The sequence below is a fragment of the Oryctolagus cuniculus genome, chromosome 13 (genome assembly GCF_051225735.1).
Source record: "Oryctolagus cuniculus isolate XC-2025 breed Fujian yellow rabbit chromosome 13, ASM5122573v1, whole genome shotgun sequence".
NCBI classification, from domain to species: domain Eukaryota; kingdom Metazoa; phylum Chordata; class Mammalia; order Lagomorpha; family Leporidae; genus Oryctolagus; species Oryctolagus cuniculus.
The window spans coordinates 18711867-18763976 of record NC_142879.1 but is presented as its reverse complement, the minus strand read 5'-3'; the positions used below and the strand labels follow the sequence as shown (position 1 = coordinate 18763976).

The following is a 52110-nucleotide window of genomic DNA, read 5'->3' as shown; positions in this document are numbered from 1 at the left end:
AAGAATTGTGGGAATTTGAGACACTATATAAAGCTCCTAGTATATTATGAGGGGGACAAAGTCATTATCATCACCACTATCAGCCTCATTTAAAAACAAAAACAAAAAACACTAAAATTTAAAAACTGGCAAAAAAATATTTATATAATAAATTAGTTTTTAAAAAAGGTGTATACACAAGTCAATCTTGCAAGATTCTGAAAACCCTGCCGCCTGCTTTATTCCGGAGAAGGGTGAAGGCAGGGCATATTCCCTTGAATTGGAGGGGCGGTGGCACCGGGGCCACTGCAGCAACAGCGCTGCACCTCCCCAGCTGCGCGGACCCCTGAGGGAACGCTGAGACTTCCTCATTCGGAGATTTTTAATTTTTCCCTAGAGCTTGATCATTCATTTTGCTGGGATAAAAGAATAAACACCAAACTCCATAGCATCAAGTGGGGTTTGAACAAAGAAAACAAGGCCAGGTTTCTCCTTTGAAATGCAAATTTTTACGTTAAAATATGTTTATAAATCATAGTTGTTTTTCCTCTTGATTCAACCCTTCTCCCTCCCTTAACAGGAGCCTCAGGAAGCCCCGCAGCACGTGCGTCACTGACCAGGTGTACAATTCAGCCACCCCTCCAGGCTGGAATCCGACTGCCAGGACTAGACTTGGGGCCGCCGCAGGGAGGGGCAGAGGCAACTACGCCCTCAGGGAGAACGGATACTGAGGGTGCCACCAGTCAAAGAGGCGGACGCTGTGCACCGGGTCCAGGATCACTTGCACGCCCTGTTCACTGCGCAGTTTCCGACCGCCGTGCACGGGTGAATCTTGGAATACCAGCCTCACTCGGTGGTGCCGCATGTCCGTGCTCACATTGATGGTGAACTGGAAGGGAAAAGCAAATTTAGCACCAACTTAAAACAAGCTAGGCTTCCTCCGACTCACTCTGACAGGAGACTGTCTAGACACAGCTTTCACTGGCTGGGCCACAGGATCAGTCTGTAGATTCTAACACCAAAACTTTCATAAGGTCCTTCAGCTTCATATATACACACTATGCTAAAGAAAGCTTCATGAACAGCTAAATACATTGGGATACATACACACACACAGACTACCATCAACGCCAACGTTTTTAATTGGATTAGGGTTGCAAGAGATGAAGAGGTCGGTAAGTCAAACAAGATGTGTAAAACATAAATCTGATGCCATTTTTGCTAAAACAAATCACAACACCTCTCAATATATGTATGCAGGTCTACACTGAGGTGTTTAAGTGTGGAGTGCATGGAGAAGGAATACCTAACCAAGTCATTAACGCGGCTGAACCTGGAGGCAGGGGTAAGGTGCATGCAATAAAAACAGCAGGCCTGGGGCTGGCACTGTGGCACCGCGGATTAAAGCCCTGGCCTGCAGTACCCGCTTCCCATATGGGTGCCTGTTTGAGTCCTGGCTGTTCCACTCCGATCCAGCTCCCTGCTAATATACCTGGGAAAGCAGCGGAGGACGGCCCAAGTCCCAGGCCCCTGCACCCACGTGGGAAACCTGGAAGAAGCTCCTGGCTCCTGGCTTCAGATCAGCTCAGCTCCAGCCATTTGCAGAATGAACCAGCAGATAGATGGAAGACCTCTTTCTCTGTCTCTACCTCTCTCTGTAACTTTGTCTTTCAAATAAATAAAATAAAACTTTAAAAAAAACAGTAGGCATGACATAATCTCAACCACACAAAGGGGTTCTCAGAGTGTATCTATGAACAATAGACACATTCTAGAGTTCCCAGTTAATTGCAAACAAAATTTTTTTAAAAAAAACTCATTTCCCCTGTGGAGGGGGACCCCACACATCTCTGTACACAAGCCCAAGATGCGGAGAGGACAAATTACGTGAACTCTCCAGCTGCCAATACAGTCAAAATTTTTTAAAACCTGGAAAAAATATGCCACAGCACATCTGTTACTAATCTAATTCCTTTTTTTTTTTTTTTTCCCCGACAGGCAGACTGGACAGTGAGAGAGAGACAGAGAGAAAGGTCTTCCTTTTCCGTTGGTTCACCCCTCAATGGCCGCTGCAGCAAGCACGCTGCGGCCAGCGCACCGCACTGATCCGAAGCCAGGAGCCAGGTGCCTCTCCTGGTCTCCCACGCGGGTGTAGGGCCCAAGCACTTGGGCCATCCTCCACTGCACTCCTGGGCCACAGCAGAGAGCTGGACTGGAAGAGGAGCAACTGGGACAGAATCCAGCGCCCTGACAGGGACTAGAACCTGGTGTGCCAGCGCCGCAGGCAAAGGATTAGCCTACTGAACCGTGGCGCCAGCCCTAATTCCTTTTTTTTTTTTTTTTTTAAGATTTATTTATTTATTTGAAAGTCAGAGTTACACAGAGAGAGAAGGAGAGGCAGAGAGAGAGAGAGGTCTTTCATCCGCTGGTTCATTCCGCAGATGGCCACAACGGTTGCAGGTTTCTCTGATCCAAAGCCAGGAGCCAGAAGCCTCCCCCAGGTCTTCCCACGCGGGTGCAGGGGCCCAAGCACTTGGGCCATCTTCTACTGCTTTCCCAGGCCATAGCAGAGAGCTGGATCAGAAGTGGAGCAGCTGGGTCTCGAATTGGCGCCCACATAGGATGCTACCTGGTATGCCACAGCCCCGGCCCCTAATCTAATTCGTAACTAGGCCTTGATCAGAGCATCACACGAGGGGCAGAGCTGGCCACCCCGTATTTAATATTCCATTTACGACACCACACACACATCTCAAGGTCTTAATACCCGGTGCTCAGGCACAAGCCTCATTGTTGTTCCTTATAGAATCATGTTTCTCAAATATGAATGATCACTACATATGAAGACATATGAAGATGCAAAAGCATTCTCTTTCCCACAGAGAAGGAAACAGGTAAAATTCTCAAATATAATTAACTCCTCCACAAATCTGTTTGTTTCTAATAAATAGGCCTAACTTCAGACATTTTTATTATTCTTCAATGTTTGTTCCTTGATGGTGAAATCTACAAATCTCTTTCAAACCCTGGCTGTAGTGGCAGTCTGTATAAAACAGCTGTGGATGCCACCCTGAGCCCACTTACCAGGGTAAATATCATTCCCATGACAATTGGAATAAAGATGAAATTGAGGGTGGTGACCTGCAGTAGGCAACAGTCCTGGTCGGGGTTGGTGTGAACATCTTCATACTGAATGGGAGGCTGCAATCCTCCCACACACTTGCTCTTTAACCTAGGGGACTGAGCAGAACGAGGAATTAATCTAATGCCTAGAGAAATGAAATGTTTAGCTTTAAGCCTCATCAGTGAAAATCCAATACTCAATCAAACCTAGTAAGGTACACTTTTCTGGTTATCTCCTCTTCCATTATATACAGCAATCAATATACAGGGTTTAAAAAACAAACAAACAAACAAACTCTACCTTTAAGAGAGAAAACACATTTGGATGAGCAAGCGTGGCTGGTGGCAGTGGAGGTTTCTCTGAGAGGGGAGTCATTCCCTGCCACCCGAGAAGAAATGGGGACTCGCAGCCTGCCTCTCGGAGGCTGACCGGAATTCGGTCACTGGCAAATTCCTTGTGACTTGTCAGACTCAAGAATACAGGCTGTTCCCAGGGGGTGGAGGCAGAAGCAGCCACCTACCCCAGGGCAAAAAGGAGCCACACGTCTCAGCACTAACGGACACCCAGCGTTCACTGCCCTGCAGATTCTGTCCACACTTGGGGTCACTTTTCACCACGGCCGACTGCCCCTTACTGCCTCCCCAGAGAGGTCCTGTGGGGCCCCCCCCACTGTCTGATGGGTACCCCAGATCACGAGCATCTCAGACGTAAGACATCAGAACCACGGTTTTGAAACAGATCATCAGGAAAAGCTCATTTAATTACAAACTGCCCAGCACCACCTGCCATCAAGTGAGGGGTGTGCGTGTGATTTGTAACGCATCTCCTCAGTGAGCCATGAAACAGGAGACGGTGGGAAAGGGACTGCTGATGAGAGGTGAACAGAAGCTCGCCGTGGCCAAGCTCTTAGCTCGGCTCCAGAAGGCAGACACGGACTGGCCCGGCATCCGCCCTCTCATACAAGCCCTTCGGTGACCTCTTCCCTCACAGCTTCCCCAAACCTCCAGATAAATGACTGCTGCTTACAAACACGTTCACTTTGAACAGGAGCATTCAGACAAATAAACTTCAGTATATTGTTATGTTTTTTTTCTTTTTCCTTTCCTATTTTTAAAAGTCTTCAAATATACAGAAGACTTAATAAGCTAGTACGTTAGACTCCTATACACATTTCTAGATATTATCTCCTTTTTCCTGACTCCCCCTCATTCTATATGAACGTATCTATAAAATCATACCACTTTGAAATGGAGGGGCTCAAGTGTTAACTCGAAGCTAACACTTCAAATAAATCAGTATAAAAACACTTATACATAACCATAATATCATCCTCACAATTCTGCAGAACCTATGTCTACAGAATGGTATACTTCCTTAATTGATCCCCCAATGTTTTTAGAGTTCTTTATTCTCTGATTCAGGATCAACTCAAAACTTACTCTTTTGCAGTAGGTTGTTATCTTTGTGTTTTTCAATATAGAATAATAGTTTCCCCTTTCTTTTCTCTTCCTGGCATTATTAGAAGTTTTATGGTTTTTCTATTTTTTTTTTTTTTAGATTTATTTATTTATTTATTTGACAGGTAGAGTTACAGAGTGAGAAAGAGAGACAGAGAGAAAGGTCTTCATTCCACTGGTTCACCCCCCAAATGGCTGCTAGGGCCGGCACGCTGAGCCGATCCGAAGCCAGGAGCCAGGCGCTTCCTCCTGGTCTCCTATGCATGTGCAGGGCCCAAGGACCTGGGCCATCCTCCACTGCCTTCCTGGGCCACAGTAGAGAGCTGGACTGGAAGAGGAGCAACCGGGACTAGAACCTGGTGCTCATATGGGATGCCAGCGCCGCAGGTGGAGGATTAGCCAAGTGAGCCACGGTGCCGGGCCCCTGTTTTTCTATTTGAGAAGCAGAGAAAGATACAGGAAGAAAGAGAGAACTCCGATCTGCCGGGTCACTCCTCAAACGCCTATAACTGCCAGGGCAATCCTGGGGGCCAGCCAGGAGCAGGTGTCCCTTGGGGGTGGCAGGAACTCAATCACTACATTCACAGGAAACTACAGTCAAGAGCTGGGTCTGGGAATCGAACCCAGGAACTCCAGTGTGGGACACAGGCATCTTAACTCTAAGACTAAACATCAACCCTAAGTTTCTTTTTCAAAGAGACTTATTTAGTTATTTATTTGAAAGGCAAGGTGACGAAGAGAGAAGAGACAGAGATCTTCCATCTGCTGGCTCTCACTCTAAATAGACACAAAGGCCAGGGCTACACCAGGCCAAAGCCAGGTCTCTCCCATGTGTGACAGGGACCCCAGTACTAGGACCACCCTCCACTGCCCTCCCAGACACATCAGCAGGGAGCTGCATTGGAAGTGGAGCAGCCGGGACTGCGGTATTGCAAGCAGAGGCTTTACCCGCTGCACAGCACTGGCTGCAGCTGCTAAGGTTTGATGACTACTGTCTGATTCAAATAAGGCAACTTCAGCCGGCGCCGCAGCTCACTAGGCTAATCCTCCGCCTGCGGCGCCGGCACACCGGGTTCTAGTCCTGGTTGGGGCGCCGAATTCTGTCCCGGTTGCTCCTCTTCCAGGCCAGCTCTCTGCTGTGGCCCGGGAGTGCAGTGGAGGATGGCCCAAGTGCTTGGGCCCTGCACCCGCATGGGAGACCAGGAGAAGCATGTGGCTCCTGGCTTCGGATCAGCGCAGTGTGCCGGCCGCAGTGGTCATTGGAGGGTGAACCAACGGCAAAAGGAAGACCTGTCTCTCTGTCTCTCTCTCTCTCACTGTCCACTCTGCCTGTCAAAAAATTAAAAAAAAAAAAAAAGGCAACTTTGCCCTAGTGCTATGGTTTGAAGGTTTGTACCTCCTCCAATATTCAGGTTGAAATTTAATCTCCATTGCAACAGTATTAAGAGATGGAGTCTTCAGATGAAGCTCCTGGCTCCTGGCTTCGGCTTGGCCCAACCCTGGCCATTGTGGCCATCTGGGGAGTGAACCAGCAGATAGAAGGCCACTCTCTCTTTCTGTCCATGTCTCCCTGTCTCTCTCTACATGTAACTCTGCTTTTAAATAAATAAATAAATCTGTAAAAAGCTGGGGTCTTTATAAGGTGATAGCCACAGGGCTCCTCCTTTGTGAATGGGCATAAGGCCCTTCCAGAAGAGGCTTCCCACCGCACAGGGCCACCTGTGGCCTTCCTCCTCCGTCCCTGCGTGGACACTGTGTGGCCCCCGCCTAAGGATGCAGCACAGCACCACCTGGGAAGCAGCCAGCCTGGCCCCCACCACCGACCCTGCAAGCACCCTGCCCCTGGACTACCCAATCTCCAGAACTGTGTGGCTAAATTTCTGTTCTTTAAAATTACTCATTCGGGCCGGTGCTGCGGCTCACTAGGCTGGCGCCTGCGGTGCCAGCACACCAGGTTCTAGTCCCGGTTGGGGCACCGGATTCTGTCCCGGTTGCCCCTCTTCCAGGCCAGCTCTCTGCTGTGGCCCGGGAGTGCAGTGGAGGATGGCCCAAGTGCTTGGGCCCTGCACCCCATGGGAGACCAGGAAAAGCACCTGGCTCCTGCCTTCGGATCAGCGCGGTGCGCCGGCTGCGGCGGCCATTGGAGGGTGAACCAACAGCAAAAGGAAGACCTTTCTCTCTGTCTCTCTCTCTCACTGTCCACTCTGCCTGTCAAAAAAAATAAATAAAATAAAATTACTCATTCTGTGATATCTAATTACAGCAGCACAAATGGACTACAACTCCTAGCGAAATTTATTACAAGACAGCATCTAAAAAAGCAAGGAGAAAATGAGACCATATACCTGTTTTTTGAATTTAAAGTTGAATTCCCACATTGGTTCCTGTCTGTTCCCAACAATCTTTCTGCACCAGAAAAGCAAGCACTGTAAGAAAGTAAAAATGAAATAAACCAAGGGGGAAAAATACAAATATACTCCGAGGCAACAACAAGTAGTCAGCCAAAACCTCTCTGCTTGACAGCTGTGAAACCAGCCATGGTTCCAGGCCTGAGACCCCCAGTTTGACTCTGGCATACCATGAAAACAGATCCCCCAGGGCTCTCGAGGAAGAGGAGGAGGGACCAGCGTAAGTCCAGCTTGGACACCAAAAAGGTCAACCCCTACTGTTCTCATCTTTAAAGATAGAAACACAGTATCTAGAACTGGAGCATTCTCTCTGACTGGGCAGGCCTCTCCTCTCCATTAAAATCTCAGGGCAGCCAGTGGCCACCAGGCCAGATGATAACAAGGCCATAGAGCAGACAGGGAGGACTGGGCCTGTAACAGAAGGAAGCTGCTCAGGGCCTTCTCGAGCAGACAGCCGGTGTGGAAACCAGGGCTGGGCTAAATGCAGGCTACACTAGGCCCTCAGTGAAAGCAAGGCTACAGCTAGGGTTAAGCACAAGAAGTGAAGTACCTCCCAGGGGACAAGGGGTGGGTCGTCCGCCGAGCCAGCTGTCCTGCCCTTCAGACATGCCCTGTATGTCCTGCTGTTCCATCAAAAATAATGGGCTTGGCTTTAAGGGGAAAATACTTCTGCTGCCATCACAACGGCTCCAGTGTCCCACACAAGCTATGCTACTGAAAAGAGAGAGAAGGGGAATCAAATACGAAAAACTGGAGTCTAGGAACATGGGACAACTTCCTTTAGGCATGCTGGCAACTCCCTGAATGCCATGCAACTGTGGCTAAACAAGTGGCAAGGCCATGCATGGGACACCTGCCACCACAGGTCCCAGACCCTCTTAAGAAGATCTCTAACAAGGCACGTAAGAAGCAGCCAGATGGCCTGGGTGTACTATCTCAATTAAGCCCTTAGTTTTCATTCCACCTTGGCTTTTTATAGCCTACTTTAAAAAAAATCATTAGTATACAGTGATAAGAATATGAAGCGAGGGGTATTTTAGAATCTAAGCAGTAGCACTTGCATTGTGCACTGGAGCCGCTAAGATGTGCCAGGCACGAGGAGTCTGCCCAATGCCGCCTGCTCCCAGTGACTCCCACCTCTGCGATGATCCCCACCCTCACCACACGTAGTCTGGCGCTGTCTAATGCTTCTGGGGGAGGGACACAGTAAGTGTGAGATAACACACCATCCACTCATGTTACAGGCAGAAGCAGCTGCCGGGTGAAATTCTACTCGCCCAGCATTCTCCCCTGCCCTAAATCCATCAGCAGGCAGGATTTTAAATCAGGCTCAGCCAATGGTCCTGACCACCTCAGTGTGCAAGCCGAGGGGGAGACCTTGAACCAGCAGATGGAAGACTTCTCTCTCCTTATATCTTCTTCTCCCTCTCTCTCTGAAGGAATCTTGAAGGAATAGTACCCTTTCAATTAATATGCATCAGGGATAATATCATCACCTTAGAGCTAAACTAGGGCAGAAGAGTCATTATACAATGTCAATTACCAAAAACCAAGTTCAAGAGAATAGGAAATGCTTATAGCACATCAGATTTGGGGTAGGCATGGGAAATTAAAATTCCCAACAAATTCAAAAGACACAAATCTAGACAATGATACTGAGACATCACCTTGCCTCCGGAGCATATCTGCTACATAAATACTTATATCCAGCTTGGCAACGGTGATCTCACTTAGATCTCACCGAGAACAGGAGAGGATGGGCCAGCGACCAGCAGACCTATTTACTAATCGGAAGACTGCTAGACACTTGAATGCAATGCATGAATATAAAGCACTGGGGCTCGGAGGAAAAGACAGCCTACAGCATGGCCAGGATTCTAGGACACCAAGGCCTGGGAATCAGAGATGATCTACCACAGAGCCTGGCAGGAGCCGGGCACAAGGCTCTCAGCAACCCTTTAGAGGGGTTCACCAGAAAGGAGAAACCCCGATGTCAAGGTCGTCCTAGAAAGAGAAAAGTGGCGACTTGTTCATGATTTAAAGCACCTTTCAAAAATTATACTATACACCTGCCTCCAGCTGAGTTGTCCTCTTTCCAGCCCAAACCATCAAAACCATTAATATCTAAAGGGGTCCAATGTACAATGCATGAAAATGAATTAAAATGAGGAGAATAAGGAATATACTACAAGCGTAAGGAAGCTTCGGTTAAAGCTAATGTAAGCCAGCCCAGCACAGCGGGAATGTCTTGGAGAAGTGACCCTCTGAGGCCTGAATGTGCCTGTTACTCCCGGAGCAGCCTGGGCGACACAGCCCTCCCCGTGAGAGAAGCCAGAAACAAGCCGGAACAGGCTCGCCACACAAGTGCCCGCTGCCAAACCCCACAGGGATTCTCACTCACTTTGGAATTCTTTAACGTGCTGGGAGTGCTTTCCGGAATGGCTGGATTCTTGGAGATTCGAGCAGCAAACGGTTCATACATATGATACAGAGAGCGAATCACACATGCCCGGAGACAGCGCAGCTTCTCCATCGACTCGGGCCGCAGGCGCAAAGGCAGCGAGGCATCCAGCGTGTAGTGCCTGAAACAGGACACGTTACTCCTACCAACAGGGGACCTGTCTGTCCTGCCCTGCGTCAGTCTCCCAGGCCTCCTGGCCCCGGTAAGCGTCAGTGCACTGCTCCACTGGCCAGGACTCGGCTTGTCCCCAGCACTGACACACATCACCATGCCTTTAACCCCTCACTCACTTCTGCCTCATCAGCTTGTAATTCTGCACTTTTCCATCCTTTCAAAAAGTGCAAACCCTCGGACCAGCACTGTGGCATGGCAGGTAAAGCCACCGCCCGCAGGGCCAACATCCCATATGGGCGCCAGTTTGAGTCCCAGCTGCTCCATTGCCCATCCAGCTCCCTGCTAAAGTGCCTGGGAAAGCAGTAGAAGATGGTCACATGGGAGACCTGAAAGAAGCTCCTGACTCCTGGCTTTGGATCGGCCCAGCTCCGGCCATTGTGGCCATTTGGGGAGTGAACCAGCGGATGGAAGACCTCTCTCTCCCTCTCTCTTCTTCTCCCTCCCTCTCTGGAACTCTGCCTTTCAAATAATAAATAAATAAATTTTTTTTTTTTAAAGTTTAAATCCTATTTCACTTTACAAAAGAGTAAGCATCTGAACTGATACCAGTGTAACCTATTTCAGGGGCTCAAACAGAATCTTTTCTGGAAAAAAGCCATGAGGTTCTCCTGTCAGATGCCCTAGCAGATTCTCTGCTCTCTGCTACCTTAACATCCCTTCCCGACACAAGTCTTCCTGACAGTTCACAATCTCCACTACACTTGCACACCAGCATCAAAACCTAAGCCTTCCACTAATGGAATAGTTCACTTACTCCTCACCACTCTAATCATAGGGCAACCCAAGTACAAAAACTACGCGATACTTCAGGGTGACTAGCAAATCTAAGACACAACCAATCCGGCTGGAAAGACAAGCAGACATGCATCTGTAGCTTTCAAACATTCTAACTAAAATAGACCTCTGAAGATGCGTCAAAGACAGATATTTCTGGGACCAGAAGCAAGACTCCTTTGCTGAAAGCAGATAACAGGGCAGGAGCAAGCACGAGGAAGACAATTACTGCATGAATTAACAGTATCACATTTAAATTAGAGAGGGGCTCAAGGAGTCCCCAGCTAGGGTCAAGCGCAGGCATGGAGAAAGTGAAAAGAAGTCACCATCCAGGGAGTAGCTCCAAATCACAAACAGCAAGGAACTCAGCCACACAGAACACAGCGAGCTCTCTGTGGTCGCACCTTCGGTACAACCTGGTCCAAAAGGCAGCAGTGCAAGTGACAGTCCAGGCATTCTTACAAATCAGGGAAAAATTCACAATGTCCTCAGGACGGATATAGGAGGCCAGCAATAGCCAAATATCCATGGGATACTCTTCTCCTCCAGCCCCGTCCAGGTCTTCTGAAACAGAAATTACAATAATAATCTTTAATTTTCTGCTACATACATATCTAAAGATACGCCATCATTTCAATGTCCCCAGGGCTTGCACAGTCAAGAAATGGATTTTTAGGGACAGCAGTTAAGACACTGCTTGGGACACTTGCATCCCATATCAGAGTATCTGTTCTGATCCAGCTTTCTGCGAATGTGCACTACAGGAGGCCACAGAGAGTGGCTCGGGTACTTGGGTCCCTGCCCCCCACGCTGGAGCCCTACATCCAGTTTACACCTCCTGCCTTCAGCCTGGTCCAGCCCAGGTTGCTGCCAGCATTTGGGAGTGAACCAGCAGATGGGAGAGCTTGCTCTCTCTCCCTCCCTCCCTCCCTCTTTCTGCTTTTGAAATAAAAAGAAATTAAAAAGGAAAAAAGCTTTAAATACATCTAAGAGAGGGCCAGCGCTGTGGCGCAGTGGGTTAAAGCCCTGGCCTGAAGCACCGCCATCCCATATGGACGCAGGTTCTAGTCTCGGCTGCTCCTTTTCCAATCCAGCTCTCTGCTGTGGCCTGGGAAAGCAGTGGAAGATGGCCCAAGTCCTTGGGCCCCTGCACCCAAGTGGGAGACCCGGAAGAAGCTCCTGGCTCCTGCCTCGGATCAGCACAGCTCTGGCCATTGCAGCCATCTGGGGAGTGAACCAGCAGATGGAAGACCTCTCTCTCTGTCTCTACCTCTCTCTGTAACTCTGTCTTTCAAACCAATGAAATAAAATCTTAAAAAAAAAAAAAAAAAAGAATAAACCTAAAAAAATACATCTAAGAGAAGTCCCCAAAACATTTCCTGCTAGCTTCTCCCCTTGCCCAAGTGAATGAACAGGTCTCAATCTTAGACCTTTATGTAACAACTATTTTATACACTATTTTAAAGTTTTCAAATTGTCTTTATATATAGTACCTAAGTCAGCTCTTCCTTATTTCTATAATCCTCCAGTAGAAATAAAGAAAAAACTACGCCCATCTTACTAAAAGAAAGCAGAGCCCTGCCACCTGGTCAGAGCAAACAGAATTCAGGTTTTCTTTCTTTTTAAGCATTTATTTATTTACTTGAAAGTCAGAGTTAGAGAGAGGGAGAGGGAGGGGGAGGGGGAGGGGGAGGGGGAGGGGGAGGGGGAGGGGGAGGGGGAGGGGAGGGGAGGGGGAGGGAGAGGGAGGGAGAAATCTTCCATCCACCGGTTCACTGCCCAGATGACCGCCAGCAGCTGGGGCTGGGCCAGGCTGAAGCCAGAGCTTCATCGAGCTCTCCCACGTGGGCACAGGGGCCATGCACAAGCACTGGGAGCTGGACTGGAAGTGGAGCAGCTGGGACACAAGCCAGCGCCCATATGGGATGCCAGTGTCACCGCCACACAGCACAAGCCCCTTCAGGTTTTCTAACTCCAAATTCCAGCTCTGCCCTACAAACTCTGCCACTGATGTCCCTCGTGGTCCCTATCCATTCAACATTTCCTTCAGTCCAGGCGTGTAAACAACAAAATTGATCTTAAGGTGGCATGAGGAAAGCACAGGGCAAGCAAATACCGAACAGAGCAGTTACAGGCGTGCTCACCCCTCCCTCACTGCTGCCGGGGGGGGGGGGGGGGGGGCTTCCTTTCTTGTGGGTCCTCCTTGTTTCCTGCGATCCTGGCCGGAGGCACAGTCACCCCTCAGCAATGTCACCACACCCCTCCTCATCCTTCACAGCCCACTGGTGTTACCCTCCTGGTCCTGAGGGCCACTGTTCATCTCAGGTTCAACTAAGCACACACGATTCACAGAGGACCCTGAGCTAACCCCAGGCCTTAATTCCCACCTAGTCAGAGCACTGTCCTAAAACCAGAATGCAGGGCCAGTGCTGTGCATAGCAGGTGAAGCCATGGCACACGACGCCAGCAACTCACACGGGCGCTGGTCTGAAACCTGGCTGCTCTACTTCCAATCCAGCTTCCTGCTAATGTGCCTGGTAAAGCAGAAGATGGCCTAAGTGCGTGGGCCCCTGCAAGCCATGTGGAGACCCAGGTGAAGCTCCTGGCTGTTGGCTTTGGCCTGGCCTAGCCCTGGCCGCTGCCGCCATCTGGGGAGTGAACCAGTGGATGAAGATCCCTCTCTCTGTTTCTCTGTTTCTCCCTTTCTCTGACTTTCAAATAAATAAATAAGTCTTTTTTTTTTTTTTTTTTTTTTTTTTTTTTTTGACAGGCAGAGTGGACAGTGAGAGAGAGAGACAGAGAGAAAGGTCTTCCTTTGCCGTTGGTTCACCCTCCAATGGCCACCACGGCCGGCACACCGCGCTGATCCGAAGGCAGGAGCCAGGTACTTATCCTGGTCTCCCATGTGGGTGCAGGGCCCAAGCACTTGGGCCATCCTCCACTGCACTCCCTGGCCACAGCAGAGAGCTGGCCTGGAAGAGGGGCAACCGGGACAGAATCCGGTGCCCCGACCGGGACTAGAACCCGGTGTGCCGGCGCTGCAAGGCGGAGGATTAGCCTAGTGAGCCATGGCGCCGGCCAAATAAATAAATCTTAAAACAAAAACAGAACAGCTTGCTTTTCCTGGGCAGAAGGCCCCTTTCCAAAGAGCTGCCCCTGCTGCTCTAGCTCCTGGCTTACTACAGCGGGCTCTTACATCAGCTTCTTTGTAAGAGCAATCAGCAGGTCTAAAACAACACCCGCTTCTCTGTTTGCCAGCCTTCTTGTAATCTCCAGTAACCATTCAGGTCCATCATGCCTGGGCCCCAACTTCTCCCACCTCACATCTTTTCTCTGAAAGAGAAGGCAAACAACCATGAGAATTCCTTCTCCTGAGACCCAAGAAGACTTTTACAAAGCTGAGTGCTATTAAAAATCTTCTGTCTTGGGGCCGCATTGTGGTATAGAGGGTTAAGTCCCCTCCTGCAACTCTAGCATCCCACATTGGTGCCAGTTTGAGTTCTGATTGCTCCACCTCCGACCCAGCTCCCTGTTCATGTGCCTGGGAAAGCAGAGGAAGATGGCCCAAGCACTTGACCCCTGTACCTAAGTGGGAGACCTGCTTGAAGCTCCTGGCTCCTGGCTTCGGTCTGGCCTAGCCTGGGCTGTTGAGCCATTCAGGGAGTGAACCAGGTCAGAGATCACTCTCTCTCTCTGTCTCTCTGTCTCTCTCTCTCTCTCTGTAACTCTGCCCTTCAAATAAAAATAAATAATTCTTTAAAAAAAAAAAAAAAAGTAAATGCATTGGCAACAGGGAAAAATAAACAAATAAATAAATAACCTGTCTTGAGGCCTCCTGCAATGCTAGCATCCCATATGAATGCCAGTTTGAGTCCCGGCTGCTACATTTCCCATCCAACTCCTTGCTAATACGCCCAGGAAAGCAGCAGAGAATGGAACAAGTGATTAGGCCATTGCCATCCACAGGAGACCCAGATGGAGCTCCAGGCCCAGCCCCAGCTGGTGCAGCAATTTGGGGAGTGAACCAGCAGATGGAAGATCTTTCTCTCCCTCCCTCTCTTTCAAATATATAAAATAAAGCTTTTTTTAAAAGACCTGTTTTTAGGGACAAAATTCAGTAATTACTGAATAATTGTCAGTGTTTTACACAGCATTATTAGAAATTTCAAAGTGAGTGCAATTCCGGAGTGGAATCACTAAAAGAACACTTCATGGAAATAAGGACAGAAAGAACTGCGAGGGGCACAGATGCGGAGGAAAAGCATGCCGAGTGAAACAGTTAACACGACGCCAACCACTCAGAGAAACAAAGCCTCAGTGGGGACAGTAAAGGGAGCAGTCTGACAACACTGTGATGACGTTAACCACTGTCAGGACCAGCACTGTGGCACAGCAGTCAGGATGCTGCTCCCTGGGAAAGCACTGAAGGCGGCCTGAGTAACTGGGCCCCTGCCGCACACACGGGAGACCTGGCCGCAGATCTTGGCTCCTGGCTCCTGGCTCTGGCCTGACCCAGCCCTGGCTTTGTGGTAATTTGGGACGTGAACCAAACGATAGAAAAGTGTTCTTTCTCTCTCTCTGCCCCTTGTTTTCTGTTACTCTGCTTTTCAAATAGATACATAATTCTTTTTTAAAAAAGATTTATTTATTTATTTATTTGAAAGTCAGAGTTACAGAGAGAGAGACTGAGGTCCTCCATGAGCTAGCTCACTCCCCAGTTGGCCACATGGCCAGAGCTGCACTGATCTGAAGCCAGGAGCCAGGAGCCTCCTCAGGGTCTCCCACGCGGGTGCAGGGGTCCAAGCGCTTGGGCCATGATGTTCCACTGCTATCCCAGGCCATAGCAAGAGAGCTGGATCAGAAGTGGAGCAGCCAGGTCTCCAACCAACACCCATATGTGATGCTGGCACTGCAAGTGGTAGCTTTACACACTATGCCACAGTGCCAGCCCCAATACATAATTCGTTTTTAAAAATTACCATTAAATTCTTTAGATATGACAATGCTACTTTTTTAAGGAAATAACTACTAAAATACTTATAGTGATAGATAGGATACCAGGAAAATCTTCAAAATTACCCAGTGTCTAATCTTTAAAAAAAAAGGGGGGGGGGGGGACAGGCAGCACTGTGGCATAGCAGGTAAAGCCACGGTTTCATTAAAAAGAAGCTAAAAGAAAGGAGAAAAAAGACCAATCTGATTAGAGTGGAGGAACCTAACAGGTGTGGAGTGGAGCAAGGAAGTAAAAGATAGCCACGGTCAACTGTCTGTAAGCCACAAATCACGTACCTGATAACTGACCGGCATCCTGAATACACATCAGAATGCTTACAACTCAGTAATAAGTAATTCAAAACTGGCAAAGCATTTGAATGGACATTTCTCCAAAGAACATACACAAATGACCAACAGGCACGTGAAAAAAGGCTCAACATCGTTAGCCATCGAGGAAATGCAAACCAAACTACAATGAAATACACTTCACATTCAAAAAGTCAGCCAATACAATTTTTTTTAAGATTTATTTTATTTATTTGAAAGGCAGAGTCACAGAGAGATGGAGAAACAGACAGAGAGATCTTCCAATCACTGGTTCACTCCCCAAATGGCCAAGATGGCCGGGGCTGGGCTAGGCTGAAGCCAGGAGCCAGAAGCTTCATCAAGGTCTCCCATGTGGGTGCAGGGGCTCAAGTACTTGGGCCACCTGCTGCTTTTCCAGGCACAGTAGCAGGGAGCTGCACAGATGTGGAGCAGCCGGGACTCAAACATCCCATGTGATATGCTGGCATTGCAGGCAGCAGCTTTACCCAGTACGCCACGATGCCAGCCCCTAATTGTAAAAGCCAGATAGTAATAGTGTTGTAAACATTTGGAGAAATTGGAACCTTGACACATTGTAGGAAGGAACATAAAACAGCAAAGTCACTTTGAAAAACAGTTTGGTGACTCCTCAAAAAGCTGGAGTTGCCATAGGATCGTTCCTGTCTAACAGAGCTGGAAACACCACCCACGTCCACGTGAAAACTTGCCCATGAATGCCCACAGCAGCATCATTCATAATGGCCAAATAAAAAGGAATGAAAAACTGTGTTCCACGTTGTACTGCAGGAGGCATGGCATCCCGTATGGGTGCTGGCTCGGAGTCCAGCCACTCCACTTCTGATCTGGCTCCCTGCTAATAGAAGATGGTCCAAGTGCTTGGGCCCCTGCCAACCACGTGGGAGACCAGATGAAGCTCCTGGCTTCAGCCTGGCTCAGCACTGGCTGTTGTGGCCCCTGGAGAGTGAATCAGCAGATAGAAGGCATAGATAGAAGGCATCTCTCTTTCTGTCTCTCCCTCTCTCTGTAACTTTCAAATAAATAAATAAATCTTAAAAAAAAATGAAATACTGATACTTGGTACAATATGGATAACCCTGAAAACTTTATGCTGGAGCTGGCACTGTGGTATAGTGGGTAACCACCGTCTGCAGTGCCGGCACCCCATATGGGCACTGGCTCGAGTCCCAGCTGCTCCACTTCTGATCCAGCTCTCTGCTATGGCCTAGGAAAGCAGTGGAAGATGGTCTAAGTCCTTGGGCCCCTGCATCCATGTGGGAGACCTGGAAGAAGCTCCTGGATCCTGGCTTCGGATCAGCCCAGCTCCAGCCACTGCAGCCATTTGGTGAGTGAAACAGCTGATAGAAGACCTCTCTCTCTCTCTGCCTCTCTGTAACTCTGACTTTCAAATAAATAAATAAATCTTGAAAAAAATTTTTTGCTAAGCGGACAGACATAAAAGACCACATACTGTATAATTCCATTTAAATGTCTAGTATTGGTAAATCTACAGATACAGATCATGTTGATGGCTGGGCAACTCTGTGAACATACTAAAGACACTGAATTGTGCACTGTGAAGGAATACATCTGATCTCAGTAGAGATCTTTCAAGTCTAAGCCCAGATTTTTAAGCAAGAAATGATGAAGGAAGAGTGAGGAGTGCCAATATTAAGATCCTGGACAAGAGGGCTATCACTGACAGTCACTGGCCCAATTCCAAAGTTACGCCAGTTAGTTAATTTACTGATATTGCAATATACTTTAACAAATGCAAGTATCTGTTATCTGATTCCAAGTAAAGGGGAATGTTCCAGTATATCTGAATCCAAAAATACATCATTTATTACTAGCTTCCCCCTAAACCTAGCTGATCATCAGAACCACTTTAAGCATAGCTATTCTAGGCCTAAGACTGATTCCTAATGTAAACTATGGGCTTTCATTAATAATGATGTCTCAGAGGCAGGTGCGTAGCCTAACAGTCCTGGCGCTGGCATTGTGTCACAGTGGATTAAGCTGACCCCTGCAATGCCTGCATCTCATGGGGGCACCGGTTCAAGTCCCAGCTGCTCCAATTTTGATCCAGCTCCCTGCTTATGTGCCTGGAAAAGCAACAGATCAAAGATAGCCCAAGTACTTGCTTAGGCCTCTACTCCCCAGGTAGGAGACCTGGATGGAGTTCCAGGCTCCTGGCTTCGGCATGGTCCAGCCAGGGTCATCACGGCCATTTGGAGAATGAACCAGTGGGTGAAGATTGATCAGTCTGTATCTCTCTCCCCTCCTTCCCTCCCTCTCTCTGTAACTCTGCCTTTTAAATAAATAAAATCAAATCTCTAAAAAACAAAACAAAACAAGTCCCAAGTTGGAGTGCCTGGGTTCAATTCCCAGCTCTGGCTCCTGACTCCAGCTTCCTGCCAGTGCAGACAGTGCAGACCCGGGGAGGCAGCAGTGATGGCCCAGCAATTTCGGCTCCTGCCACCCATGAGAAAGCCAGACTGCATTTCCACTCCCAGCGAGCCCTGGCCCAGCCCCAGGCACCGAGGGAACACGGAGTCGAACTACAGGGTGGGAACTGTGTGTGTCTGTATCTTCTCAGTCTTGAGGCCTCTCAAAAAAGAATAACGTATCAGTATCACTCATCAGCTGGAACAAATGCGAGAAGAAACTGGGGGAAAGAATAAGGGAGCGTATATGAACTCCCTATACTTTTTGCTTAATTTGTACAGAAAAAAACTGCTTTTAAAAAAGCCTAATAATTTAAAAATAAACAAATGTAGAATAAACATAAAAGATTTTTTTAACAACTCTGCTGGGTTTCACCCTAAGAGATTCTGATTCGCCAAGCCTGGAGCACAATGAGATCTGAAGGACGGGCTGGCGCGTTCTGTGTTAGCTCACGACTCCCTGCTTCATCTCCAGTAAGAGGTGAACATCATACACTTCTCCGCGCCGCCAGCATCTATCAGACACAGCGGAGCAGGTGGGAGGCATGAGAACCCGACTCCACCTGAAGCAGAAGTGGCTGTGGATAACCACGCGCCTGCCCCGTCCCCGCCTCCTCACACACCCAGGCCAAGGCTTTCTGCTCTCCTGTTGTCATGTGGGCTTTTATCAGACAATGGCATAGTCTCAGTAAGCGTCTGCCCCAGTCCAGTTCACTGACACACTCTTACCCCTCCTCTCAAATGCAGACAAAAGTCAAAGGCCCAGGTGTACCAACCCTGTGCCACCACCAGGAGCTCAGGCAAGAGCTAGATGTTCTCCAAGCTCTGCCTGCTCCCTGGGGCCTCCCTCCTCTTAGATCCCCCCCCCCCCCCCACCTGCTAAAGCGAAAGCGCCAGCCCCAATCCGTCACCAGAGGGGGCTCATCAGCCAGACAGCGCAGGCCCCGCACCTCTGTGCCTCTTGCTCTTCTTCTTCCTGGACACGGTTCTCTCCTGGACGCTTTCCTCCCGGGCATCCATCTCATCGCTGCTGTCCATGATGTCACAGGGCTCACCAGCCCCAGAAAGAGCTTCCTCTGCAGGCACCTGGGAGGCCTCCAAGCCACAGAGAGATTTTACTGGAAGAAAATGAGGAGATAATGACGTGGTACCCAGTCCTGCCCGGGGGTAGTTTAGCCAAGAAATCAGCTTCCATCAGGGAAAAGGCGAGGGCCGGGGAGTATCCGTCTGCTGAAGGAGCTGACGATGTACCAGCGAGTAGCTTTCAACCACACACAAAGCAAGTGAAAACAGCAGGCAAGCTGACCCCTTCACAGAGCCAACTTCAGCCCGGCAGGATGCAAACAAAAGGTGAGTTGTGTTCTCATTTACATAAGCTCTGAGAAGCAATGTTTGAGAGGGATGGGATCCAGTTTAAGTAAAGGGCTTGGAGGCAGGAGGGCCACAGAGGCAGAGCGCACGCCAAGGCTACGACCCACGGGGGCGACCTGCCGGGTACGAGCTACGTGCGCTCCAGGAAAGCGGTCGACAGCAGGAAGAAAGCCGTGGACAGACGGTGCTTGCTAATGCAAACAGAAATACAGCATTTCTGCTACAGGCGCTCTGCTACTCTTGGCTAACCTCCTCCCTCTGCCCTCCCTCCCAGCCAACGAGTACACAAGGAGGAGAGTAAACATGTTCCCGGGGAGGTCGCGGGACCCCGGGGCAGCGGAGCGCCAGGCTCTGCCTTCTGCCTACCTTCCTGCTGAACAGCGTTGGCGACGGCTTTCTTGACCCGTCCAGACCTCACGACCGCCGGATCCGAGTTGGCATAATCCGCCACGGTCACTGAAACACAGCACCAGCCCTCAAGAAACAGGCCCCCGCCTTCCAAGACCGGCCGCTCTCCCCCCCGGGCAGGCGAACGCTCGCCTCGGCCACGTCCAGCCCTCCTCCCAGCCGCCAGCCCAGGTCCTCCAGCGCCCCCACCCCGCCGCCCACCTCGACCAGAGCAGGCGTCGTGGGCCCGGAACTTGAGTCGCTTCCCTCTCTTGGGCATGGCGACCGTGTCGGGTCGAGGCCGGCCTAGCGGGCCGGGACCCCGGGCCATGTCTCAGGCCAGAGAGCCGGCACCGGGAGCCGCGGGACAGCTCCGCCCGGCTCCGCGGCCATCCCGCACCGGAGGCCGCTACTCTCGCGAGGTCTTGGGCCGGGGTTCTGAGTTGCCTTAGCGGCCGACGCCCCTCCACGAAAGCCAATCACGGCCAGGGCCCGGGCTACGTCATCACCCGGCGCCCGCGGATCGGCTGGGTCAGGGTTCGAGAAGGGTACCGCGCCGTGGTACCGGGGCGGTGTCGTTTTGCTCCGTACCTCTTGTGAGGGTGGTCGGCGTCTCGGGCCCGCCACCCACCTCGCGTTGATTAGAACTGAGACTTCGCGTCTTCGTCTTCCGGATTCTTCCTGCCTGAAGCGCAGACGCGGTCCGCCTGGTGCTGCGCCCGCCGCCCTCAGGCTTCTGCACCTGCTGTTCCTGCGAGGGTCTGTGACAGCCTCCGCTCTGATGATGGCCACAAAGCTGAGCATTTCTGAATGCTCACATAGGAGAAAGGATTCTTAAAAGTCCTTCAACCCGTCCCCACCCCCTAGACAAAACACTGGAAGGATGAAAGACGTGAGAACTCCGTCTCTCCTTTGTATCGGGAGAGATGACAGCCATGTGTGAAGGGTAGACCCCGGAGGAGCGGGGCCCAGTGTCGCCAGGGTGCCTGTCACTTGGTGGCCTCAGGCGCCTTCCCCTTCATGCTCCCAGCTTCCTCGCAGCTCCCCGATTTGACAGGCAGTCCTTAGAGCCCAGGCATCCGATCCGCGGGAGCCACCGGAGAGTGGCTCTCTGAGATATTTAGAAGAGAATTCCTGTTTTTGAAAGCCAAGTCGTGGGGCCGGCGTTGTGGCGCAGCGGGTGAAGCCGCCACCTGCGATGCCAGCCTCCCACATGGGCATCGGTTGTGAACGGCTGCTCCACTAACGACCCAGCTGCCTGCTAATGGCCTGAGGAAAGCAGCCGCCCAAGTGTTGGGCCCCTGCACCTATGTGGGAGACCAGGACGAAGCTCCTGGCTCCTGGCTTCCCACTGGCCCGGCCCTGAGCACTGAAGCCATTTGGGGAGGGGACCAGTATATGAAGGATTTTTCTCTCAACCCCCTTCTAACTGTGCCTTTCGAATAAGTAAATAAATTTTTTAAAAATAATAGTTCTGGGGCCGGCACTGTGGCGTTGCAGGTAAAGCCACCGCCTGCAGTGCCGGCATCCCATATGGGCGCCGGTTTGAGACCTGGTTGCTCCACTTCCAACCCAGCTCTCTGCTATGGCCTCGGAAAGCAGTGGAAGGTGGCCCAAGTCCTTGGGTCCCTGCACCCGCATGGGAGACCCGGAAGAAGCTCCTGGCTGCATGCTTTGGATCAGCTTAGCTCTGGCTGTTGTGGCCAATTGGGGAGTGAACCAGCTGTTGGAAGACATCTCTCTCTCTCTCTCTCTCTCTCTCTCTCTCTCTCTCTGTCTCTACCTCTCTCTGTAACTCTTTCAAATACATAAAATAAACCTTTAAAAATAATAATAGTTCTAAGCAGGTAGTACAGTACATAGGAGCAAACCTCTGGCCCCCTACTGACATTACGTAACACTACTACCAGCGGCCTTGCCAACAGGCTTGAAATCACCTAGGAATTCTAATTCAAGCTGAATATAAATTGGTTATAAATCATGTTAACATTTTAATGTACTAACATTATAGCATGAACTAAGTCTAATAGACTGTTGACTGAAAGAAAATTGTTTCAAATAATTTTCCATTTATACATAATTCATGTTTGTAGTCAAGTTCAAAATGCAGATGGTAAGCAGTGAGCCTTCTCATTTCACAATGTTGTCAATAAAGAATTCATGAGGCGCTGGTGCCTGTGGGTTTCTGCTCATGTGACATCCTGTTGAAACACAAATCCAGACTCTGGAGGGAATCAAAGGCGTAACAGACGCCCAATTAGTACACTCGCTATTCAAAAACATGAAAGGTTTTAACTGAAATGTTCTCACTTTTGTTTCTTTAAAAAGATGTATTTATTTATTTATTTATTTAGAAAGGCAGAATGACAGGGGGTAGAGCATCTTCCATTCATTGGTTTATTCCGGCCAACTCGAAACCAGGAGCCAGGAACTCCATCCAGGTCTCCTGCGTGGGTGGCAGGGACCCAACTACTTGAGCCATCACCACCGCTTTTCCGGATGCAGGAAGCTGAATCAGAAGCATGGGTGGGACTTAAACGCCAGCACTCAAATATGGGATGTGGGCACTCTAAGTGGTAGCATACCTACACCTGCCCGCTTCATGATCTGAAGAAACGTAACAGAGGGATTCCCTATTAGAAGCTATTCAGCATAATAAAGCAATTTTTTAAAAAGATTTATTTAAAAGTCAGTTACAGGGGCTGGCACTGTGGCATAGCGGATAAAGCCGCTGCCTGCAGTGCCAGTATCCCACATGGGCGCCAGTTGAAGTCCTAGCTGCTCCACTTCCAATCCAGTTCTCTGCTGTGGCCTGAGAAAGCAGTAGTGGATGGCCCAAGTCTTTGGGCCGTTGCACCCACATTGGAGACCCGAAAGAAGCTCCTGGCTTCAGATTGGTGCAGCTCTGGCCATTGCGGCCATCTGGGGGTGAACCAGTGGATGAAAGACCTCTCTTTCTCGCTCGCTCTCTTGCTTTCTCTCTGCATCTGCCTCTCTAATTCTGCCTTTCAAATACATCCTTAAAAAAAAAAAAAAAAAAAAAAAAAGGGCCGGCGCCGCGGCTCACTAGGCTAATCTTCCGCCTAGCAGCGCCGGCACACCGGGTTCTAGTCCTGGTCGGGGTGCCGGATTCTGTCCCGGTTGCCCCTCTTCCAGGCCAGCTCTCTGCTGTGGCCAGGGAGTGCAGTGGAGGATGGCCCAAGTGCTTGGGCCCTGCACCCCATGGGAGACCAGGAAAAGCACCTGGCTCCTGGCTCCTGCCATCGGATCAGCGCGGTGTGCCGGCCACAGCGCGCCGGCCGCGGCGGCCATTGGAGGGTGAACCAACAGCAAAGGAAGACCTTTCTCTCTGTCTCTCTCTCTCACTGTCCACTCTGCCCTGTCAAAAAAAAAAAAAAAACACTCAGAGTTACAGATTGAGAGGGAGGGACAGATCTTCCATCTGCTGGCTTACTCCCCAGATGGCCACAATGGCCAGAGCTGAGCGAGGCCAGAGCCAGGAGCTTCAGTTGGGTCTCTCAAGTGGGTAGCAGGAGCCCAAATACTTGGGCCATCTTCTGGTGCTCCTGGCCATTAGCAGGGAGCTGGGTCAGAAGAGGAGCAACCATGACATGAACTGGCACCCACATAGATGCTGGCATCACGGATAGTGCGTTCAATCCCTGTGCCACAGTGCTGGCCCCAGAAAAACTATTTTAAAAAGTAGTATGAGAGTTCAGATTGTGGCCGGCACTGTGGCTCACTGGCTAATCCTCCGCCTGTGGCGCTGGCACACCGGGTTCTAGTCCCAGTTGAGGCGCCGGTTCTGTCCCAGTTGCTCCTCTTCCAGTCCAGCTCTCTGCTGTGGCCCGGGAAGGCAGTGGAGGATGGCCCAGGTCCTTGGGCCCTGCACCCCATGGGAGACCAGGAAGAAGCACCTGGCTCCTGGCTTCAGATCGGCTCAGTGCGCCGGCTGTAGTGGCCATTTGGGGGGTGAACCAATAGAAGGAAGACCTTTCTCTCTGTCTTTCTCTTAAAAAAAAAAAAAAAGAGTTCAGATTGTGACATCAGATTGTTCTGGATTCAAAACCTGTCTTTGCTGTTTCTTATCTCTGCGACCTTAGAAAAGTTACTGAGCCTCAGTCTTCTTGTCTCTAAATTATAGATAATAACACCTGCTTCACTTGGGTCATTAAAGATAATTAAGTGAATTAACCTGTAAAAAGAATTTTAAATTGCACAAAATAAGCGCTCAATAAATGTCAGCTATTGTGATGATGAAGTTGTGCTGACCTACTGTTTAAAGACACTTCAAGTAACCAATTCCCTCTGCTCTGGTGCGTGCAGAGAGACTACATGGGGAATCAGAGGCAAGACTCGTGCTAGTTGATGAAAACATGGCTGTGAGACTAGCTGATATTTATTGAGAACTTAGCCTACAAGTGGCAGAGGTAGAATTTAATATATATTTTACTTATTTAAAAGACGAAGTGAGAGAGACAAAAGATCTTCCATCTATTATTTCCCTCCCCGAATGGCCACAATCGCCAGAGCTGGAGCATGCTGAAGCCAGGAACCTGTAGCTCCATCCAGTCAGTGGCAGGGACCCCAGTACTTGAGCCATCTTCCACTGCTTTCTCAGGGGCATTGACAGGGAGCTGGATCAGAAGCAGAGTGGCTGGGACTCGAACCAGCACTCTGATATGGGATGCCCACAGTGCAAGCGGGGGCTTAACCCATGGCACCACAAACCGGGCCCCCAGAGTTGAAATTTAAACTGAAGACTTGTCAAAGCCCCAATATAAAACACTAACTATTCTGCCTTTACAACGAAGAAAAGCATACTAAACCATTGCCTTTGATTAAGAGTAATAGCCTAAATCCTCCACCTAGTGGCGCCGGCACACCAGGTTCTAGTCCCGGTCGGGGCGCTGGATTCTTTCCTGGTTGCCCCTCTTCCAGGCCAGCTCTCTGCTGTGGCCTGGGAGGGCAGTGGAGGATGGCCCAAGTGCTTGGGCCCTGCACCCCACGGGAGACCAGGAGAAGCACCTGGCTCCTGCCTTCGGATCAGCGCAGTTTGCCGGCCGCAGCGCGCCGGCCATGGCGGCCATTGGAGGGTGAACCCTTGGCAAAAGGAAGACCTTTCTCTCTGTCTCTCTCTCTCACTATCCACTCTGCCTGTCAAAAAAAAAAAAAAAAAAATTAAAAGAGTAATAGCCTAAGCAAGTGTGGAGTCAAACAGTGGCTAACAAGGAGAAAATCACTAAAGGAGGTCTTAGTGGATTTCGGTGATGTGCCCAAGCAGTAGGTACAGTCTGAGAAGAGTCTGATTCAAAGTAAGAATTCAAGGGCTGGTGTTATGGTCAGGTTAAGTCGCCTGCAGGGCCAGCGCCCCATTTCAGAACTGCAGTTTGAGCCCCTGCGCTCCACTTCCAATCCAGCTCCCTGTTAATGTGCCTGGGGAGGCAGCAGGAAATGGCCCAAGTGCTTGGGTCCCTGCCATCCACGTAGGAGACCAGGATGGAGTTCTTGGTTCCTGGTTTTAGCCTGGCCTAGCCCCAGATGTTGTGACCACCTGGGGAGTGAACCAACAGATGGAAGGTATCCTCTCTCTCTCTCTCTTTCAAATAAATTTTTTTAAATATTAAAAAATAATACATATTGTAAAAATAAGGATTCAGTGGCACTAGAAAGAGTACATTCATCAAATATGGAGGAAACTGCTTGTGTGTGACTTTAGATGCCTTAAATACAGCATATGGTTAAAAAAAGTTAATCTAATGAAGTTCAGGTGGAAGCTAAGTACTTTTCAATTCAAGATAATAGAAACAAAAAGAGTAGCCTAGAAACAGACTCGGTGGCAGCTGTCTGAGTTGGAATCCTTGTCCTTCCTTGTAATAGCCACGTGACCTTGAGTATATTTGCTTCATCTCACCAAAATTCAGTTTTCTTCTCCAGGTCATAGAGTTGTGGGGGTTAAATGAGATATTTATGGAAAGCACTTAGCTCTGCACCTGGAACACAGTAAACACTGCACGAGGGGCCGGCGCTGTGGCATAGTGGCCGCTGCCCATGGTGCCAGAATCCCACATGGGTGCTGGTTCCAGTCCCAGCTGCTCTACTTCCCATCCAGCTCCCTGCTAATGTGTCTGGGAAAGCAGCAGAAGGTGGCCCACCTTCGGATGGGCCCAGCCCTGGACATTGCATCCATTTCAAGTAAATAAATAAATCATAAAAAGAAAAAAAAATTCAATGAACATGAGCTACAGTTAAAGCTGGAAACATTCATTTGAATCAGTACTTCTCAACCTTGACAACAGACTTCTTGCTGGCATTTTACAAAACGCCTGTGAGCTGGCCCCACGCCCAAATTCTTATTCACTCCAAGGTGCGGTCCGGGCACTCCTGTATTTTTGAAAACGATCTCCAGGTGACTTGACAATTTAGCCCAAGTATTGAGAACCACAGATTTTTATCAAGGGCCAGTAAACCATTGACTGCAGGCCAAATTTGACCCCTATTTGCTTTTGTAAATAAAATCTCATTGGAACACAGATATGCCTGATGTTTGTGTATTATCTGTGGCAATTTGTTTTTCCTTAACTGTAGGAAAGTTGATTAACCATCCACAGCGGTGACTTCAACCTCCAGGCCTGGCCCAGTACTGGTGGAAGTCATGAGCAATTCCGGAAGTGCAGAGCCGGTGAGTGACGTGTACATTCTCAGCTGGATCCTGGCACGGCTTCATCTTCGTCTCCACAGGTTTTCCCCAATAAATGAGTCTCAGAATCTTGGCAGGGACTCCAAGCGTGCACACATGTCTGCTAGGGGTGTCGTGTTGCTGCTGGCTGGGGTAATCCTAATTCAGTGACTCGTCGCCTTAAATTCCACTCGTGTCTTCCGGTGTTATGAAAGCCACGTCAGCGCAGGCAGGAGAGGAGCTGGAGTCCCATTGCCCTCTGACCCCACCTTCCTCTCCCTCTGGCCGCTTTCCCCCTGCAGGGGCAGCTGAGCAGTTGTGACAAAGACTGTGACCTTCAAAGTCTAAGGTATTTATTACGTGGTCCTTTACTGCAATCTTGCCTGCTCCTAGTGTAGAATACAGTCCCTGGGCCCTCTACGCCACTCGGGGGCAGTATAATCTCATTACATGGCCAAGATTCGGGGCACTAATAAAACAAAATTGACTGCAAAACCAAACACACCAGGAATTACAGAAATTAATGTAGTTTTCCTACTTACAAGCTCCTTTATCTAATTTTCAAATATGCACAATTCTATTCTATCTTGGAAACTTCTATGCCAAACACTGCCCCTGCCTCTATCTGCCATTCAGAACGAGTGAGAACAGCTTTGGCCTGTGGTCTCTGTCTCCACAGCATTCATGTATCTCCAAACTCGGGCTTCAGAACACCAGTCGGGGCTGGCGCTGCAGTGTAGCGGGAAAAGCTGCCACTTACAGTGCTGGCATCCCAAATGGGTGCTGGTTCAAGTCCCGGGTGATCCAGCTCCCTGCTAATGCACCTGGGAAAGCATCAGATGGCCCAAGTCCTAGGGCCCTGCACCCATGTGGGAGACCCAGAAGAAGCTCCTGGCCCCTGGCTTCGGATAGGCCCAGCTCTGACCACTGCAGCCATTTGGGGAGTGAACCAGCGGATGGAAGATCTCTCTCTGCTTCTGTTTCTGCCTCTCTGTAACTCTGCCTTTCAAATAATTAAATAAATCTTAAAGAAAAACAACCCACCTGTCCATTGAAATGTTGATCCAGGGTAGCCGAGAACCTCCTAATTACATTTTCTAGCTTCTCTTTCTTGTATTTTCCAGGAGAGTGCATCCTTGAAGCCGTCTTCACTATGACACTCCACTTCCTTGATCCCCAGCCTTTTCTCTGGCTACTCATGGTGAAAAAGCTCCCTGTTCTTCTATAACCTGTGTTCTCTTCGTCTGCTCTGTCTAGGATGCGTATCGCTCCAGTAGGTGCTGGTCTTGCTTTTGTTTGTGTAAATACTTATTAAACCTACAAAGTTTGGAAATCAGATTGCTGATTGGCAAGGGACAAAACCTTGGTTTAGTATGAAATGGGGCCAGAAACTGATGCTAAAGGAACAGGTTTGCTGGAGCACCTGCCAGACGGGCAGGCCAGAGCAAGTACGGGGAGGGGCACAGTCCTCCCCAGCCCCGTGGTCCCACACTTGGTGACCAAACTGGGGGCAAGGCTTGAGTCTAATGTGAGATCCTGCCTTCCGTCTGCCCCACCGAGGAATACCTGCCCCACTCCTTTATTGTGGGTCCATAGCAGCTCTATGGAGAGGAAGAGGGAAGTAGGGAGGGAGGAAGCGAGGGAGGTTGGTTTTGCACTGCTAACTGTAAACACTTCTACTTGCGGCTTATTGTAAGCTACTTGTAGCTGAGAGTTCTGGAAACTTTAAGTGTTTTCCACGCCAAAGGAGTCTGAACTTCATTTCTTTTTCTTGTGAATAATATTCCATTGTATGTAAGCATTACTTTCGGTTGCTTTTTGTTTATTTTTATTTTATTTATTTGAAAGAGAGAGTAAAAACTCCTGCCTGCTGGCTCACTTGCCAAATGCCTGCCACAGTGGGGGCTGGGCCACCCTGAAGTCAGGAGCCTGGAACTCAATCCAGGCCTCCCACCATGGGTGGCAGGAACCTAAGGACTTGAGCCATCATCTGCTGCTTCCCATCAGGAAGCCGGAATGGGAAGCAGAGCCAGGACTTGAACCCGGGCACTCTGATCAGAGATGCTGCATTAAACACCAGCTCTGCTTCCTCCTTTTAGCCACTATGAATAAAACCGCTGCAAACATGGCCCCAAGAGTATCTCTTTAAGACCCTGCTTTCAATCCTTTCGCTATATGCCCAGCAATCCTGTGACAGTTCTGTTTTTGAGGAACCATTGTACCATTTTTCCACAGCAGTTGCACCATTTCTCGGAGTTCAGCCGTGTGGCCCTCTGCATGTCCTTGTTGACAGTTATTTGCTGTATGTATGGGGGGGGGGGGTGTGTATGTGCATGTGTGTGTACATATATATATATATATAGCAGCCGTCCCAGTAGATGTGAGGTGGAGTCTCTTGTGTGTGATCTGCACTACCCTGACGACCATGTTCAGCGTCCTTTGAGGTCCTGACTGGCCATCGTTGCTGGGAAGCTGGAGCCGGGAGCTGGGCCTTGGAGTAGAACCCGGGCATTCGGTTGAGGAGCACGGCATCTTAACTGGCAGACTAAATGCCCACTCCCCCTTTCAATGCTTGATGTCACAAAATTATATCTTCATACACTGCATATCCAGAAACAGAGACGAGTATTTGGTTTCTAAAATTGTGTAGAAAACAAAATATGGAGCAACAAATAACAATTAAAGTAACACTAGCTTTTAGACTAATAATTGTATGTCATATTCAACCTTTTATGGTCGTTTGAACTTCTATGCAAACTATTTAACATTCGAGAGAGAAGGAAGAGGTGTTTTGAAAACCACCAGGAAGGAAAAGGAGGAGAGAGCAGAAGACAGAAGGGAAAGAGGAGAGGGGATGTTTGTCTCAGCCTCCCTGAGCCCCGCCTGTAGGACTGGTTTTCTCCCTGTGCCTTGAATAGAACAACACTGCCATTAAATTAGCTCATCTGTAGGAGCAGACTTCATTCTTCCGTCTTCAAAGCTGAATGTAGGCTTCCTGTTTTCATAACTGGACCAGACCCAGGAAATGCAGGGGAGCAAGTGGAGTATTTGGAAAGACCTGCAGCCTCTGGCACGGCTAGAAAGCCCTTCACACAGCTTTTCCCCACCCAGAACTGTTCTCTGTGCTGACTGGTCCCGCGGTGCTGCCTGCTCTCCATTCAGAGAGAACAATGGTTGCCGTGGGGTGTCTCCAGGAGGGAGGAGCAGGGCTGGCTGATTGAAGACCCGCAGGCTACCTGCTCTAGTCAAGGCCCAGCCCTGCAGTGACTGTTCTATTTTCAGGAAAACCCCTGCCCTACGCAGAGCTTCAGATTGCTTTTTGTGAGTGTGTGACCCAAGAAACTAGACGAAACTACTGCGGTGGACTTACAGCTCCGATTCCAGTGACCTGGCTACTCTGACTGTCCTTCTATGTCAGTAGCCCTGGTGGGGATAGGCCACAGGCAATGAAAGACTTGTACTCTATCTTCTTTACTTAACTCTCAGGCATAAGTTCTGACAACACTCCTACCATGCCAGCCCAACATGAGCTTGGAAGGAGACGTTGAAGGAAGCAGACAGCATAATGGCTGGGAGGTAGAATCAGCAAAACCCAAGAAGGGCTCTTAATTAATTGATACTGGAGACTTGAGAATCCAGAATAGCACTGGGCCCCTTAGCCACTGCTTTTGTTCCCTTTCTTGGGGACTGTTACTGGAGAAGCAAAGGGTCCTTGTCTTCACGCAAGAAGGAATTCAGGCTTGAGACAGAGAGTAGTGGAAAGCAAATAGCAAGGTTTATTAGGGCAGGGACATCCGTAAGAAGGATGGGCACCTCTCCAGACAGGACCTGAGAGAGTGCGCAGTTCACATTTAGGCCGGGTTTTTAAGGGGATGGGTCTTGCCTTCCCACCTCTTCTCCTTCTCCTCCTGGAACAAAGGACCTTTTGGATGTAAATACGAATAATTCCTTTCTGAGTTTTCCCCCTGAAGTTATCAGACAGGGGAAGCCTGTGATTAGAGGAGGGATGGTTATCTGGTTATCCCAGATAACCCTGGTTATCCCAGGGTAGAAGGGGCAGGACTCCCTGGAAGGTCAGGATCTGGGCAGGTTGTCTTAGTGTTTGAAGTTGTTTGAAGATCCTGGGCTGCACCTGGAAGGTTCTCAGGATGACTTTGAGATGTGGATGCTGGACCTTAGGCCTTTGTCACACACACATAAGCTCATTTCTGACTTCCTTCCTAACAGGGAGGACACTCTTTCTGCTTAGATCCCCACTCCGGGAGCGTTTTCTTTCCTGCAGCACGACCCCGTCTACTTCCTTTTCTCCCCTTTCCTAAGAAAGGCACTTGACTTCATTGGATGAGTGAAGGCAGTTTTCATTAACTTCCTGCTGCAACCAACTAGAAAATCACAACACAGCGGAAACCCATTCAGAGTGTAGAGGCAGCCTAGAGTTAATCTAGGTCTTTCCACGCGGAGAGGGCAGAATGTAGGGTGAGAGTATCAGGATGGTGGGAATCGCAAGGATTCTGGAAGTAGGAACAGAAGGCAAAAAGGCAGGAAAACAGCACCCAGGTCCACCCGAGGGAAAGGTCCTTTGGATCCATGCGCTGCCCACTTTTCTCTGCAGAACTGCGTCCGGGCCCCGGGGTCATGCGCCACTGCGTTTGGAAATGTGTCGTCGCAATCCTGGCCTCAGTACTCCTGAGTGTCTTCCTCCACGAGCAGCTCTGTGACAACGGATCTGAGCTGTTTGGGGTAAGCAACAGAAGCTGATGTTGGAGCCAGCTTCTGCCGAGTTAGTAGGAAAGTGGTGAACAAGTCTGGGTCTTGTCAGTGGGGGTCACTCCAGAATCACTGCAGGTTTTCTTGGAAAAGAGAAGGATGATTTAGAATGAATTTTTATAGATGAGAAGGTTGGGTTAAGAAAAGGCAACTTGCCTCTGCCAGTCTCCCAGCCAAATAGAGAAAAATATAGCAATTTTGCTGTAACTGACAATGGTGATAGTAGGGACGGAGGAAGAAAGGGGGAAACGTCCAGGGGGAACTGGAGGAGCTGTGACATAGGAGAGATCTGAAGCTTGAGAGCTACCATGTGTGGCAGCCAAGAGTCCTCGGGCAGTTGAGATGAAATGGGAGTGATACCGAGACCCAACAGTCTCCTGTCACTCCCTCAGAAGTCCTCTGAGGGCCCCTGCTTTGTGGAAGGAATCACCGGAAACCAGCCGCTGACAGTTTAAAATTCTTAAACCACTTTTCAGGGGCCTGAGAAATATAGACAGGGCAAGGCAGAGGAGAGGTCATGGTAGGCGTGGTCGGGACGGGGCACAGGCGGCTCTTGAAGACCCCACAGCCCAGAAGGGCCAGCAGGTGCTGGGGAGCAGCTGGGCGTGGGCCACCTCCCTCCCCAGGGTCTTCATGTCCCAGTTTCTCACACCAAGTGGAGTCTCCTCCCTCGGTTACAACATCCACAAGTGGCAGGAGCAAACCCCAGCCCCATGGGCTGAGACTGGGACTCCACGTTTGCCCTGGGGCACAGCTTGGGGAGTGGGCCGTGGGCAGAGTGCTGGCCCACGTGCAAGGACTGCAGAGCCCAGGCACCGTGGGAGAGTTCCTGAAGGGCACTGCTGGGAGGGGCCTTCAGCAGGTCCTGCAGAACCTGCACAGCCCATGGCTGGTGACACTGACCTTGGCCAGCCTGGTGAGGGGAGGCAAATTAGAGGTGGGCGTGGCAGGAGCAGGCCCTGGCTGACTCCGCTGATGTCCAAGGTCTTTCCACGGGCATTCTGTTACCAGAGAAGTAAAGGGTCTTTGTCTTCACACAATAAAGAATTCAGGCGTGAGACAGAGAGTAAGTAAAAAGCAAAATAGCAAGGTTTACTAGGATAGGGACATCCATGAGGACAGATGGGCACCTCTCCAGACAGGACCTGAGAGAGAATGTCCAGTCGCTCAGACTGGGGGAGAGCAAGGTTACATGGCTGAGTGGAGAGAGTACACCTGGGCAGGCCAGGCGGCACATCAGCAGAGAGCAGAGGGCTGAGCGAAGTCCAGTTGAGGCTGGGGATTTTTAAGAAGATGGGTCCTGCCTCCCCCCACCCCCTCCTTCTCATCCTCCCAGACAGAGGACTTGTTGAATGTAAATACGAAAAACTCCTTTCTGAGTTTTTCAGGGGGAGCCTGGCTGGCATCGCCCCGTTAGAGGAGCCTTAGAGGAAGGACGGTTGTTGGGGCAGATACTGGGCTGTACCAGGAAGGTTCTCAGGTAGAAGGGGCGGGGACCCCCTGGAGGATCAGGATCAGGATCAGGACAGGAGGTTTGAAGTACAGATACATGAAGGGTTACTGGGATGACTTTGAGATGCAGATGCTGGACCCCTGTAGATGTCAGTTCCTTAGGCCTTTGTCATACTCACATAAGCTCATTTCTGATTCCCTATCTAACAATTCCACGTGACCCTGGGGGCTCCACCTCCCCTGCTCACGGCCCCTACTTCTGCAGGAAAGCCCATGTCGGGAGAGACATTAACTGCGCCCTGACACACAGCCACCCTGGGGTCCCCAGCCTGTCCTAGAAGGGGGACCTGTCCCCCAGCTGACTCCAGAAGATCTGGGCATCAACCTCAGCCCTGACCCCTGTCTGTCCTCAAAAGCATGAAAAGACTGTGGTTCGGCAGATGGTTCGGGAGCAATTCAACTCTGAAGTCAAGAACCATCTGGAAGCCTTCAAGAAGATGCAGAAAACCTCCCCTGGGCTCCAGCATGCCAGCTACAAGCTGCTGGCTGGAGCCCCTCCCCAGGAAAAGAGTGAGTAGGCAGGGGAGGGCCAGTCAGGCTGGAAGGAGGCTGGACAGGAATTTCACCAGAAATGGGAAGGTGGGGAGGGGGGGATGAGGAAGGCAGGGCTGGGAGCCAGGGCTGCGCCGTGGGCCCTGGTGCAGGTCAGGATCCTGAGTGCGATTCCCTCCTGCCTGCCCACCCCTCAAGTGACCAACAGGAGAATGGCCCCCAGGCCACAGTGACCCTGCAGAGTCACATCATAGTGAAGCTCCCTCGTGGCAGACCCCCGAGGAAGCTGGTGGGAGCCACAGTGTTGCGGGCTAGGTTGGGCCTATGTTAATTTTCAAGACTCTCGCCTTTTACTGGGAGAAGAATTCTGAGGACAGGCACAAACACGGCATGCAGTGTGATAAACTTTATTTACAAAGTGAGAAAAATATACAGGCACATTAGAGCTTTATTTCGGGAGAGTGGGCCAGGGAAGGGGGAATACCATACTCTGCTCTGTTCATCCTGATACCACAAGGAAGACAGCCCAAACTTCCATTCTACCTGGCTTTTTTATGAGCATGGAAAAAAGGAAGTGTTTACATGGTACCACCCACTTCCTGGGTAAGAGGAAGTACTTCCGGGGGAGGAATCCCCTGATTGACAGGTAGGTGAACACAGCAACAGAGTGCTAGGGAGGTGTGGCTTCCAGCTAATGAACGTAAATTATCTAAGCTTTGCCGCATAAATGGGAGAAGGCAGTGGGTGGAGGGGAGATGCAGACCTCAGGTTGCAGAGCATGGGCGGCCACGCCCTGGGTTTCCCTGCACAGCCTGCATCCTCATAGCTGAGGTGACTCAAGGTCAAGGCCAGGCTGGGATGATTGCCACACTAGCAAATGGACCTTTGGCATGTGGCAGCCTTCCCCACACAACCACCTTTCAAAGGATGGGTCAGATCCAAGCGCTCTGACCAGGATGGCCGACTGAGGGCAAACCGGCGGGCGTGGCGGTGCAGGCGGGACCTGGGAGGGAGCCTGGGGCCCCGTCCCTCTGTGGTGCTGAAGTCCTGTGTCTCCCCCAGAACTGCTGACCGTGGGCATTTCCTCGATAGAGCATCCTCATGGGAGCCACCTCCTGGACACCTTGCACTCCCTGTTCCAAGCTACCTCCGACCCTGAGCTGGCTCATATCATAGTGCTAGTCCACCTGTCAGAGCCTGACCCCCAGCGGCTCTACAGAGCAGCTGCCAATATCTCAGGCCCCTTTGCACCGCACCTGGAGTCCCGGAGGCTGCTGGTGGTCAGCGGTCTTCTGGGCGACGCCCCTCTCCCGGGACCCCTGCCGCCCAGTCAGTCCTCGCCCTGTGAGGCTCTGCGTTCCCGGCAGAGAGAAGGTCATGCCCTGCTCATGAACTTCGCCAGTGAGCTCTCAGAGTACTTCCTGCTGCTGGAAGACAACACACAGTGCACCCCCAGGTTTGTTTCTGCCATCTACTGGACGCTGGTGGCCTGGAGGGAGCTGCACTGGGTGGTCCTGGAGTTCTCCAGCCTGGGCTCCGGGCAGGTTCTGCACAGCAGCGACCTGCCCCTGCTCACCTCCGTCCGCCTCCTCTTCCCTGAGGACGCTCCTCTACGCTTGCTGCTAGCAAATTTCCGCTTTCTCTTGGGCCAGAGGGTTCCAATTAGATTTGCTCCCTATCTCTTCTACCGCACGGACGACCTTAATTCCCAGTACACGTGTTGTTTAGAGGAAGAGGAAGAAGATGGAGAAGAGTATGAGAATCCCGAGAAACCCAGCAACCCTCCTGCCACGCTCTACAACACCATGATCGCGTTGTCCAGCTCTCACCTCCCCGAGTACGCCTACCTCCCGATCCTAAGCCACTTCCAGACGGAGAACGTCATTCCTGGGGACACCTACACCTTGGTGTTTGATCTTCCTCACAGGGTGGTCCAAATACAGGTGCTGACCGGCCTCGGTGCCCAGGGGCTGTACCACCTGGAACACGGGCAGGTGGAACTGGGCTATGAGCCCGTGCTGGAGGGAATGGGCTGTGCCCACTATGTGCTGCTGGGCCCCCTGGTGAAGGGCAAGTGCAACCAGAAGGTCCCGTACACAGCAGGTCTCATGGGGGCTGTGAGGTGTGTGCGGCTGCTGGTAACAGCCCGACAGCACTTCTCTGTGACCATCAGCCAGATCAATGTCTGGACTAGAGATGAGGAAGGGTAGGGGTAACAAGGCCAGTGTTCGGGGATGGGCTCAGCACTGATGACAGGAAATTAAAGCTTTGAAATTCGTCAGGAGCGCCATTGTCTCCTTCCCGCTGTTCAGTGTCAAGGACCCGGACTCATGAGAGGCAGAAAGAAAACTGAACCCACGACCCCCAGAGCCCCCCCAGCTTTCTCTCCACGCGGACCTGCTGTGCCAGCGTCTTGCCCTCAGGCAGCTACCCTGTTGCAGAGCACCGGGAATGGCCTGAGGCTGAACTGGGATTTGCCTTCCTGTGAAGTCCAGTGCCCCCAGGAGCAAACCTTGCATCTGTCACCGAGAGTTCAAGTCCGGGCTTCCAGCTGTCCGTGAAGTCCTCGGAACCAGATGCAAGTCTTTGTAGAGTTTCTTCTCTACGTTTTCCCAGGCAAAGTTCCATAGCTTTTATCCACATGCCTTCCCAAAAGCATAAGTTACTGACCTGGCAGACGTCTCCTCTGAACGGCAGTAAGCAGTATGTTACCCGACAGCATTCCCTTATCTACTCAGCAGCTTCAGCGTAAGAACTGAGAGCGTGCACTACTCCATCCCTGCCTGCATTCGTTCAGAGGTACCCAGTCCTTTGCCCTGTTTAAGGTAGCAGAGATCCTACAATGAACAAAACATGCTTGGCACTAACAAGAGGATAATAACAGCAAACATTTATCTGTCAAAATGATGGTGTTATTTAGAATTTCCTTTATATTTGGCATTTGTAAAATCCACCTATAGAAGTAAAGTACAAGGATATGACACGGGGCAAGCACTCAGCCTAGTGGGTGCGGCACCCAGGTTCCACATGAGCACACCCGGCTTCATTACAGGCCCCAGCTCCTGGCTCAGCTCCTGCTGCGCTGACCCTGGGAAGCAGCCTGACGGCTCTGGGGCTCCAGCACCCGTGGGAGACCTGGTGCATTTCTGGCTCCAGTTTCAGGTTTTACCCCGCCCCGCCCCATTCCAAGGCATCTGTAGTGTGAGCCAGTGCGTGTGGGAGTGCGCTCACTCTTTCTCTATTTACATACATCTGTCTGCCTCTCAAACACAAATAACGTCTTTTTAAAAAGATGTTGTGAAATACACGTTTGATCTTTGTCCCAGTCCTCTGACATACACCTGCTAAAATCCTTGCCGTCTACCAAGTGATGTGTCTTGTTTGTGTGCTAGTGAGATGTCGGGTGACTGGCAGCCCCTCAGCAGCTTCAAGAAGGGGGCTGGCCACAGGAAAGACCAAGGCATGGTTGGTTAGGATTTCGGACTTCTCAGCCCCACCCCCAACCTCCAGGGAGGATAGAGGTGCTGAAGGTTAAGTTGATCACCAAGGGCCCATGACTTAATCAAGCAGGCCTCTGTAGGAAAGCTTCCACGGTAACCTGAGAGGACAGGACTTGGAGAACTTCCAGATGGCTAAGGATGTGCTGTGATCCAGACAGACCGAGACCCTGTGTGAGACACCCAGCCCTCAGGAGGGCCCTTGGCTTCTGCTAGAGATAAAAACCAGTCATGCATCAAGAAAGTGACAATATTAGCAGGGGAGCCTGGAGTCCTGGTTTCTCCAAAAGAGAATTTCAGGGGCTGGTGCTGTGGCATAGTAGGCTAAGCATCTGCCTGTGGCACCAGCATCCCAAATGGGCACCAGTTCAAGTCTCAGCTTCTAACCCAGCTCTCTGCTATGGCCTGGGAAAGCAGTGGAAGATGGCCCAAGTCCTTGGGCCCCTGCACTCGCGTGGGAGACCCGGAAGAAGTCCTGGCTCCAGACTTCAGATCAGCCCAGCTCTGGCCGTTGCGGCCATTTGCGGAGTGCACCAGCGGATGGAAGACCTCTCTGTCTGTCTCTCCCTCCCTCTGTAACTCTACCTCTCAAATAAATAAATAAATAAATAAATAAATAAGAAGAGAATTTCAGACCTGAGACAGAGTAGCAGTAAGCAAGCAGGCAAACTTTAATGAGCCCATGAATCCCCTAGGTGGGCTGGGCGACTTCAGAAGAGTCCCAGAGAGCGTCCAGTCTCCATTTAGGCCGGGGCATATGGGCATGGGGCCCACTTCCCCCCACCATTCTCCTTCCCCCTCCCTCTTCTTCTGGATAGTGCTGGACAAAGGGATTTCTGGGTATGAAATTCCTCCAAGGTTTTATTATCCAGTGTTATCAGACTGGGTAATTCTCCTGGCACTGGGAGGGAAGATTCCTGGAGGGGTGTTTCCTTTGGGGGAAGGCATGGACCACCTACAAAAGTTATGGGGACGTGAGCAGGATTTTGTGTTTTCAAGATTTATGGATTTGAAAGGCAGAGTTACAGAGAAAGAGGAGAGCTAAAGAAGAGATCTTTTTTCTGCTGGTTCACTCCCCAAATGACCGAATGGGCAGGGCTGAAGCCAGGCTCCAGGCTGAAGCCAGGAGCCAAGAACTTCCCCCAGATCTCCCAGGTCCCCACGTGTTGTTCAGATTCTACATATATGGGGTCCCGGAAATATATGTGAATATTTGGGCAAAATGTTCATCTTTCTTCTGGGAAAGCAGTGGTGACTTCCAGGAATGAGAGAGCCAACTCTTTTCTCTCTGTGTGGTCACTTCCACAGGTACTCAGGGCCATTCAGAATGTCATGGTGCCAGGTAGAGAGACTTGTATTGTGCTAACGCATCATAATGAGCACTTTTTTAAAAAGATTTATGTATTTACATGAGAGGTGAAGTTACAGACAAGAGAGGGAGAGAGAAAGAGAAAGGTCTTCCATCCTCTGGTTCACTCCTCGAATTGCTGCAACATCTAGAGCTGGGCCAATCCGAAGCCAGGAGCTGGGAGTACCTGGGCCATCTTCTACTGCTTTCCCAGGCTATAGCAGAGAGCTGGATCAGAGGAGGAGCAGCTGGGACATGAACCGGCGCTGATATGGGATGCCAACGCTGCAGGCGGATGCCCAACGGACTATGCCACAGTGCCGGCCACTAGAGCTGGGGTTTGTCATGTCCTTGGAGGGCGGGCCCATCTGGAAACAGGGAGGAAGCACCCAGCCCTTCCCACCTGCCTGGCCTACGCATCTCTTCATCTGTATCCTTTGTGAGATCCCTGATAATAAATGGTAAACAGGGGCCAGAGTTGTGGCACAGCAGGGTAAGCCCCTGCCTGAGGCACTGCCATTCTCTGTCAGAGCACGGGTTCAAGTCCTGGCCACTCCGCCTCCCATCCGGCGAGCTCACCTACCACTGCTCTGTTTCACGTGTGAAACTGTTTTCCTACAGAGAGACAAGGACCTCTGTTCCAGCTGTCTCCTGTAACAGACCTAAGAGCCCGAGGGGGCAGGGCTGGGACGACTCCCCGGAGGTGTCACAAGGGGCAGAGATGTCCCCAGGGGAGGGCTGGGACCCACCTCCCAGGTTACTGGACTTGGGCAAGACTTATAATGTGTTGACACTGGACTGCTTCCAAGCCTTGCTTCTACATTTCTCCCCTCACTCAACCCCACACACTTCCCGCTTTATTCTGTCCACCTGTGCTAGTGCCTCCCTTCCAGCCTACCAGCTTTCGGCCAACCATTTAGAAACACAGGTGACACCACCTGGGGCTCCCGACTGGCATCAGAGGCGGGGGCAGCCTGCGGGGAATCTCTGCTGTGGACCATGTGCAGTGTGTCCCGTCTGGAGCACGTCGCCTGCAGAGAGAGAGCACAGTTTTGTTTGACAGAAAGAGACAGCATCTGTAAATGGTTAATCCCAGCTTTACTCAGGGAGAGTGAGTGGCAAGCCCAGCATCTTTCAGCGATCCTGGGAAATGTTCCAAAGGTGGCGAATTCTAGTCAGAACGCCCAGATCGCACAGCAAGCTCCTGGGACTTGGCTGGAAAAGGCGGGCTTGGGTGAGGCGGTGGGAGGGGGTGTCCGCCGGCTGGGGAGCAGAATACTGCTAAAACAGCGAGACAGACGTCAGCCTGTGTGCCAAAGGGGGGCCAAAGAAAATGGGATGTTTTAAAGAAAACAGGGGCAGACCCTGTAGTACAGTAGATTAAACCTCCGCCTGCGGCGCAGGCATCCCTTATGGGCGCAGGTTTTAGTCCCGGCTGCTCCTCTTCTGATCCAGCTCTCTGCTGTGGCCTGGGAAAGCAGTGGAAGATGGCCCAAGTGCTTGGGCCCCTGCACCCATGTGGGAGATCTGGAAGAAGCTCCTGGCTCCTGGCTTCGGGTCAGCACAACCCTGGCCATTACAGCCATTTGGGGAGTGAACCAGCAGATGGAAGACCTCTCTCTCTCTCTCTCACTCTCTCTCTCTAACTCTACCTCTCAAATAAATAAATAAATATTTTTAAAGAACAAAGAAATAAATTTCTGCGCAATGGAACGCGGACACAAGTCCTGAAAGCAGGACTCAGCCTCCGGTCTGTCTCCCCTGGCCCATGTGTCCCTGCCTGTTCTTTATCAAAAGGAGCTCAGTGACTCAGGGAGGAGGGAGTCCTAGTCCAACAAGGTCAGAATTACGGGGCTGACGGAGTCACTTGCTTCTCCAATACATAGGAACCCTGATGGCCAGTGTTGTCCCAAGGGGTTTGCTTAGTGGAATTCCATATCCCAGAATCCTCCCACCCAGACTTTCCCAGAACAGGGAGGAGTGGAGAAGAAACAGGGAACCCGTTCTCACGTCCATAAAAACTCTGTCTTGCCAGTGCTGTGGTGTAGTGGGCTAAGCCTCCTGTGGCACCAGCATCCCTTATGGGCGCCGGTTCAAGTCCCAGCTGCTACACTTCCAATCCAGCTCTCTGCTATGGCCTGGGAAAGCAGCACAAGATGGCCCAAGTGCCTGGGACCCTGCACCCACGTGGGAGACCCAGAAGAAGCTCCTGGCTCCTGGCTTCGGATCGGTTCAACACCGGCCATTGTGACCATCTGGGGAGTGAACCAGCGGATGGAAAACCTTTCTGTCTCTCCCTCTGTCTATAACTCTACCTCTCAAATAAATAAATAAAATCTTTAAAAAATAAAAAAGAGGGCTGGTGCCACGGCTCACTAGGCTAATCCTCCGCCTTGCGGCGCCGGCACACCGGGTTCTAGTCCCAGTCAGGGCGCCGGATTCTGTCCCGGTTGCCCCTCTTCCAGGCCAGCTCTCTGCTGTGGCCAGGGAGTGCAGTGGAGGATGGCCCAGGTGCTTGGGCCCTGCACCCCATGGGAGACCAGGAGAAGCACCTGGCTCCTGCCTTCGGATCAGCGCGGTGCACTGTTGGGTGAACCAACGGCAAAGGAAGACCTTTCTCTCTGTCTGTCTCTCTGTCACTGTCCACTCTGCCTGCCAAAAAATAAATAAATAAATAAATAAAAAAACAAAATCTAAGCGCAGACTGGACTCTCAGTCCTTTGCGGAGACGCCGCCTGCTCTATCAGCGGCAGGAGTTGCTGTCCCTTCACTCTTTCCAGTGAGTTATGCTGAAACCACCTTCTCATTACCACTCCCCGGCCACAGTCTTAGTTGTCAACAGAGCGAGTGCCCGGGTTCGAATCATTGGTTACAGTACCGTTGGCTACAAATTCCTTTGGAGACAGGGAGGGTCTGAAAAAGAAGCTACTTTTTTTGAAGAATTATTTCTTTGAAAGGCAGAAATACACACACACACACACACACACACACAGATTGACAGAGAGAGAGAGAGAGAGAGAGAGAGAGAGAGAGAGAATCTTCCATCTGCTGCTTCACTCTCCAAATGGCCACAACAGCCAGGTCTAGACCTGGCTGATACCAGGACCCAGGAGCTCCATGCAGGTCTCCCACATGGGTGCCGGGGCCCAAGCCCTTGGGCCATCTTCGCTGCCTTCCCAGGTGTATTCGCAGGGAGCCGGATCGGAAGTGGAGCAGCGAGACAGCCAGTGCTCTGGTGCTCTGACGCAGGAGGCTGGCGTCACAGGCGGCAGTTTAATGCCTGCACCACAACACCAGACCCTGAAAATGGGCTATTGTGCAGAAAAAGAGCAAAGGGTTGCTCATGGTTGTTCCAGGGGATGAAGACAAAATAGACCCTTTGTTCACAGCACCAGGTCCAATTGACCTGACAGATAAACTATTTACTCTGTCCTAGCCTCCTGATAAACCCAGCAGATCTCTCTCTGAAGATTAACCGAAAGTCAGAGTTACAGAGAGAGAGAGAGAGAGAGAGAGAGAGATCCTCCACCTGCTGGTTCACTCCCTGGATGGCCACAAGAGCCAGGACTGGGCCAGGCTGAAGCCAGCAGCCAGGAGCTTCATCTGGGCCATCTTCCGCTGCTTTCCCAGGTGCATTAGCAGGGAGCAGCTGGGACTTGAACGGGCGCCCATATAGAAGGCCAGCATTGCAGGCAGTGTCTTTTACCCACTACACCACAACGTCGGCCCGGGTGTTCTCTTGAATGCCTTGGCCTCGTGGGCTTCTTGCGGACGGTTTGTTCTCAGTGCACTATAATGAGGATGGTAATGCCGAGAAGTCACATCAAAACCGATGGTGTGGGTGCTGTCACTGTCATCTCACTTTACAAATGTTCCACTTCCACATCTCTTATTTGTCCATCAGACTGGAAACTGAAATCAAAATCATGTTGGAGCTCGTGCTGCTAAGAAAGCTGAAAATGTCCATTTGGTTGGCTGGTCTCTGCAGCGTGCAGAGCATGTTAGGAAGAGGTTGAAGGGGCCGGCACCGTGCGAGGCAGGTTAAGCCTCCAGCTACGATGCCAGCATCCTGTGTGCGTGCCGGTTCGCATCCTGGCTGCTCTTCTTCCAATCCAGCTCCCTGCTAATGTGCCTGGGAAAGCAGCAGAGGGTGGCCCAGGTTGTTGGGCACCCATGTGGGAGACCTGGAATAAGCTCAGGCTCCTAGCTTCAGGCTGGCCCAGCCCTGACTGTGTAGCCATTTGGAAATGGAAGACAGACTCCCTCTCCCTCTCCCTCTCCCTCTCCCTCTCCCTCTCCCTCTCCCTCTCCCTCTCCCTCTCCCTCTCCCTCTCCCTCTCCCTCTCCCTCTCCTTCTCCTTCTCCCTCTCCCTCTCTCTCCTCATCTCTCTGTAACTCTGCCTTTTGGAAGAATAAAATAATGAATAACTCTTTAAAAAAAGGAAGAAAGAGGTTGAAATGGATGGGGAGCCAGCAAACCCATGATGTTTGCCAAGTAACGTGAATGCTGGGATTTATGGCTTCCTTCCTTTCTTCAAGTAACCCCCACCTTGGGATAGCGTGAAGGTTCTCCCCCCACCACCTGGCCCACCCCTCAGCCCCAGTGAGGCCAACGATTGTCAGGAGGATGCGCCCTGGAGGCGGGCAGCAACTTTAATTCTCCCGGATTTGGGGAGGCACCTGTCCGAAAGCTTGGCGCCTGTCTTCTCCAGCCTGGTACAGGAGGGAAGATCCCCACGTGCACAGCGGCACCTACCATCGCGTCCCACCTCTAGGCCCCTCTGGGAGTTGTTTTCACTTGGAAAACACCTCTGTCGTGAACGCCTACGCTACCTACCACAGTCGCCTAAGGGAGGCGCGGTTCTCCAATGTTATGCTCCAGACCAGGATACCCCACTTACTCTCCACAGCTCAGTAACGCGATGGAGGGTAAAGGGTGGGGACTGACTCCGCCGGCTGGAGTGTGAGCTCCGTCGTGCACGCCAGGACCTCCATCTGTGACCCAGGAAGCGCAGGGCTTCCTCCTAAGCTCACTCCCTCACCCAGCGCCACACCAAGTGTTCCCACGGGACTTTACAGCCAGAACGCGTCTCTCCCATCCTTTTTCTCTGCATCTACTTCCCATCCTTCAAGTAGTCCAAGGCTTCCTATAGCTCTGCTTCCAGAGGAGTACATACAGGCTGACATAAATAGGGGAAATTAAATTCTGTGCCATATACTGCCTGCAGACACATCTATGAACAGTCCTTGACTTAACAACGGTTCGGTCCCAATTTGTCAAATTACAGTGGCTTTGCCGTGGCAGGGAGCCAGGGAGGGCCGAGGGGCCAAGGGCTACCAACACCCAAGCCATGCGTGCTGCTAGGCCCTGTCACCCTTGGGCCGCTCAGCGAGTGGCACACCTGCTCCTCACCGTGCAGCTCCGTCTCATGGACCCCAGGCCCCAACACGGTGACACCTTCCTGGGGCTCACCGCCTGCACTGCAGCCCCACCTTTCATCCTGGAAAAGGGGACCCAGCCCGGGTGGCAGCAATGCTCTCTCTCGAGGTCACCTGCACTCACACCTGAGTGTGTGCTATCATTTTTCCTTTTAATAAATTCTGCTCTTCTATTTATTTCCTTATTTTTAAAGATTTACTTACTTGACAGGCAGAGTTACAGAAAGAGAGTGGGAGAGACCTTTCATTTCCTGGTTTACTCCCCAAATGGCCACAATGGCCATGGCTGGGCCAGGCAGAAGCCAAGGAGCCAGGATCAGAAACAGAGTAGCCAGGACTCCAACTGGCACCTGATACGGGATGCCGGCATCACAAGCAGTGACTTAACCTGCTGTGCCACAGCACCGGCCCTGGAGGACCTTCTTCACAGTGGACACTGCAGGACTGGGCTTATAATGATATTTTTCAAAAGGTGCATTTATTTATTTGAAACTCCGAGTTACAGAGAAGGAGGGAGAGACAAAGGGAAAATCTGCTGGTTTACTCCTCAAATGGCTACAACAACCAGGGCTGCCAGCATTTTTCCTTAGATAGTGACGAGTGTGTTACTCAGAGCAGTGAGAGGGTGGCAGGAGGAGAGTGAGCGTGGGGAAGGCAGACGTAGAACATCAATTATTAAGGAAAATAAGGATGACGAGATAGAGAGGCGTGGTGGAGATCCATAGGAGAAAGAACAGCATGTGTGGGATAACACGGAACCCGGAAGCCGCCCATGGACGCTGCACCTGCCCACGGACGTGGCACCTGCCCACGGACATTGCACCTGCCCACAGACATTGCACCTGCCCACAGACATTGCACCTGCCCACGGACGCTGGCCTGTTTCCTGGACCCTGAGAAATCGCCACACCTGTGAGCCCTGTTGCTCACGTGACGCAGGGCAGCAGCTCTGTCAGCAAGAGGTCGGGCGCCACTTTCTGTTCGGTTTGGCAGTCAGATCCCAAGTGGTCCTTCTCATTTTGCATCATGATGTTCACCAGGTGTTCGCAAGAAGTGATTTCTGGCTGCTGGGATTCTGAGTCATCTTTACTGTTTGTTCTTGTACGGTTAATATTGAACATGCAACCTGCTTCTCTCTGGGAAAAGCACCAAGGAGGCTATTTTTATTTGGTGAATAATGTGGCCCGGTTATGGTCCCCCTCCCTGGGCCTGGGCCAGAACCCCGGGCAGCTGCCAGCACAGCCCCTGCCCTCAGCAGGGCGCTGGTGCCTGGTGCGGGGCAAGCGGGGTAAGCAGCGCCCATTCAGGGAGCACAATGGTGACCGGGGCTGTCCTGTGACAGCAGCGGCCACCTGGTCCCACCTCTAGGGAGGCACAGTCTGCTGCCGCCCCAGCTCCCAGTCAGTGCGTTTTCTTCTTTACGACTTTGCAGGAAACTGAACACTCAAGTGGTGTGGAGCTCAGCTCCCGTGCACACAGGAAGGCCGTCTCGGGTAGAACCACAGCTCAGCCATGGTGAGGATTTCCACCTGTCACGGTTGGAGCTTTATTTACTTTTTTTTTTTTTTTTTAAGATTTGTTTATTTGAAAGGCAGAATGACAGAGGGAGAGAGAGAGAGAGAGAGCGAGTGTTTCCATCTGCTGGTTCACACCCCAAATGGCCACAATGACCTGGGCTGAGCCAGGCTGGAGCCAGGAACCAGGAACTCCATCCCGGTCTCCCACGTGGGTGGCAGGGCCCGAGCACTTGGCCCGTCTTCCCCTGCCTTCCCAGGTGCATTAGCAGGGGAGTGCATTGGAACCAGAGCAGCTGGGACTTGAACTGAAGCTTGGATACGGGATGCTGGCATGCCAGGTGGTATCACTGCATCAATCTCTGTGGTTGGAACTTAAAAAAAAATAGACTGACTTCCTGCCCCTCAGAAGCCCTGGGGGACTGGAGGGCTCCTGTGTTCAAGGGAGATTGCCTCTCGCACTCCTCACTTGCTCACCACCAGCCTGAGATCCTTAGTCTGCGTCTCCAATGAGTATCCACCTCTAGGTCTTCATCATGGCAGCCAGGACTGATGAGGCCACAGCCAACCATGGCTCCAGACTTCAGGTCCCGAGGGCGAGAGTGCCCCTTGCAGAACTTAACGTTGCCCCCAAAGCCTTGACCAAGAAACTAGACGTGCTGGGTGGGGCCAGACTCTAGAATCAGGAAGAAGACCCGTGGGGAAGCCATGGCCACCACACTTGAACCTGGAGCAAAAGCTGGCTTGAGCTCAGGTTCTCGTGTACGCAAGGGCCCACTAGCTTATCATCCTGCAGGGGTGGCCTTTTTGGGTGACTTGAATTGGGTTCTTTTTCTGTACTATCATTGGACGGCAACTTTTCTCAACAGCGTATGGATTGCAGGTGTCTGAGTGCCCACCCGAGGTTAGAGAGTGAGAACCCGCCCTGCACGCCCCCAGCCCGGCACCATGAAAGCTCTCCTGTGGAGTCTCACTCTGGCCACAGCACTGGTGTTCCCGGTCGTGTACTTCATTAAAGAAAACCCCTTGGATGCTACCAGCTTCCTGTCCTGGGTGAGTAATGTGGGTGGGGCGAAGCTGAAATTCCTGGACCAAAAATGAAAAGGAAGACGTATGTATGTAAGCTTACTCTAATGTGGGATTGTCCCAAGTACTAGAGACATCCCCAGAGGAAAGTGTGAGGGATCTGTGTACCATTTTCTCCCTGATGAAGACAGAAAGGGAAGCTGACACTCAGGATGGCAGGGAACCAGGGCTGGAAAGAATTAACACTTATTTAAGGCTTAAGCAGAATCGTCCCTTTTCTTTATTCCATTTCTTTTTCTTTTTCTTTTTTTAAAAGATTTATTTATTTGAAAAGTAGAGAGTTACAGAGAGGCAGAGGGAGAGAGGGAGAGGGAGAGGGAGTGGGAGTGGTAGAGGGAGAGGGAGAGGGAGAGGGAGAGGGAGAGGGAGAGGGAGAGAGAGAGAGGTCTTCCATCCTCTGGTTCACTCCCCAGTTGGCCGCAATGGCTGGAGCTGGGCAGATCCAAAGCCAGGAGCCAGGAGTTTCTTCTGGGTCTCCCACATGGGTGCAGGGGCCCAAGCATGAGGGCCATCTTCCACTGCTTTCCCAGGCCATCGCAGAGAGCTGGAACAGAAGTGGAGCAGCTGGGACTCAAACCAGCACCCTTACGGGATGTGGGCACTTCAGGCGGCGGCTTTACCTGCTAAACCACAGCTCTGGCCCCCTTTTCTATTTCTTTCTGAGGCAGAGAGGCACAGGCAGGCAGACAGAGGTCCCATCCCCTGGTCCATTGCCCCCAACACCTGCAATAGCTGGGGATAGGCCCGCCTGAAGCTGGGAGCCAGGAAGTCGGGCCAGGCCTCCCACACGAGTGGCAGGGCTCCAGCGACTTGAGCCTCCCGGGCTGTGCGACTGCGTGACGCTGTCATCAGGAACAGAGCGGGCACTCACAAGCAGGGACTCCGTTTCGGGGAGCAGGCGCTCCAGGCAAGGCCTTGGCTGCTTCACCAAACACCCACGCCGACTTCTCCCCTGTCTTACAGCAGCTGCTGAGGTAGCCATTTTTCTTCATTTTCTAATCTTTATATCTGAAAATTTCCCTTGGCTTTCAAAGTTATATATTTTCTTCCATTTTTCGCCTGGGTCCTGACCCTCGGAGTAACCGACTCACTTTCCCAGCCAAGTGGAATCCTGGGCATCAGAGAAGACGTCAGAGGAGAGGGCTGGTGCTCAGTGGGAAGTGTTGCCTGGCCCCTGCGTCTCACACCTAACACAGGCCGTGCCCTTGGTGGGATTAGGTGACCCACGTCACGTGGGACTGGAATGGTGGGGATAGTGAGGGGTGACCATGACGTGCTTTCATTCCCTGCATAGGACCCGGGAAAACCAGAGAAACCCCAACCCCTGCTCCCCGACCCGTAGCCCGCACCAGAGCCCCTCGGGAGAACTCGCTCAGTGAACAAGGAAGGAACTTGAACTAAACCTGAGCCTCACCCTGTGTCCTGGAGACTGTAGCATTCTGTTATGCTACGGGGGACCCTCAGCCACTACTCCCGGAGAGAGGGACCCCTGGAGCTGACGCAGGCCTCTCCTTCAGGAGGAAAAGAAGGTGGTCGCTTGGCAGAGGGTCCGCATGCAGGTCAATCCCGGCCGAAAATCGCACCTGGAAGCCTTCAAAGCTATGCAGAGGAGCTCGGAACCCATCAGACACGTGAAGTCCCGTGTCTTGCTGGGAGCGCTTCCCGTGGAAAAAAGTGAGTGCTCACGAGGGAAGGGAGCGGATGCTGGGGAGACACAGGGACGGAGGATCCGACCTAAGGAACTGACACTCCCTCCCTCCTACCGAGGAACCAGGAAGGCAGCAGGGAGAGCGCAGGACGAGGTCTGGGAGGGGAAGGGAGGTGGGGGGGGCAGCATGGAGTCTTGAGGGGTGGTCTCCTTGGGCTTTGAGACTCTAGGTGTGGTCCACTGACAATGGAGGTGGCAGCAACTAGGAGCTTCTAGAAATGCAAGATCCCAGGCTACCCCAGACCTACCCAGAATCTCCGTTTTAAAGAATATATTTATTTATTTACTTGAAAGTCAGAGGTAAGGGGTGGGTGGAGATCTTCTGTCTGCTGGTTCGCTCCCCAGATGGCTACAATAGTGGGGCTGTGCTAGGCTAAAGCCAGGAACCAGAAGCTTTAATCTGGTCTCTCACGAGGGTGCAGGGACTGTAACACTTGGGGCATCCTCCTCTGCTTTCCCAGGTGCATTAGCAGGGAGTCGGATCGGAAGTGGAGCAGCCAGGACTCGAACTGGTGCCCATAAGGGAGGCAGCTGCTTTACCCGCTATGCCACAGCAGGAAGCTGGTTTGGAAACTGAATAGCTCAGATTTGAACCAGCACTCTGAGGGACGTGGGCGTCCCAAGCAGCAGCTTAACCCACTGTGCCACAGCACCCATGCAATGAGTTTATTTTTTTGAAACCATTTTGTTCCATGAACTTTTTAAATGTTCCTGTGACCATTCCATATGATTTGAGCTACTAACTTATTGTATATGTTGTTAAACTAAATCTCTCCTTCTCCCGCTTATTTTTGTATTCTTTCAAATTTTTTAAAGATTTATTTATTTATTTGAAAAGCAGAGTTACATAGAAGCACAGACAAGGACAGAGGGAGAGAGAGAGAAGTCTTCCATCTGCTGGTTCACTCCCCAACTGGCCACAATGGCCGGAGCTGTGCCGATCTGAAGCCAGGGCTTAGGAGCTTCTTCTGGGTCTCCCATGTGGGTGCAGGGACCCAAGGACTTGGGCCATCTTCTACTGCTTTCCCAGGCCATAGCAGAGAGCTGGATCAGAAGTGGAGCAGCCAGGACTCTTACCAGTGGCTATATGGGATGCTGGCATTGCAGGCAGTGGCTTTACCCACTAAGCCACAGCGCCAGCCTCTCTTTCAAATTTTAATTGTTAATTCTTTATCTTTTCTCTTCCAGATGAATGTTTTAAAAAATTTATTTTATTTATTTGAAAGGCAGAGTGGCAGTGAGACAGAGAGAGATCTTCCATCCACTGGTTTACTCTGCAAAAGGCCACAATGGACAGGGCAGGTCTAGGCAAAAGCCAGGAGCCCAGAACTCCATCTGGGTTTCCCATGTGGGCAGCAGGCTCCCCAAAACTTGGACCATCTTCCACTGCCCCCCCAGATGAATTATCATTTTTTAATTATTTATTTATTTATTTGAAAAGCAGTGTGACAGAGAGGGAGATATCTTTCATCCACTGGTTCCCTTCTCAAATGCCCGTAACCACTGGGGCTGGGCAACACCAAAGACAGGAGCCAGGAACTCCAGCTGGGCCTCCCACGTGGGTGGCAGGAAGCCAAGTACTTGGGCCATGATGCACTGCTTGAAGGTGCATTAGCAGGAAGCTGTATAGAAGTGTGGAGTAGCGGGACTCAAAGAGGCACCCTGACATGGGACACAGGGTCCCAAACAGCAGCTTAACCTCCTTTGCCACAACACCTGTCCCCGGTGCTGTCTCCCAGTGAACGCACTGGAAACTAGACTTTCTCTCCTAATGCCCACTAGAACAGTGTCTCACGGGCTCTGGTCTATGGTGGTCTTTTCCCCGTTCACTTCCAAGTAGCTGCTGGTTTCCATCTGATATCCTCTTTAATCCAAGAGGGGTTTAGAGCCGTGATTTTCCATTTCCAGAGGGATGCCTTTGGTTAGGCATTAGTTACATTGCTCCATCATCAAAGGATAGAGTCTAGAAGATGGCCATCTCAGGACAATTAAAATTGAAGTCTTCACGGTCTAATGTATGATCCGCATGTTCTATGGATATTTGAAAGGAATGTGCATTCTCTGATGAGTGTTAAACACACACACACACACACACACACACACAGAGTTAAGAACGAGTTTCTTCGTGTCTTGTTCAAGACTGTTTATGCTTACCTAAACTGATTTCTGAGACAGGTTAAATGTCTCCTAGTGTGGTCATGAACCTTATGTACTTCCACTCGCATCCCTAGAGTTCCATTTCATTTATGGCTTTGAAATAGGTGAATTCTATCTGCCAACACTTATGCTTTTTTAAAAGTCTTTTTTTTTTATTGCTAACTTCAGCACCTGTGTGTCCTCTGTGTGTGCTTTCACGGGACTTACAGAGCTAGATTTCACTTACCTGCTAAGGGTGCTCTTCTTCCCAGCTGGCCTTGGACTAATTCAGAGACTCCCAGGGGCTGAGGAGGGGTTGACTGAACCCCCGCCTCCTGCTTCCTTCACCTCCAGTTGGACTGGAGAATGCAGCTTGCACCCCACAACACAACCCGCTTCCCCGTACATCACTCCACACCTGTTCCCACGGCGCCAGCTCCCGAGTCCAAAGAAAAGAATTTGCAGCTAAAGAAACAGGGCTGTCAGAAAGGCTTACGCATTCAGATGAAGAGGAGGAAAATGTTTGCCTCTCACTCCAGTGAGTGCAAAAGTCAGAGGTGCTGGGAATGAGGCTGGGTGTGCCTGTCACCCAGCCCTGAAAGAAAATGCGCTCCAGGGGGCGTCAGACTTGCCCCTCCCTCAGCAGTCAGGGGAGGGATTCAGGAGTGAGAGATTCAGATTTCCGCAAGGGCGGATGGACAGTCCCGTCTTGGGAAGGCATATTCAGAGCAGCAGAGCATGGCCCAAGTGCTTGGGCCCCTGCCACCCACGGGGGAGACCCCGACGAAGCCCCCAGCTCCAGCCTGGCCCAGCCTCAGCTGTTGTGGCCATCTGGGGAGTAAACCAGTGGATGCAAGATCTGTGTGTGTGTGTGTGTCTGTAACTCTGACTTTCAAATAAAAGTAAACAGATATTTTTATAAAGAACAAAAAAAAAGTGCACTCAGGTCCCTGCCTTCCCAGGATCTGCACCCGCAGGAGTCTGGCGTCGGAGCCGGAGCTGGCTGTCAAGCCCAGGCACCCAACATGGGACACGGGCGTTCCCACTGGCCTCCCAACCTCTGGGCCAGACGCTCGCCCCAAGGTGTCGTCCTTATTTATGTACAACGTGTCTTACATTTAGCTACTTGCTTCTTGGAGTAAGATCCTGAGCTCCTGTCCCTTTAAAAATATTCACTTATTATGTATTTATGTATGTATGTATGTATGTGAAAGGAAGAGAGAGAGAGAGACACACACACACAGAGAGAGAGAGAGAGAGAGAGAGAGAGAGAGAATCTTCCATCGGCTGGTTCACTCCTCTGGATCGAGTCACCTGTTCCTGCCTTCAGTGGTGTGACCATCTACCCCCACCCCCACCAGTAGATGGAAGTGCCCCCCCAAATAAATAAATATTTTAAAAAGAATAAAATTTCAATGGTTTGAAACATGTAAAATCCATGAGTTCACAGGGATTAGAAAAAACTGACAAATTCTGTCACCATTTGAGAACGTTAGGGCGCCGACCCATTATTCTGAAAGCTGATACAGGGGGCAACCAAGCATTTCTCTGCTGTGCTGTGGGAACCGGGGAGTCCTCTCTTCACAGGAGCATTCTGGACAATAAATGAAGACACGTTGGCTTTGAATAATGCCTTCCTGGGGCAGGCCTGTGGCACAGCAGGCTACAGAGGAGTGCCAGTTCCAGCTCTGCTCCGCTTCTGATTCACCTTCCTGCTAAAAAGCCTAAGAAGGCAGCAGGTGATGGCCCTAGTACTCGGGCCCCTGCCACCCACGTGCCAGACCTGGATGGAGTTCCTGGCTCCTGACTTCAGCCTGGCCCAGCACTGGCTGATGTGGCAAACTGGGGAGTGAACCACTGGATGGAAGATCTCTCTCTCTCTCTCTCTCTCTCTCTGTCTCTCTCTCTCTCTCTCTCTATCATAGCATCTCTCCTTCTCTGCCTATAACTCTGATCTTCAAAATAAATAAATAAATCTTTAAAAACAAATGCTTAGGCCTCAGCCTGAGGATGGATGCTGCCACCCTCAGC

At 51.0% G+C, this 52110-nt stretch overlaps 3 protein-coding genes and 1 long non-coding RNA gene across 8 annotated transcripts in view; 3 read left to right on the top strand and 1 right to left on the bottom strand.

The window, feature by feature from the left end:
* Window positions 1–465: 465 nt before the first annotated feature.
* Window positions 466–20312, bottom strand: TMEM183A (transmembrane protein 183A). 4 transcript variants are annotated; one of them, XR_016218810.1, is made up of 9 exons: window positions 20124–20312; window positions 19881–19970; window positions 19094–19261; window positions 10782–10941; window positions 9370–9550; window positions 7519–7682; window positions 6906–6986; window positions 3064–3219; window positions 466–868 (listed from the first exon to the last, which is right to left on the bottom strand). XR_016218810.1 is itself a non-coding variant. In XM_051821129.3 (8 exons), the coding sequence occupies exons 1-8, from the start codon at window positions 20230–20232 to the stop codon at window positions 683–685; spliced, it is 1131 nt and encodes a 376-aa protein (XP_051677089.1). In that variant the 5' UTR covers window positions 20233–20312; the 3' UTR covers window positions 466–682. The 4 variants fall into 4 exon arrangements, 2 of the variants coding, with proteins under 2 accessions (XP_051677089.1, XP_051677090.1); XR_016218811.1 differs by having other exon boundaries at window positions 10782–10938; XM_051821129.3 differs by lacking the exon at window positions 7519–7682.
* LOC149122497 (uncharacterized) lies at window positions 19406–27835 on the top strand. Its single transcript, XR_016218812.1, has 3 exons — window positions 19406–19493; window positions 26490–26583; window positions 27705–27835. It is a non-coding gene; the product is annotated as an uncharacterized LOC149122497 (long non-coding RNA).
* Window positions 27836–30404: 2569 nt separating this feature from the next.
* LOC100340426 (alpha-1,3-mannosyl-glycoprotein 4-beta-N-acetylglucosaminyltransferase-like protein MGAT4E) lies at window positions 30405–35635 on the top strand. 2 transcript variants are annotated; one of them, XM_089311306.1, is made up of 3 exons: window positions 30405–31320; window positions 33216–33369; window positions 34414–35635. In XM_089311306.1, exons 1-3 carry the CDS (start codon window positions 31168–31170, stop codon window positions 35559–35561), a joined length of 1455 nt encoding a protein of 484 aa, XP_089167432.1. In that variant the 5' UTR covers window positions 30405–31167; the 3' UTR covers window positions 35562–35635. The 2 variants fall into 2 exon arrangements, with proteins under 2 accessions (XP_089167432.1, XP_089167433.1); XM_089311307.1 differs by lacking the exon at window positions 33216–33369 and having other exon boundaries at window positions 30409–31320.
* A 10462-nt stretch (window positions 35636–46097) lies between these two features.
* The window catches only part of LOC100340174 (alpha-1,3-mannosyl-glycoprotein 4-beta-N-acetylglucosaminyltransferase C), a 7498-nt gene continuing 1485 nt past the window's right edge, over window positions 46098–52110 (top strand). Inside the window, exons 1-2 of the mRNA XM_008268657.4 lie at window positions 46098–46202; window positions 47753–47909. Coding sequence (XP_008266879.4) covers window positions 46098–46202; window positions 47753–47909 — 262 coding nt within the window. The remainder of the gene's footprint in view (window positions 46203–47752; window positions 47910–52110) is intronic.

What these genes read in the sequence shown, in the direction of transcription:
- TMEM183A (XM_051821129.3), bottom strand. Translation starts at nt 20,232, where the DNA reads ATGGCCCGGGGTCCCGGCCCGCTAGGCCGGCCTCGACCCGACACGGTC. An exon ending in CGACGCCTGCTCTGGTCGAG is followed by an intron (nt 19,971 to 20,123) that starts GTGGGCGGCGGG and finishes GCTGTGTTTCAG; the next exon opens with TGACCGTGGCGGATTATGCC. An exon ending in CAACGCTGTTCAGCAGGAAG is followed by an intron (nt 19,262 to 19,880) that starts GTAGGCAGAAGG and finishes ATTTTCTTCCAG; the next exon opens with TAAAATCTCTCTGTGGCTTG.
- LOC100340426 (XM_089311306.1), top strand. Translation starts at nt 31,168, where the DNA reads ATGCGCTGCCCACTTTTCTCTGCAGAACTGCGTCCGGGCCCCGGGGTC. An exon ending in ACGGATCTGAGCTGTTTGGG is followed by an intron (nt 31,321 to 33,215) that starts GTAAGCAACAGA and finishes TGTCCTCAAAAG; the next exon opens with CATGAAAAGACTGTGGTTCG. An exon ending in AGCCCCTCCCCAGGAAAAGA is followed by an intron (nt 33,370 to 34,413) that starts GTGAGTAGGCAG and finishes TGTCTCCCCCAG; the next exon opens with AACTGCTGACCGTGGGCATT.